Source organism: Sceloporus undulatus, chromosome 2 (assembly GCF_019175285.1).
Source record: "Sceloporus undulatus isolate JIND9_A2432 ecotype Alabama chromosome 2, SceUnd_v1.1, whole genome shotgun sequence".
NCBI lineage: Eukaryota > Metazoa > Chordata > Lepidosauria > Squamata > Phrynosomatidae > Sceloporus > Sceloporus undulatus.
Window position 1 is genome coordinate 115,198,919 of NC_056523.1, and position 71,715 is coordinate 115,270,633.

Below are 71,715 nucleotides of genomic sequence, written 5' to 3' on the forward strand. Positions count from 1 at the left end.
CATCATCATCATCATCATCATCATCATCATCATCTCCTCTTTAAACAGCGTTGAGACTAAGCATAATTGCAGATTTAAAATCTCAAGAAAACCACTGGAGGAGGTATTCCACCACAAGACTCACTGGAAACTTAGCGGATACAAGTTACAGCACAGAGTGCCTCTTATGAAACTGCCCAGGGACGCATCTACCGATGCGTCATCCTAACAAAACAGAGGCCTTGTGGGAGATTGGTTCCCATGTCTAGGAGTGTTGTATTGTGACTTCAAAACGTTTCTGACTTATGGTGACCCTTAGGCAGACCTATCATGGAGTTTTCTGGGGCTGAGAGGGTGTGACTCACCTAGCAGGTTTTCATGGCTAAGTAAAGAATCAAACCCCAATTCTCCAGAGTCCTAATCTTACAGTCAAACCAATAAGCCATGCTGGCTCTATCTATGAAGATGATCACACGAGAACTTACTGTGACTGAATTGCAGGAGAATCATTAAGGCAGCGCACATGTGTGTAACCCTAGAACAATTCCCCAGTGTGAGGGAATTGTGAGCTCCCTCTAGGGCCGTGGAATCATTATTAGAGAGTGACTTTTCTATTGAAGATTTTCATACCTGACTCCATTGCTGGTCAAATGTGGCTCAAACGTCCCTAAAAGGTGGAGAAAGCATGTTTGTCTTGAAGCCAGGTGCACTTCCTCTATCTTCAGGGAAATGTCGCTCCCTCCTTAGCGTCCCTGAATCATTCTTAGGGAGCTGATTTCCTATGAACGCAATGTTTGCATTCATAGGAAATCCGCTGCCCTTGCAACAATTCAGGGATGCTACAGGGAGCGTCGATTTCCTGATGACTGAGGAGGAGTGCCTGGCGTTCAGACACATGTGCTTCCTCCACATTTCAGGGATGTTTGAGCCTCATTTGACCAGCGAGCCAGGTATAAAAATCTTCATTAGCTCAACATTTCCATGAATAGGAAAGTTACTCTCTAATAATGATTCCAGGACACTAGAAGGAGCTCACAATTCCCTAACGCTGGGGAATCATTTTAGGGTTCCACACATGTGCGCTGCCTTAATGACTCCCCCATGATTCTGTCACAGTAAGTCTTCATGTGATCATCTTAAATGTCTATTTATTTACTTTATTTTATTTATTTATTCTATTTATATGCTGCTTTTCTCCCAGGACGGGACTCAAGGCAGCTTCCACAACAACAAATTAAAAACATTTACAAAAAGTTTAAAACACATTTAAAAACACCCCATTCCTATCTTATTTGGATAGGTGTAAACTATCTAAATTGCAATGGCTCTGAATGATCAGGTTTGCAGTTTGGGGATACACCTGGATTTATTCTGGTCACTGGAGCCCCAAATGGCTTTAGTGACCTGGAATGCCTTTTATCAGGTTTGGCTGGTACACCTGTTTCAGCCATTGTTGGAAAGAGATAGCTAGGAATTGGTAACTTCAAGGCTAGACTATTATGATACACATCATGTGCCCTTAACACTGGAACAGAATGATTCAGCTAGGCCTTTGAATGGGGCAACCTATCAACAGTAGGTAACATCTCTGCTTGAAGAAGTGTATTGAGGATGTGCATTGACTACCAGGCCAGCTTAAGCTTTTGTTGTTACTTTATAAAGTCCTCCAGAATTTGGGACCCGGTTACCTTCTCCCTTGTAGACCCAACTGGCCTTTGAGTTCATTTACCCTACTGGTAGTGTCACCTGCTCTTAACATCTGCTCAGCGGTTGCTCAAAAGAGGGCATTTAGTGTGATGGCATTTATTATACCAGATGTTTTTTTTCTAAATATTTAACATGTTGCTAAGCAATTCTTAGTTTAGATGCTTATTGAAAACACATTCATTATGCAATCCTCTCTGGTTAGTCCAAGCAAGCATCTATTTCGTGGGTCACACAAAGAGCATATGTTTATTTGTGTGTGTAGTCTGTTTTATTAATGTACATCACTTTGTAATTTTTGTATTTAAGCAATAAAGAAATATTTATAAATAAATGCATATATATATGACTATTTTGTAAGAGTGATATCTCAGTTTGATATCAATGAATGAGAGCTTATTGATTCACCACAAGTATATTCTGAGAAGAACAAGATTCCTTCTAAAGAGCAAACATTATGAGTCTATACTGAAATAAAAATGTCATGTGGATGCATTCTCCCAATAAATCTTTCCTTCTATTGCACTCTTAACTGAAAAAGATGATCACAGCAGCCATATTTCCAAACCAGTAACAAAGCAGTCATTTCCACATAAATTTCTTACCTTCACAGTCTTCCAGTATATGGACTACATCACCAATATGGAGAGATAACTGTGGCACTCTTGCAGCTCTGAAATTGTATATTGCTATGAAAATACAAAATAATTCAGATTAAGATTTGAAAATAAATACTACATTCAGACATAACAATGAAACAAAAGCTTTCTTCAACAGGAAAAAACTGAGCAATCATCATGCATGTTCTCACTCCCCTTGCCTCTCCTCCTGTTGGATAGTCACAAGCAGAAGCACTAAAATTTTGTTTCCATTGTCAGCTGTCCACAGATTCTCATTTCATCCAAAGCACCAGTTGTGACTACTTCTAACTACATTCAGGGAAATAAACCAGAATTGTAAACCATGGTTTGAAATGAGCGTGGCTCCCTAAACCATAATTTAGTTTATTTGCATGCAGACAAGCTTCTCCTCGGCTTGTCACAGCCTTGCTGAAGAGAGTAAAGAGAAGTGCATGGGTCCATGCAGGTCATGGAGATAATACTAGACTGCAGTTTAATCTTATGTGTGAACCAGATCACTGAGGAGTACAGAGATGAATCACCATTATAAAGTTAACGGGGGGAAATGACATAAATAGTAACTAAACCTAACCATGCCAGCATACATCTGATGTCAAAATACGTGTCAAGAACATGAGGGGAGGGAACCAAGGCTGCATGCAGAGATTTGATTCCCTTAAAATGTCAACCATAAGTGTAGCAAGAAAGAACAATTATGAGGCACTGAAATAAAAGATGTGAAGGAAGTGGTAACCTTTCTGCACTATTTTCTAGTTACAGAATGTAAACTGAGAGCCTTATATGCAGAGTTGTGCTGTTTCATGAACAGAAAGCAGCTCCACTCACAACAGATTCACTTGTGTTTTTGCCACTCTCATACCAATTACATCTCCTCATACACCATCCTAAAGTATTTGACTGGGTCCCTCAAACCTCAGAAGCGTTAGAAGAACTGCAGGAGAGGAGCCAGCAAAAATTTGGAACTGTTTTGTGCCATCAAACTACTTTCTCCTTGTGCAAAAGGTTTGGTTATAAGCCAGCATACTGTCAAAATGTGCTTGGCAGGATTAATGCACTTTGGAAAGCAAATCTTCTACAGGTTTTATTAAATCAGCTCAGAGGAGAAGAGTGAGATTTAGACTTGTTGTTCATCTGGACTGGCATGCCCCTGGTGCTTTTTTAAAAAAGGAAAGACATTAAACTCTTAAGTGGTCATAGTAAAAGCTTTCTCTTTTTTTTTTCTTCTAATCTTTTTGACAATAACTTTATTTTTATGTGTGGAATATTAAGAAATATTGTTATTGGTTGATAATAAAAAAGAAACAATAAAACATCTTCATATAACTGTTGCCTCTACATAAAGCACATACAATTTGTCGAATTAATGGGGCTTAAATATCTTAAGGCAACAGTTCCCATCTGATCTTGAAAGCTAAGCAGGGTCAGATCTGGTTAATACTTACTTGAGAGATCACCAAGGAATACCAGGTCTGGGGGTGATATTTCAGAGAAAGGGACGGGCAAAAGCACCTGAGAATTCCTTGCCTAAGAAAACTTTGTGAAATTCATGGGGTTGTCATATGTCCACAAGTGACTTGAAGGCACAAAACACATTATAGTGTTATCTAGCATTTCCCTATCTAATGCCTTGGAGATGTGTTGTATTCCAACTCCCCTCACCTAGCACACCAGTCAGCAATAATGAAAGAAGTAGTCCAATACATCTGGAGCAAGTAAACGTGGACAGATTCTTTTGATGAGGGTGTTCTGAGTCTTTTTAATTAACAAGGGATTTATCTTTGATCCCAATGAATTGTAGTGAAATATGAAGTTAGAAAAAATGAAACATGGTGGGAAGGGAAAGGTATAACTCAGAATAACTGATCCTTCCTTATAGATAAGGGTGGAGTTACCTGAGGCCCTCAGGACTCCATATTCCATCACTCCTAGGCAGAATTGCAATAAGCAAGAATGCTTGCAGATGTAGTCTAGCAGTTGGAAGCCACAGGTTTTTCTATCCTGATGTATAAAGAATATGAGATGGCACTACCTAGGACAAAGTTTTCTACAAATGTTTTAATGTCCCCTTTATATTTAGTTGTGACCACTTATGTCCACTCTAGCTGAATACATAAAATCAGCATGAATGGCTTAATCTCCTCTCTTCTGAGCTGTCAATGACATATAGGTACTTCAGCCTGCTAATGGATTATAGAGAATGCATTTCATTGAACCAGTATTGGGAATGTATTCTCCCAGTTAACCTGATGTGCATCTGTCTGATGCTCACCTATTAAAGGGGGTTCGGTGGAAGAAGAGCAATCCAATGTCAGAATTGCAACAAAACCTATTTGGGTGCTTTGCCAATTGTGGGAAAATAACTGTGGCACCATTTTATAGCTATTTTGCACCTCAAGGGAGGGGTAAGCAAAATGTCCCACAACTTTCTATTACAAGTAATGGGGAGGGAGTTACATAAGCTCCAAGAGATGTCTAAAAATTTTATCTATGTTGGGAGAACAGCCAGGGCTGAAACAACTCTCAAATGGGGATCAGGAGGCAGATCAAAAGGCAGGCCTACTCCTACAAAGCTGGAGTGTTATCAAAGACCTTGGAAGAAGATGCCCTCTCATCAGGGCTACTGGGATTCTCTCCTAGGATTGCAGGGAACTTTAGCCTGAATCTATTTCACATTGATTTTGGCATATACTGTGAACAAATAGCTATGAAATAACTACATGTTCTCTCCTGCAAGTATCATGATAGGTTGTACTTATTTTAAGAAAATGAAAACCAGAGTTCGAAATAGGATTGATGTTAACAAAATGACAGTATTTCATGGCTTGTTAGTGGCACCTTTTTTTAAAAGCGTTTTACTATGGTGACATCCAACCAACTGACAAAGGAAGTGGTTTATAGGCTTGGTGTTTTCTGAGTAAGTGGAAATTTACAGCTTAATTGCTTTCAAGTCATTTCAAATTACACAAGTTTCTTTATTTAGACAAAAATATGATGCAGTGGGGATGTCTCTTTTTGAAGACTAGTTATGAAGGGCACTACAAAATAATTCTAGAAGTAAAAGGGTAAAATGCCTTTGTTGCATCCCATCAGCCCCAACAATTGAAAATAGTCATTTTGACCACATGCTGCAGCCTAAAACACAGTATGACACAGTACATTTGTTAATCTAAGATGGATAAGAACATACAGCAGAACATATGCCCAAAACAGAAGTTCCAGGGCAAGTTCTGTGTTTTATTTTTAGAAAGAGAGAAAGATGGAGACCTAATGTGTTTTGCAATATTCAGTTTTATTTATAAGAACACAGGTTGAGCAAAGTTGGAGTTAGATAATACTGTCCTTCCAACTTCTTTCTATCCTACATCAGATCTCCAGAGGGGCACCAACAGATACTCTTAACAGATATTGCTACAGAGCTTCAAAAAGCCTTGATTACATTACAGCTTTAAGTAATGGTATACACCTATTCCTGCCCTGCTTGTTTTTGTTTCCTTTTCAAATATCCAGACTCTCTCTGTATCATGAATGAACCTTTTAACAATTAATTATTAGAGAGCCGCACTATTAATATGCATCTACCAAGCCTTGGCTAGACTTTGGCCAACTGTTGTCTTAAGGCACTGGTGGGCAAAATGCAGCCTTCCAGATATTGAACTACAACTCTTATCAGCCTTAGCTGGCACAGCCAAATGTGTGGAATGGTGGGAGTTGCAATCTGCAGAAACAATATTTTGGCTACCCCAATTTTAAGGCAAACTTACAGTCCTATTTGCCAAAATCTGATAGCAAAGTCAAGCCCACAACATTAAATGTTCCTGCTTCAAAAGCAAAAGTCCCTACCTAAACACTGGGACTTTCCTGTGCAAAGTGTGCTACTATTAGTTTTACAGAAGTATGCATCAGGAGCTCTACATGTGTGAGGGAGAAGGAAATATGTGCAAGCTAAATTATACCTCCTGGTAGTATCTATGAGACCCTACAGACTGCACTGAATCCTAACATATATATGTCATTCAGACCTGCTGTGTACATTTTCAATGACATTTTCTCTATCTGTGGGCTTTGCTCTTTATCTGGATTCTGATTCTTATTCAAATAATGTCTACTTTACAACTTATCATTGACTGAATCCAGGGAAACATTAGAAAAACTTGGCTCATCTATCTAAGAAATCCTTAGGAATCTCATAACATGAGATGAGGGTGGAGTGAGGTGAGGAGGATACATGAGCAGAGGTATAGCAATGGGGTGTGTGCAAAATGAGGACTTTGTCCCCCAAATAAGGATTTCAGCACCAAAATGAAATTTTCTTCAGTTCCCAGAGATAAAAAACACAAAAAATTCACTTTAAACAAAAGGCATTCACAGCATGGTGGCAATAAGGAGTTTACATTACTGTTCCAAGACTGGTCTTTATATATTAATCACAGCTGGAGACACCCAACTTCCCTTTGCAATACCTACTTGTGCTCTATGTTTGCCTCATCAGGGTTTTTTAAAAAAGTTCCTGTAGTCTGAGATGTGAACAAGGATAACAGAACAACTCAGTCTCTACCCAATTTCAAGTTGCTCCTTGTAAAATTTAAATGACAATAAATTACTTTTTGGAGTATTTGGTTAACTGGTTGATCTAATTCAATCTGTCCTATTATAGACGTTTTCATTCAGGGCAGCTACTTTTTTCGTTCAGAACTTTAAAATTAAATTAGTCAATAAAAAACAAACATCCAACTTTCAGAAAAATCCCATTTATCTGCAATTGCATAATTTGAGACCTACGGAGTGAAAACAGAGCAGATGGTCTGCGTTAGAAAATGCACATTTGCATGTCAGAAGTAATGTCTCATTTTGCTCCTTCTTTACCATGCAAAGAAAACCATATATAAGCCTGAAAATCTTGGGAAGGTGCTTGGGTTCTTTGGGTACCTCAGGGGTGTGTGATGTGCAGCAGCATTGCTTCTTCTGGCACCACAGAGAAGGAGCCATGCAGCGACTTCTGCCCATGCCACCATCAACATGTGCTGTACTATGCTGACACTTGTTTGAAGAAGAGATGCAGTTTCAATTCAGCCTATTTATCACTAGTGATTAAAAGCCATTGCAAGACATGTAGTCTGCCCTCCGTATCAACAGATACTGCATCCACAGTTTCAACCGTCTATGGCTTGAAAATATTCCCCGAAAAATTCTATAAAGGAAACCTTAATTTTGCCATTTCATATAAGGGACACCATTTTTCTAGCACATTGTATATAATGGGACTTGGGGATTCACAGATTTTGGTATTCACAGGAGGTCCTGGAAGCAAACCCCAGTGGATACCAAGAGCCCACTGTACATAACAAAGGTACAAAAGCACCTGAGGAAGGAGAGAAAATTGAAGTGCCATCTCATTCAAGCTTTTAAGGCAAAAGGAAAAAAGACTAACACCACATGGCCTCAGCCTAGAGGATAATCCATTTAAAAATATTAATGACAAAAGAATTCTAAACTGCCCCTTTGCTACAAGCTCACTTTTACTTTAAGCAACAGAGGAAGGCAGAAGCAGAACATTCTGATTTTGAACTGAATTTATTAGGTTCTTCAATCACTGTAATAAATATATGTTTACTGCATTCTTCTGAGATCCAGAACACACTTATGAGAACTGGTGTTTGTTCACTTTTAAATCATACATACACAACAACATGAACTAGTGTAAAATGTGCAGCCTAATGGATGATGTCTGGAAAAGCTCTCCTGAATCTCCTTTGTTGCAAGGACAAAGTGGTCTACATTAATAATAAAAAAAATCCTATTAGCAACATCCTCAGTAAAGGTATCATTTTTCCTCTGTTGACCTGACCACTGGAAATGTCAGATGAGATCAAAACCTCTCAGGGGGAATGGTACAATGGGTAATGGAAGAGGAAATAAGAGAGGTCCTCTATATGAACAGGTACACACACACATTCCCCTTCGGACATCTGCAAGTCAAAACTGCTGATGGTATTGTCTAGAACCAAATTACGGTAAATGCTTTCCTTATCCATAAAAAAGTTATTGTTCCCAGATAACTATGTCTACAATGATCATCCATAATTAGGCCATACCAAATGGAAAAAATGGCCAGATTGAATTAAAATGCTATCAGTGGATTTGTTATGACTGAATGTTTCAGTTTCTCTTTAGAATGTATAAATCTTTCACTTGAACTCCTTCTGTGTTGTCCTGGATTTCAAAGTGGAATAAAGTGGAGCTGTTAAGAATCCCATGTTGCTGGAATAACACTAGTAATGGTCATGACATGCCTTTAAGAACTCAAGAGATTTCTAGCCATTTGCACAGGAAAAGTACTGTTCCAATTCATTGCTTTTAGAATTGTTGCTACTAAGCTTACTGTGAGTTTTGAATTATTTTACAATATTGCCGTATGACTGCACTGAAACTGAAAAGCATTTTGCTGCCAGCATTTCTTCCAGAAATCAAATAGTTGGTTTATTCATTTCATGCAATGTCAAACACATTGGAATATGAATATATATATACACACACACACACACATATACATATATATTGTCCTGCCATGATCATAGGAATATAGGAAGTTGCCTTATACCAAAAACAAACCATTGATCCATCATTCTTTTCCTGACAGCAACCATCCAGGATTTTAGACATTAGTATCCTCAGATCTTACCCGGTAATTCTGAACCTGGGACCTTCTGTTCAGTTATCAAGACAAATGTGTGTGTTATGGCTATGTTTACTGTCTTTGCATTTTCATACTTTCATAACCTTAACATAGGACAATTTGTGATTCCCCTTTGGTAGATGAAATCCCTAGGTGTGCTAAGCAACCTATGTTGTTTCCAAAGAAGTCAAACCGCATGCACTTTTTCTGGAGTAAAAAGAACTCTTAGTGCCTGAAAAATGCCTGCCTCTGAAAACATGTTTGCTGTCTCTCTGTTTCCTGTCTGAGAGCCTGCAAGTAGACAAGTTGCACAACTCAGAAGAAGTTTGACTTCTAATGTTTCAACTTGGTTATCATATGGTGAATAATAGTTCAAATGTTAAAGCGTTAATCTAATTACTATTTGCATAAGGGGGTTCTCTCTTGGGACCTTGAGAACAGCACTAGCTGAGGGGACTCAGGGATCAACATTCATCCATAAAACCCACTTTTAAATTTATGCTCAAGATGGTTGCATCTTTGTGTATTCCTGCATGGCAGGGGGTTGGATGGGACAGCCCTTGTGGTCTCTTCCAACTCTGATTCTATGGTCCTGATAAATACCTAACTCAATTTTTCGGAAGTGTTGTGCTTTGCTGACCTATCCAATTTATTTTCAGCACTTCTCCTCACACCCTGCAGAGGAAGAACCACCAAGAGAGGAGACTCCAGATACTTACCCACGCCAATCTTCTTATCACTTTTGTGCCCAGGAGTCATTGCCAACAAGTCCAGCATGATTCAGTAGGAAGGCTGAATGGGAACAGAGGCAGAATGGATAAAATCCAGCAATGTACACAAATGGAGCCCACTGCCACTTTAGCTACTGCAACAGCAGCATTGGTCTCTGCTCGTCTCACAATCTCTCTACTTCCTTCCTCTTTCTCAAGGCTCTCTTTTCCTCATCGTGGCTCTTTGACACTAAATGAAAGTGATCTTGATGTGCAGAGAAAGAGGCAATACTAACTGGCTGCCTCGCTTACAGGACAAGGAGAGTCTCTCTCTCACACACACATAGGAACATAAGGAAAGTCACTCCAAACTAAGCAAATGAAGGAGTTTAAACACTTCAGACAATCTCCAAAGACATGTTATTAAAAACCAATCAGTTAACTACTGTGTATTCTTAATCTGAGAATACATCAGTTTGTAGTGTGTGTGTGTGTGTGTGTGTGTGTGTGTGTGTGCGCGCGCAGAGGTGGGGGCAGGGGGTAATCATGCACATATATCCAGAATCACAGTGACATCACAGAAATTGTAACTAACATCAGAGCCACAAACTTAGTCAAGAACCTGTCCAAGCCCTCTGAAAATAAGGGCAACTTGTGTGTTTTATTTTATCTTTCACATTTCTTGTTTTTTTAAAACAGACGGGACACTTTAGTGGATCTGGGGGCCATTTTTGTGACTGGGACCATCCAAGGCACACACAGACTGTCAACATTTTAAACAAATCCAGATGTGGCTAAAAAGCTACTTCTGATTTTGAAAAATAGACACATTCTTTTAAAATATATATATTAACAGTATGGGGACGGGAATCTATTTAGTCACTCCTCCTGGGTGCTAAATTTTTCAGTACATTCATCTTGATCATCTCATAGAGTTTTATATTATATTCATTTATATTCATATAGTTTTAACAACCAATCCTCTACCTTTGGTATCTCCATGCTTTTCCATGTTTTACCATGTAAAGTAAAATTTTCCAATATTTATTTTTGGCTTGTGTATCTAGAGTATTTAGCATATTTAACAAATATATTTCCGGTGCCAATTGGTAATCAGTTTTTAATGTTTGGATATTAAGGTGTACTGTATATCTGCTTCCATTATTATTATTATTATTATTATTATTATTATTATTATTATTATTTGCAAGAGGGAAATGTCACCAGATGTGGAAAAAAGTTTTTTCTCTCTGGATTTCCAACAAATACCACTAGCATTTTTAGAAATTTTTGCTACCTTCTCCAGGGTTAGATACCATCTAAAAACGTTTTGTAAATTTCTTTTAGTTTATAGCTACTTGTAAATTTCAAATAAAAGTCTCTGTTTAACCCAAGCTTTCTCAGAATTGTACTGATCAATTAATGGACTTTAAATGAAATACGTCTATTTTTATGGCTTGTTTTGTCTTGGCCTTAATTTTGAATATTACACAAGCTTGAAACAGACGGACCAAAACGACTACAGTGGGACTATGCCGATGCCATTTGTGTCGGGTCTGCAGCAATCGCACACACCTAGCACCAATCCAGGCCGCTGCCGCGGTCCTGAATCAGGTTGCGGGACGGAGCAGATTCTTCCCACTCCTTTTTGGCCTCGTTCTTTTCTGAATACACACTGTCGGTGCAGTTTCCTACCACATTTGGAATGTGCATCATCTAAATGCTACATCCTGAATGCAGCAGGAAACCGTGACATTTGGCCCATCTATTTCCGGCCATAATATACTTTACTATCAATCAGGGAATTACAAAGTAGATCCTGGAACGGAATGTATTTTTGTGGTTTCAGATTTTCCAGACCAGTCAAAAAGAAATCAAAAGGAATCAGGTGTGGCAATTCACATTTTAAATAGGGTACAGCCCCCCACATCCACAATGGTGTACTATTTTGCACAAAAGTAGCTGCTTTTTAAAGGCATAAGTAGACATCTGGCCATTTCCCCCCTCCCCTCCTTTTTGGGAGGCCATGTGAATCCCAGGTAGGTATTTGGCCCCTAGACCTTCCAGTTTCACATCCTCGTGCAGATGAAAAATCTGGTGATTTCAGAGGGATCTTTATGCCTGCATTATTTCAACATTTTACTGGTCCTGGACTCATAGCAACTCACTTGACCAAGAATTGCTTCTTCTATTCATTTACCTGTTTTTCTTGTCTTGTGTGCAAAATTTGTCTCTCACCTTTCTTGCTTTACTCTTCATGATATCCTATCACCACATCCACATTTTGCATTTCTGTTACAATTAATACTCTCTCACCTTGATATATGTGTCTGTCCAGAAAAGGTCCACTCCAACCATATATTAAGAGGACTGGAATCCATGAATGCTTATTATAAAAATTTCTTTTTCTCAGTTAGTCTTAGAAGTGCTACAAGACTTCAAAGTATACAGTTTGTGAACCTGTTACAAGTGTACATGCCCCTAGCTATCACTTCTACCCTTTATTAAGTTATGCTGTGTAGAATATAATGACCATACCTGCTTTCAAAGTTTTGTCCTTGTTCAGTCTCTCAGTTTAAAATGCCCTTTAAGATATCTAGACTTATTGAGTACTAAAAATGAAGTCTGGCCTTTAGTTGTACATTTCTGAAATGGCAGTTGCTTTTAGAGTTTTTTTTACAGATATTCCAGCTTAACATGGCTGGGCATATACACTATTGGGGGTTAAAGCACCTAAGACTGTTTAAAGATCACTGACATTGGTGAAGAAACAAAGCATGGGCTGTTAATAGTTTGCTTTAAGAGCCTTCAGCCACAGTCAGTAGCATAGTAAGTGTCTCTAATGAACAGCAGCGCTGTCTAGAAAGGGGAGGGGGAAACAGGTGCCCTTTTGTCATTAACACACTAAAATGAAATCTGGTTGCAATTTGGCTTTGAAACACCTGAATTGTAGAAAGAATCAGTTATATTCAAGAGGCACTCCATGGACACAGGTAGTAGTCGGCAAAGTGGCCATTTTAAAGCTGAGATAGTTCTAAAAAGTTAAAGGTTTTTTTCTATTAAAAAGCAGAATTCTGCTTGCATACAACAAAAGGAATTAAAGGTAACTACTGAAAGAGCTTATTAATTTTGACTTCTTTTTTAAAAAGTAAGTTGATGTGTCTATGCTAACTGCCAACCGCATCAAAATTACTTACTGACATCAGGCTTGAATAAGTTGATGGTCATGGACCGCTCGAATAATCAGCAGCCCCCTTCAGCAAACCAAGGTCATTACCACTAATATGAATGATCAAAATGCAGACAGAAGCCCATTGAGCTCCCTGAATAACATAGGAAGGAAAGCATGCCAGTGTGGGCTCCTCTTCCCAAGCCACTAGATTATAGCTTGGGCACCTGCAGCCCAAAAGAGCAGGACCAGACCTGCTGTTTTTCAATCCACAGAACAAAAAAAACAGAATCTCTGTGCAGAACCTAGAATCTGAAAAAAAAAAATTAGGAACAGCCAACATTAACACTTATATTTCTTCTTGTCCAAAAATCTCCAACACCTAGCATATGAATAATTCTACTGTCCAAGTCCATCACAGTAGTTACTGAAACTATGTCAATCCAAAAAGTATGAGCCCTAAACTAAACCCCACTCAGACCCACCCTGGATAGTGATTTCATGCTAACAGTCCACAATTTATACCTATTGAGAGATGTCTGTATGTCAGAAGAGGGGGCCTGTCTCAGAAGCCCTATCCCATACAACATCATGTAGGCCTAGCATAGGCACAATACCTAATAACTATTGTTTGTTGTTAATTTCCCCCAACTCAAACATCTGCAGGACTCTTTTTCTTTCACTGCTCTGCTTAAGTTTTGCACTCATGCCTTTGGCCAGCCTAATTAAATCTAGCCATCTGGCATGCGGTCTTCCTCTCTTTCTTCTACCCTCAACCTTTTCCATCATTATTGTCTTTTCTAATGAGTCATGCCTTCTCATGATGTGGCCAAAGTATGGTCATCTTGACTTCTAGGGATATTTCAGGTTTGATCTGTTCAAGGACCCATTTGTTTTCCTTTCTGGTTGTCCATGGTATCCTTAGCAGCACTCTTTTCTAGCACATCTCAGATGAGTTGATTTTCTTTTTATCTGCTGTTCAACTCTAACATCCAAACATATTGATGTGGACTCAGTCAGTTATCCCAGGTGTCCTCGGATGGATAGATGCTTGCTACTTAAACCTGCTGTTTTGAGTAACTGAACATCCCTGCACTCAAAACCTTTACTGGAAGTGTCATTCCGAGATGAAACCACTAATTCACTTACCTGTAAAGTACAAAAGAAAGCTATTAAGGGAAAGAGCATAAAACAGCTCATCATAAGAGGAGCAAATGCTGGCTCAAAGACACCCAAGCCCCTTAGTATAACTGGTGAAAGGGGCTCCCATTTATCAACAACCATACCCCTCTTCCTGGATCACTTTATGAACCCTAAAAAAACAAACCCATATTGTCAGAAAGTCCTTGATCCTTCAAATATAAGGCTAGAGCTGAGAGTCTATCTGCATGGCCTGCGATAATAGCTAAAATGTGAAAATTACATCACTGCTTTAAGGTAACTGTTCATGGTACCAGGGGCAAGCGATAGATTAATGGCCCACACTACCTCACCTCTTCAAGCTGCCATAGATCTGTTAGCACTGGGCCCAGAAAAACTGCAGCATCTGGAGCAAGATGTCTGAAGTATTTCATCTATTTATGGGACAGAGCATTAGCAAAGCTGTTGTTCACCCCTGCCACATGAAGTGCCATAATCAGAATGTTATGCTACAAGCATTGTAGAGTAAAAGATATGACCAAAGGCATAACTCATGGAGACTGAGAACATAATGAATTAAGGACCTGTATAGCTACTATGTGGTCACATCAGAAGTGAACGGTGGAGTTACCCAACTTCCTCACCAAAATTGTAACAAAGATTGGAAAACATGTTGGAAAATATGCCATGTGAGAGCAAAAAGGAGGCCAGCAGAAAGGCCAGCTCACACCATTCCTTGGATCAAAGCTGGGAACATCAGCTGTCCCAAAAACAAACACCAAACCCGAGGGGACCTGCAGCAACTGATGAAACCTGAATGTCATTCTTGTTAGTTCCTCCTGCCAAAAATAAATACCATTAAAACTCAGAAGGAACTCTTGCCACACCCTTATATCATCCTTAATCCCTTGTGGGAGCCTAATTCTGTGGTGAAGCTGACATGCATGATATCTTGAATCGCAAGGCCTATGGAGAAGGCCTCACCAAGAGCTTCTACGCAATATGCAAAATTTAAATGCCAAATAAGCTTCTAAAATTCATAAAGTGTGGCCTTCCAGAGTTGCAAAAGAAAACAGATATATGCTATCTGTTGTTTAATGAAATCAATTCCTGTCTCCAAAATTACTGAGCTATGGCAAGGCCCCTCACGTTTTTCTTGAGTGAGAAGAATGCTCAACTCTTCCATTAGGAATGAAACTCTGTCATGAAATACATGCAATGGCCAGTCTTAAACTGACCAAGAAACAATCAGGGCCTGCAGAGGCCTAAACAGGGAGCTATGAAGCCTGTGCAGTCCTAAACCTAAATAGTTATTAAAAGACCTGAAGAGGAACGAACAAGACTTAAAAGGTCTGTGGTGGTCAAATGTCGCCAGGAAGGCCTACAAAGGTCTAAGTGGAGCAAAGAGCTGTGCTGTGAACTAATTATGGCCTATAATGTCCATCAAGAGGGAGTAATCCCAAGACCCACTCCAGAGTTATCCCTGCTGGTACCCACTAACACCAGTGCAGACCCATTATTAGCCTTAGCTGATGATCGCTCCAGCTGCAACAGATAACAAACCAGTGACAACAATGGGAATGCTGCCGTCCAAACAGTGTTCAATTACATGGAGAGATCAAGGACACAGTTAGGCCTATGTTTCCACATTTTTATTACTCTCTCCACATGGACTGGGTGACATGATGTCCTCCTTTTCCAGGACATATCTTACATTTCAACTTTCTGTCCAGGAAGAATTTAAAGAAGTCCTCCATTTTGAGCATGACTAAGCAGCATAAATTTACACTTAGGTTTGTTAAGCCTTTGTTTTGTAATGTCCTACATTTTTCTTGAATACCCTACATTTTGCAGTGCTTTGTCCTTCTTTGCAGGACATCTGTTCACCCTGTCCATGAAGCACTCTCCCTCTGATCGTCAATGCCAATGAGGAAGCAGAGGGGGCAGTCAGAGCCTATTAAACCTTCTGGCTTTGCCCTCTCAGGTTCAGTGTCATTGTGCACCACAACGTCTAAACCCTGATCTCCTCATCACTGGGCCCAGCAAATGCGGGTTTCTGACCCAGGTTACTTTGGCTACCACTCTGTTCAGCAGGAACAGAGGTCATAACAAGATTACTTAGAAACAAGGAGATACTGTTTTGATATCCTCAGTGAATCCTGTAGTTTGTAATACAAAAATGACACAAGCTGTCAGATATAAAAGTAAAACATGTATATTTTCAGATTCTGCACATTTTTTGAGTTTCATCCTGATTAAAAACCAATTTTGAACAGCTTTCTATCTTAAAGGAGGGCTTAAAATATTTTAAATTTTTATGTTATACAGTGGTACCTCGGGTTACGAAATTAATTCGTTCCGCGGCTAATTTCGTAACCCGAAAAACCTTCGTAACCTGAATTGCCATAGGCGCTAATGGAAAAAAATAGCTCTCTGCTGCCCTCCGGTGGCGAAATAGCGCCGAGGTTTTTTCGTAACCCGAAAAAACCTTCGTAAGCCGAAACAATAAATCCCTATGGGATTTTTTCGTATCCCGAAAAATTCGTAAACTGGGTAATTCGTATCCCGGGGTACCACTGTAATTAACAGAAAACTAATAAATTCTAGTATCCTGAAAGGAGATTGGCATCTGCCTGTACAGGAACATTCCAGTAAAACAGTGAAAATAAACAAATATTTTTTGCAGTCTTTAAACAAGTCCTTGTGTCAAGGCCCCCAATATTTCACACCCCTCTGTCATTTCAGTCCTGCAGCAAGCAGATTACAGATCAGACCTGTAGAAACAAAATCTTCAGACTTCCCCAATTTCTCATAGTGATTTCTATTCACAGGCAAAGCATTATCTCCCTGCCCCAAACAAACAAACAACCCCTGAACTGTTATAAAAAAAATATGAATTATAGTGCCAAGTACCCAGATGAACTCTCGAATTTACATATCCCCACCACATATCTGGAGGAACACTGTTACTTATTTAGCCAAAGTAAGATTGGTCAGAAACAAGGGACAACCATGAAGCATGTCTGTTGAGCACAGAACAACAAATCCTGGAAAGGGGCATGCCGGCTGACACTCTCAATAGGAATACGCCATAATGCGACATTTTGCTCCAGGTTCCAACTTTGTTATTTCCTGAAATTATTAATCTGTAACTATAAAATAAATAAATAATAAAATGTTTATTTATATACCGCCCTATCAAATACCAGGGCGGTGTACAACATCAATACAATACATAATACATAATTAATACAGATTAAAAACACAATTCTGCCAGCGGCCACACTGGCAGGGGGAGGATCAAAGCATAGTCGGGGTAGGTGTTAGGAGAATGCCTGCTCAAATAGTAGGGTCTTCAATCCTTTCCTGAATTGGGCTAAGGAGGCGACAGCACGGAGCTCGACTGGTAGCGAGTTCCAGAGGTTAGGGGCCAAGATGGTAAAGGCCTTCTTTGATGTAGATATTAACCTTGCCTCTGGCACGCTTAAACGCAACTGTCCAGATGATCTGAGTGTGCGGGGCGGAATATATGGGGAGAGGCGGTCCTCTAGATACCCTGGGCCCAAGCCATTTAGGGCTTTATAGGTAATAACCAACACCTTGTATTGCGCCCGGAAGCGAATAGGCAGCCAATGGAGATCTTTGAGCACTGGTGTTATGTGACTGGCCCTGGACGTGCCAGTGACCAGTCGTGCTGCCATGTTCTGCACTAATTGTAGCTTCCGGGAATGGTACAAGGGTTGCCCCATGTAGAGCGCGTTGCAGAAATCCAAACGAGAGGTTACCAGAGCATGTACAACCGTTTCAAGGTTCCTCCGGTCCAGGTAGGGATGCAGTTGGCGTATCCGCCGAAGCTGATAACAAGCACTCCTGACTGTCGCGTCCACCTGAGATGTGAGATGGAGCGACGAGTCAAGGAGCACCCCCAAACTACGTACAGAGTCCTTCACGGGGAGCGTGACCCCGTTCAGAACAGGTGGAACCACCGCCATCCCTGGGCCAGGGGAACCTATCACTAGTACTTCCGTTTTCTCTGGATTCAGGCTGAGTCTGTTTTCCCTCATCCAATCCATTACCGACTCCAGGCAGACCACGAGAGGAGAGATGCCAACCCCGGTCACTGCATCAGTCGGGGACATAGAGAAGACTATTTGGGTGTCATCAGCGTACTGATAACACCGCGCCCCATGTCTCCGGATGATCTCTCCCAGCGGTTTCATGTAAATGTTGAAGAGCATGGGAGACAGAATGGCCCCTTGAGGGACCCCAGATGTTAGGGGCCTCTCATCGGAGCACACGTCTCCCAGCTGCACCATCTGGGACCTCCCAGAGAGGTAGGATCGGAACCACTGGAGCGCAGTGCCCCCGATTCCCACCTCTGCCAGGCGCCCCAGAAGGATACCATGGTCTATGGTATCGAAAGCCGCTGAGATGTCCAAGAGCACTAACAGGGACACGCTTCCCCTGTCAATGCCCAGACGGAGATCATCGACCAAGGCGACCATGGCCGTCTCAACCCCGTAGCCCACCCGAAAGCCGGTTTGAAATGGATCAAGATACTCAGTTTCCTCCAGGATCGATTGAAGCTGGATTGCAACCGCCCTCTCGATCACCTTTCCCAAAAATGGCAATAGCGAAACAGGCCGATAATTATTATGCAACAGGGGGTCGAGGGAAGGCTTTTTCAGCAGAGGTTTTACAATGGCCAATTTTAAGCTGGATGGAAATTGTCCTTCCCCCATAGATGTATTTATAATCCGATGCAGTAAAGAAATTACTGCCGGGCCCCCCTGAGCCGCTAGCCATGAGGGACAGGGATCGAGAGAGCAGGTCGTCTTCCGAACACTTCCAAGAATCCTGTCCACATCCTCAGTACTCACAGACTCAAACTGATCCAGTCTAATCGAGTCCACGGAAGCTCTGGATACCTCTGTTCTAGGTTCTGCTCTAATACTGGGTTCAAGACCTTCGCTTATCCGAGAGATTTTATCCGCGAAGAAGTTGTTAAATTGGTCACAGCAGGCCTTGGTTGGTTCAAGGATCTGGTTCAGGGTAGGAGGTAGCTGAGTCAGCTCTCTCACAACCCTGAACAGCTCTGCCGGACGCGACTCCGCGGACGCGATACGTGCATCATAGAACGAGTTCTTAGCTGCACGCATCGCCTCTCCGTAGTCGTCCAACAGACGATCTAGGAGAGTCTGGTCGGATAAGCGCTGGTGTTTCCTCCAGCGCTGCTCTATCCGTCGCAGAACCCGCTTCCTTGCCCGGAGATCTTCCGTGTACCAGGGCTTTCTCTTGGAAGCAGGCCTGAGAGGGCGCTTGGGAGCGATACTGTATATAGCCCTGGAGAGATCAGTGTCCCAGGTGTTGGTCAGGGCATCAACAGTATCGCTGTCATTTCCAACCATATAACCCTCTAGGGCTTCTTGGAACCTACTGGGTTCCATCAGCCTTCGAGGGTGGACCATTCGAATAGGTCCACCACCCCCGGGAGGGATCTGGGTAGAAGCCTTGATCTTTGCCTCCACCAGGAAATGATCCGTCCATGACAGGGGGGAAATATTAGATATTTCCGCCCACGGATTTTCCATCTCCGAACAAAAGACCAAATCAAGTGTATTACCCGCAGAATGCGTAGGACCCGTAACCAGCTGGGACAGGCCCATGGCCGCCATGGTCTCCATGAATTCCCGAGCCGCACCGGATGGAACATAGTTGGCCACGAAGGGGATGTTGAAGTCGCCCAGGACAAGTAGCCTGGGCGTTTCCAACAGCAGCTCCGAGACCAACTGTGTCAGCTCGTTAAGGGAGTCTGTTAGCGCACGGGGTGGCCGGTACACCAACAAAATCCCTAGACTGTCCCTAGCCTTCAGGGTCAAGTAAATACACTCGATATAGGAAGTTTGACGGAGATGGTTCCTGGTTAAAGACAAGGTGGACTTATAGACCAAGGCAACACCCCCCCCCCGCCCACCTAACCTGGTCTGGTCCTTAACTGAGTACCCGGCTGGCAGGGCCTGAGCCCACACTGCTTCCCCTTCAGGCCCTAGCCAGGTCTCAGTAATGCAAGCCAGATCACAGATGTTGTCCTCAAGTAGATTGTAAATTATGTGGGACTTGTTTTTAATGGATCTGGCATTGCATAGGAGCAGAGACAGGGTTTGTGGCATGGTTGGAAAGATCCTCAGGTCCTTTTGGTTAGGAGAGGGACAGGAAGGAGAGATAGATATTAAGCATCGATCCCGCCTTCCCCTGGAACGCTGGTCCAATCTCCTACCGCCGTATCTCCCCCTGCCCTGCACAACCTCAATAGGAGCCCCGCTTATCTCTAGAGGTTCACCCTCTGCCTCCCCAGCCAAACTGCACACCCCTTCCATATCTTCCTCCTCCCTCCATAATGCAGCAATGATGGACGGGAGATGGCACAATCATTCCCTGCTGCTATTAAGACTCTCTGCCCCAATAAATAAATAAGAGTCCTCAAGTCCTCCTCCGCAGGGCGCTTCCCGGTGGTGCGGGGACTGGTGCTGGCGTTCCTTCAGGGGCCGGCGGGCCGGCCTTAAGGAGAAGCCGCTCCCACCAACTCCTCCCCCTTCCAAACGCCGCAGCCGGCGGCTCAGAGTCCTCCTCCGCAGGGCGCTTCCCGGTGGTGCGGGGACTGGTGCAAGGCACACACTATGATGTGTGCCTTGAAATTCCTAGTATGCAATACCCATTTCTTGGCAAATGGCCATTGCAACAGTAGAACAGTTTTTCAAGGATTTTACTTTCTATCTTGGCTAGAAATGTAAGCAATTATAGGTTTTCTGCTGCACTTGCAGTGTCAATTGATCTGTGGCCATCATAGCTTAGTCTCTTATACTGATATATACCATTTGGACATCCTCTATGAATTCTCAGTGAGTCACCTTTCTGTTTCTCCCTTGACTTGTTCCATTCTTCTCTTTGGAATTGGCAGTAAGCAAGTCTACACAAAATCTATGCCTGAACTCAGCTGTTTTCAGCAGTTTATACTCTGAAAAGTGCATTCACAGGAGGCATATATTTACACAGAGCAGAGATGACAAATTAAGGATGTATTTCAACCAAAGATAAATGAGACTAAAAATGCTTACCTGTTCATAGTATCACAGAAGTAACAAAGCAAACCAAAAGAGGGAAGCACTGCCATTTCATTTTTTAAATTTCTGTACACATTTTAGGCTTCAAATGTGTTTATTAACAAAAAAAATTACAAATTGAACACAGTCATTCAAAAGCTTTATTTAACTGAAATATCTGATTAAGACGTGGACCACATTTAATGCAACTTAAAAAGAGCAGCAACATATTTACAGTGTTAACTCGAAAATGTGGTGGGGGAAGAAAAAACCACAAATATACATTTTGCTTTATCCCAACAGGCTCACTACAAGTACCACATTCTCCTAAGTAGAATATAAAAAAAATATTACATATAGCCCTTTTTTAAATTACTTGAAATTATTACAGTGTTTTTGCTATGTTGGCTAATGGATTGACATGCTTACCTTCCCTCACCGCATAAATATTTGAACTTTCAGTGTTATACCTACTCAGCTGAGTGTATCATTAAAGACCATATTCTCAAAGTTTGAATAGTCAATTAAAAGCGCTGCAAGAGGAGGTCAAACTTTATGTCCCAATATGGTGGTGTACAATTGAATATGTAAGGCCTTCAACTGGGGGAAAGGTTATGGGGCAACACATTATTGGTGAGTACACTGAGCATCAGGACCTTGTTTGGAAGACATGTATACTCTAGGGTAAATTTTCTTTTTGTCTTTCTTCTCACATTTACTTGTCTCTTCAGCTGCACCAGCACAGTTTTCTTCTGTCCTTGCTCCTGGTCCAGATATCAACCTACAGGTAAAGCAACCACTCTAGTTTCATTTTTAAAAAATTAAACAATGTTAAAGTAGATTGATAAACTACTACTGAAAATATGTTGAATATCATAAAATCATGCCATCATTCTTAACTGACACACGTTTAGCCATGCAATGCACAAAAAAAGCAAAAAGCAGACATAAGCCAAAAGGTCAAAGCAATTCACTTAAATCAACAAATTATATTACACATAAATAAGCTAGATAATGAGTATTTCACTACTAAGATTTACTCTACATTTAGTTCAATCATATCAAACTACTGTTTGGTAGATACATGTGGTGCATAAGCAAAGAATCAGTTCTCACTCTGCTAATACAAAGAAGATACTGAACTAAGAATTATATTATTTCGGATCAGACAGTCATAGGATCTTAATCAGACTTTTAAATTTCTAATAATCTGTGGATTGGAGGAATTACCTTTAAGTGAACTAGCAGCAAAGCTTACATGAGTGTAAAAAATGTTTTGTTCATTTCCTGCCTATTTAACTGGTGTGTGAGGAATAACCCATTTGTTGGTAGATCACTCCTAACTCATTCAGGAAAATGGCTCCGTTCCCCCCCCCCTTTGGATCATTACTACGGTGTATTACTGATCCAGGTGAGTGTGCAGCAAGGAACCATAATACTAATGATCATAACTTTGGGGAAAGCAACTTTTATAAACAGTTTGCAAAGGAAGTAAATTGTATGAAAATTCAGCCACAACCTCATCCTGGATTTTCAATTGTCAACTGTATGTTTCAAATAACATCTCAAAACAGACAGAGTTTGGAACCAAGTGTCAATAGTCACTTTGGGAATACTGGCAGTGTTCTCTTTTGCCACAGGCAAGACAGAGTAGGAAAAGAAGGAAGGAAAAGTCAGCTCTGCTGAAATATCAGAATTAGTCTTACCATGCTGCTGATGGAACAGGAAAAATTAGGAGCCTTGAACTCATCAATGACAAGTGATACATTTCTCCTTCTCAAGGAAACAGACTGCCACTGGCCAAAACAATGCAATTTCATCAGTCCCTGAGGCTGACCCAAGGCACTGATGGATCATCTCCATGTGATGTGATCCCATGTTTTAGGGGAGGTACAATTAATATTCATCATTAGCATTATTCCCTGAATGTACCCTTTATGTACTTGTACAGAGCTGTCATGAGAAATTCCCAGAAGTATAAGAATGGTACAAATACACAGGTGAAGTGACTTCTGCATTTTATTCTTACCTGAAACAGTGAAGTATTAATCTAAATTCTCAGAATTACTGGCTACACGTGTATGGAAGTGTAATTAAAAAACTGGCCATACTTCAGTGTGCCACAAGTGAGAAGTCACTAGCCCTTTTAAGTGGCTTCAGTGTTCTTTTTTACTTATTCCATTCTGTGTCCCTTGGGATGCTTTTTTCCCCAATATGGCTTTCTAAAGTATTCCATTTCCAGGTAGCAGCTGTGCTGGCAATGTTTATTCTGTATTCCCTACCATTCTTGACCTTTTGTTTCCCAGAAACTCCAGTCCCCACTCTCATCTGAGACTGTCTAAGAAGCCTAAGAACCAACATCCACATTAATGACATCATGACATTACAAGGGTCTGTAGTACTAATGCCCTCTGCAATTCCCAAGTGAAAGAAAAGGGGAGGTACTACTCTTCCCAGCTGAATGCTTGAAAGGTGTTTGAATGCAGGTGTTTATCTTCCTTTCTCTTCCAACTTTCAAGAAATGCTCTCCCCATCCCACTTGGGAAATGCAGTGGAGGAATATAAAACAAAACAGTGGACAAAGACAGATTCACAAAAGGTGTGAGGCATTACAAAAAGTTTAATTGTAGCAGTTAGGACATTTAAACATTAAAATCTACATGAAGCCAATCCACTCTTCATTTTTAACATGGTAAAATTTAGCTCCCTCTATTACTGCGGCAATATGTGCTGTTTTTAATAGGAACAGCTTGAACTTTAAGCTCAATTCTTTTTGGTTCCTGTTCCTCCAACATTTAGCAGTCTAAACCACTTCTGTGACTTTTCTCATCTCAAAATTCTGCTTCCACAAAGAAACAGCTTTCTCAGAATTATGCACTAAGAATTTCTTAATCATATATTCAAATCATTTAAGAAACCTCTAGGAAAAGCTATGTAGATTTGGCCCTCCATCCAGATGTATCACCCCCCAACTTGACATCTGGGAAGATTACTTTTAGATTCCACTCTACATTCTGCTCTTTTCAGATTCCACCCTACATTCTTCCTTTAACTTGTATCCATCCTTTATAATCACTTATTCTGTGTGATCAGACCACCACCAAAATCCCGCTCTACTTAATGGGACAATCGTCACATACTCAAAGACCCTCTTCACATATTATATGATTCACAACCAGATGATTCACATCTTAAAATGTAAATCCTTAAACCTACACATACATGCTTCACCTTTAAGGAGTTCTTCCTTTATTGTCTTCAATACAGAAGTGTCTTAAGATTACAATTTTACTTATACAGGGGAGTAAACTTTTTTTTTTAAAAAAAAATATAATTTCATAGAATTATAGAATTAGAAGAGACCTCAAGGATCATCATCCAACCTCTTGGCATGCAGAAATACACAATCAAAGCACCCCTTACAGATGACCATCCAGCCTGTTTTAAAATCTCCAAAGATGGAGTCTCTACCACACTGCAAGGAAGTGCGTTCCACTGTCAAACAGCTTTTACTGTCAAGAAATTCTTTCTAATGTTTAGGTGGAATCTCTTTTCCTGTAGTTTGCATCCACTGTTCCTAGTCCTAGTCTCTGGAGCAACAGAAAACAAGCTTGCTCCATCTTCAGTATGACATCCCTTCAACTATTTAAAAAGAGATATATCGCCTCTTAACTTTCTCTTCTCCAGGCTAAACATACCCAGCTCCCTAAGTTGCTCCTCAAACATGGTTTATACATGGTTTACACTGGTTTAACTGGGTTATTTTAATTTTTTTTAAATTGTTTTTAAAGTGTTTTTATCTTGTGAGCCACCTTGGGACCCTTTTTGGGAGAAAGGAGGCATAAAAATGAAATAAATAAATAAATAAATGGTTTCTAAGACTTTTCACCATTCTGGTAGCCCTCCTCTGGACATGCTCCAACTTGTCAACATTCTTTTTTAAGTTTGTTTTCGAGCTATGTGGCCATGTTTTAGAATAGTTTATTCCTGACGTTTCGCCAACATCTGTGGCTGGCGTGCCAACATTCTCTGAAGATGCTGGCAAAATGTCAGGAATAAACTCTTCTAGAACATGGACACATAGCCCGAAAAACCCACAAAAAACTATGAATGCCGGCCATGAAAGCCTTCAAATTCACATCCTTTTTGAATTTGAATTTTACCTTTTAAAACTAAATGCAACAAGTTAGGTTAATATTAAATAATCTGAACAGTACCAGGCTACAGTAAGCTAATTCAATAATTTTGCAAATATAAATATTTACTCTATCTAAACAAACAAACAAACAAATAGGTTCATTTATATACCGCTTCATACTGAACTAGCAGTGTCTAAGTGGTTTACAACTGTAAGCTAATTGCCCTCAACAATCTGGGTACTCATTTTAGCGACCTCAGAAAGAATACAAGCCTAAGTCGAGCTTGAGCCCTTTTGCTGGTATTAAACTCGCAACCTTATGGTTTTGAGTGAGTGGCTGCAGTACAGGCATTTAACCACTGCGCCACCAGGGCTCCTCACCAAACACAAGTAATCTTCACCTGATGAAAATAAAATGTTGCAGGCTGTCCAGTAAAGATCAGGCCTATCAATCATGGGCATCTGATTTATGTTTACTTCCCTGATTGTGAGGATGGGTCAGGCCAAGGCAAATTGGAAGAGAAAGGAGGAAATAGAAGATGGAATTTTCTGTTAAGATTTGCACATTTAACATTAACTGTTATATAACAGATCCAACCTTATAAGGCAGAAGTGAGAATCACTGAGGCTTCCACATGATGAGGGACTATAGCATTATTCACTACTGGCTTGGGCAGTTGGAAGTTACAGTTCAACAACACCTAGAAGACTATTTTCCCACTATCAAAGAAGAATTTGAGCTCATTCTTCTTATAACCAACTGAAAAAACCATACGCTCAAGTGCCCATCAACCCCACCCACTCCAGGAGTTGGCAGTTTAATCTGACAATATCTGGAGAGTCGTAAATTCCCCTTTCCTGCTCTGAAGGTTAAAAAAGGAAAGCGTGCAAAATATAAACAACACCATGTAGAGGTGCAAGGGAAAGCTGCATAGGCAGTGGCATAGTTAGTGGTCAAGTTTTTCACCATCATTTAAGACATACATTATATTGCCTTGATTTGCAGTAAATTGGTTCACACTGTTACATAGCCTCTGGCCTTGTTCGAGATGCCTGTAATTCTGGGGCCTGTCTGGAGCATTATGCTACAATGATGGTTGCACAAAACAGCCAAGTTGACATTGCATCCATCGGCCTATCCCTGGAGCCAGAAGTTGCAGCTGCCACTCCTTTAGTTGCAGGAGCTCCATGGACAGGCTGCTCAGTGCACCAGCACTTCTCCGGAGGATAGAATGGGTGCCTGAACAATCAAGGAAAAGAGATAGTGGAGGGATCCCCTGATCACATGGCTAGGGTATCAGCCCCAGCCATGTGATCGGTGGGGTCCCCGTACCCTCTCTTCTTGTCGACTGCATGGGTGGGCCTATCCTCTGGACCAAGTGGCCTGTTCACAAAGCTCCTGCAGGTAAAGATATGATGTGGAATCCAGGGACAGGCCATTCTCTTGTGCTGTTCAGTGGGGGGAAGGGGGGTGGCACAGCACCTAGCACGTGAACAACTAGCCTGAACCAAATCAGGCTCAAATCAGCTGTTTGTACACCACAAAACCCTATGCTCATCCCAGGGTTTCGGGGAACTGCCGGATTTACCCTGACTTTGCCAACTCTACGGCAAAGTCAGGTTAATGGGGAAAACCTATAGTACAATCAGACCTTGCTATTCACAGGCTTGCCATCCACGGATTTGAGCGCTGCCATTCGCAACAACAGGATGTGATGTCCCACATTTTTTCATATCTGCAGTGGGATCCAGAACAGATCCCCACAGATATGAAGATCCGACTATATTTGCCCAGAATAGCAATAGCAGCTTTGTTTATATACTGCTTCATACTAGACTAAGCAGTCTCTCAGTGGTTTACAACTATATGCTAATTGCCCCCAACAAGCTGGATAATCATTTTAGCAACCTCGGAAGGATGCAAACATAGGTCAGCCCTGAGCTCCTGGCTGGGACTCAACTCACAACCTTGTGGTTTGTGAGTGACTGACTGCGGTACTGGCATTTAACTACTGTGCCACCAGGGCTCCAGAGGTTGCAGTGTGTCATGCAAACAGACAGCACCAGCTTCAAGGTGAGGATGGGGTTTTTTTGTCCATGTATACAAACCTTCTGAAACGCTTATGAGGCCAAACAAAGGTGCTAGCAATTATTGGGCTCTAGTTAGGGACTCCACTGGATTACACAAGGTACTAATATTTCCAAGCTATCCTTTGCAACTTTACATTTGAGTGCAACTTCCATTCGAAAGCAAATACTCAGTAACTATTATTTTATTAACTGCCTAAGTCAATGAGGTATTTGTCCAATTTTGTTGTGTTCTCAGGTATTAACACCCTTAATTACAACTGCAATTAACAACAGTTAGTTTCTCTGTAAGCTTGCCACAATTCTAATTGCGTTCTGCTTCGGTTGGTAGCCAGATCCACAATAAACAACTTTCTAAGAAACTGTTGTCTCCAGAATATATTTGGAAGGATATATTTGGAAGGATTTTCAAACACCTAATGGTCATATATAATATATTAGATTATATTACATTATGTGTTAAGGCTACTTAATCACGTTTGCTATTTTGCCAGAAATGAATCAGTAGTGTGTTATTAATAAATTATTTCTGAATTATTTTTCAAGCCTTCAAAAAATTGCTCAATCTACATATTGACTTTAAAAAGCAATGTCCGGGGAGTAAAGAGCAAGTGTTACTCATCACACTCCAAATAAAATATATTCCTTTTAATATGACATTTTAAAAAGGCATCGCTGCCCCGTCATTACACCCCAAAGTAAAATGTTATGGGTAATGTCACTTATTGCATTACAGTAATTTCAAATCCTGAGACACTTATAACCAAGTCTGTGTATGGCAAACACCTTTATCAAATCCAGGAGACATCCAAACTTAAGCTTTTCACTGACTTAAATTCTTCTGCTCCTCTGTAAGGTAATCTCCTTTTCTAGCTACTACACAACCATTTCCTTTACTTTGGAAAGCTCTATTGCCTTGATTAATCCAAGCCATTAATATCCAGACAAATTTGTTTCTTTTTCATAAGTTACCTTTTGTGACTGACTCAGGTTTTTTGAAAAGACACATTACCAGGCTACAAACCTGGTAATGCAGCAATGTGACCAAATAACAGGTAATAGCACTTTAGCACTTTACATTTCTATACCACTTCATAGTAAACTAAGAAGCAATTTACCATGTGTTAGTCAATTGCCCCAACAAGCTGGGTACTCATTTTACCAACCTTCGAAAGGATGAGGCTGAGTCAACCTGGAGCCCTGCGGGGATCAAACTCACAATGTTGTGGCTTGTGAAGACAAAAGAAGCTGTCTACCCATAAATTGTTAAAAAATGCTAGAAAGAAGTCTATGCTGATCATATCAGTACAATAAAAAAAATAATTCTGGGAAAGTAAAACATGTTTAACACAAAAGCACATACTAGAAATCCAACACACCACTGGGGGCATGCAAAACAAGCTGTAAAAAAATAATCTTCTGAGAGATTTTAATGTCTTCACTTTAAAAAAGTCTTAGATTATGATTTCTCATAATCTGCGAGGGATCCATTCCAGATCGCCCCACAGATACCAAAATTCACAGATGCTCAAGTCCCATAGTACTCAATGGTGGCACGGCCATATGGCTGCACCACCATTGGAGACAATGGCACTTTGTCCCCTGCCCCCCCCCCCCACCCCGCCCCCCCCCCCCCCCCGGGGGACCGGGGGCCCCCCTTTTTTCCCCCCCCTCCCCCCCCCCCCCCCCCCCCCCCCCGGCAGGCTTGCCATACTTGGATGCTCAAATCTGTGCATGGAAAGTCCATGGATATAGAGGGCAAACTGTATTAAATGAACTCTTCATGCTACATTATAATGTATGCAAACTTAAAAATGAGCATGAAAGGATAGTACAGTGATTAAGACAACTGTTATACAGAAAGTGTAATACAGCCATTAGATTACAGTGATTTTAAAAAGTAAAGGAAACTTTTCACCTGTAAGGAAGATTGAAGTCCATGATTTATAAGTCCTTTTCAATCTCTTTTACTGATTTTTTTTGGAAAGATTTTTGAAAATTTCAAACTAGGCAGCTGGAACTGGGGAATTACACTGCATGCAATACTGAGAAAGTAAATGAAGAAGTGGATAGCATAGTTCACGCAACGGAAGAACAAAGATGCAGGTCTGTGTTGCTTGCCTCGTACATACATATTAGAAGACACTGACCTGGTGCCATGAGATGCTCCAATATCATTCCCATCTTTCTTATTTAAGGCTGTTCTGTCAAATTCTTCCTCTTTAATTTTAACTCTCTTTCCTTCAGGTTGATCATTTCCTTGTTCCATTGCTTGAGAGGGAATGATATTCATTGATACAGTCTGAAGGGTAGTCTTCAGACCAGCATCATTTCGTTTTGCCTCTTCCTTGCTCTGAGACAGCATGCAAGAGGTTTCACATAAGGAGGACATTGTGCTGTTTATACTCTCTGAAAGTATGTCTGCTGGAGCCTTCCTGAGATTGACTGGATCTCTCATTAGCTCTAAGAGACAAAACACAAAACCAAACCAGATTAATCCAGAAACATAAATGCATATATTTATGTATAGTGGTATATTGTTTTATCCTTCCTTAAAGGAAAGCCACTTTGGACAACTCTTTGGGAGAATCCTGAGTGCACCTGAGCTTCATTTGGACACATTCTTATTAGAAGACATCCCACAGTGCAACTGTTCTAGTCACTCAAAACGCATTATAACATTTGCATCACTAAAGTATTTCCTGTGAAGCTTACAACTGCAGTTCAATGTCTGTATTTGAACACATATAAGAACATAAGAGCTGTATCCATTCAGATGCAAGAGCTTTTGAGTTCACCATTTTCACACATTGGCTAATCATTTGCTAAAAGTAGTCACCATCAGGACAGAAGCATAGCTTCACTCTCCATTGTGTGTTCCTCAGCAACGGGGTCGGGTTATAGACCGCCGCTTTGAGGCGGTCTGCCGCCGCCGCCGTTTGCTCCATAAGGGAGCCATCGCAGCCACACCGCGCGGCTCCCTTACGGAGCAAAAAAGAAGCTCCAAAATGGAGCTTCTTTCTGCGGTGCCCTAATGATGTCACGAGGCGCCGCTGGCGCACTCGCAACGTCATTAGCACCGCGACACGTTCGGACACACAGTGTCCGATACGTAAAGATGGCGCCGGCCGTGTGGAATGGCCGGCGCCATATTGTACGGACAGAGTCCGTATTAGACCCAGGGGCATCTAGAAGAGACGCCCCTTTTTTAAAATGGGACGTCCGCAGGACGTCCCAAGTGGCGGTTTATAACCCGCCTATGTAGTATCTAGAAGCATAATGTCTCTATCCTGCAAGTGAGATCTAGCCATCCTGAGTAGTAGCCCCAAGCTTCATGAGTTTATCTATTTCCACTTTTAACTGCATCCAAATTGGTACCCAGCACCAGACCTCTCAATAGTGAATTTTACATCTGAACTATTTGATCTGTGATGAAGTCCCTTTTGATATGTTTGAGCTTTATTTTTTTCTGATTTCAAAGCTCACAGTAAAAAGGAGTCATGTAAAACATTTTCTCAAACAGCTGTGAGCTTTCTTTTGGCGCAGTGACACTGACCTTGTTCTCAATGGTTAATCATACAAATTTAAGCATGCAATTTTGTAGACCATGTTATCATTCTATACAAAGAACAGGCAAAGTATGCCACCTGGGCCACTTTTTTGGTTCTCAGGCCCACTAGCAGTTTTTTTAAAAATGCAAAAATTACGATTTTTTTTTTGCTCCAAAATACCCACAAAATGCCCTCTACATACCCACAGGTGCTACCCTCAGGCAACTGTTGTTAAAAGAAGCTTCTCTTTGGCCTAAAATGAAACTGGAATGCTCCATACCATGATCAAAATGCCCTCTTATCCTCTAAAGAGCACGTGGGAACAAAACAAGTTGATTCTTTTGTTTATGTGGTTCTTCAAGGACCTACCCTTCCACAGTTGTCCATTGCTATTCTATATTAGAATAGCAAATAAATCAATCGGGAGAATGCCTCAGGTCCTTTCAAGCTTGAGTCTTTCTGAGAACAGACTTTAACTGAAATCATGTCTCAGAGTACCCTTGTGAGTAGCAAGGTGTGACCAAGGACTGAAAAATTTGGGCAGAATATTCAAAGTGATAAATGATCATACACTGAGGCAAACAGAGACTGCAGACAGCCAAACACATCAGCTTTCCTATTAGAAGATGTGAATTTAACTGAAGGCAAAGTACAATACTTCCACTAGTGACTGCATGACACCAGAAGATCGCACACTGAAGGGGTGAAAGCACACAGAGATTTTACTTTATTTAACATGCCTATCCCAGTATGACTACAAAAACTTACCATTTATCAATTTTACCTGTAAAATTAGCACCATCATTAGCAGGTACTCCCATAGTGAAGAATGCACCTAAATGAAAGTTCTAATTTAGGAGGGAATAGAAATAGTTACCTTCAGGTTCATATTTGATTTTCAATTCATCCAGTAGCACATGCAAATTTATGTTCTCACTTTGACAAGCTGCAAGTTGTCTTTCATTTGCATAAAGTTTTCGCTCCATTTCCAAGACTCGCTGACTTTCAAACAAAGCCTTCATCCGCTGTAAAGACAATTCACTCTTCACATTTTCTATTTCTTTACTGACAAAAATATAAAAATTGATATGAATATTAAGACAATTGTATAACCATTAAGTCCTGTGTCCTTATCACTTCAAGCCTGAACTGATTAGTTTCCAGTTCAGTTATATGTAGTAATGATGCACAAATTCATTCAGCACATCACTGTACATGTACAACATTAACCTGTATAAATATTATAGATATAAGCCAGAATACAAAGCATAACAGTCCAGTCTAAGAATTACGCACTGCAATGTACAGAGAATGCCTAGTGTGATCATTAAGAGACTTTTGAGTCTATGGTAGCCTGTTTTGGTGTTGGTACTGGAAAAAGATGGGCAACTTCAAAAAGACCACAGCTCAGTCCACTGTATGCTCAATAGTAATGCTGTTGAAGTTCTCCTGAGCACGATTCAGAAATGCATTTCTAAGGTTCTTCAAATGACATTTTTGAATCAGCTCTATCTCCCAAACACTTTACTTTTCACAGTACATTAATGAGAAGCATTTCTGCCTCCCCCAGTCCCATTACTCTCCAAAGTATCTGCCCCTTACTTATGTGCAAGTGGAGATATTGCAGAGGACATGGAAAAAGTCATTTTCCTTCTCTCCCTACATCTACATCATCCCAGTGGATTCTTCCAGTCAGTGTGTTTATAACAAAGCTTGGCAAGAGTACTTGGAAAACCATTCTAGAAGCTGGAGTTTGAAAAAAACAAGTTGTGGCTTGTACATAATGCTGGACCTAGGTAGTATGATGGCACCAAGTCCAGCTTCCCCATCCTGCAGAGCTTTGTGTCTGAACAAAGAACATGCCCAGATGTAATCAGGGAGCTAGAGACCACAGTCATCATTTCTACACATTCATGGGTGGCTCAGCTCCATTTCCCAGATGAACATCTTATATTAACTACTGTATATACTCATGTATAAGTCTAAACATTTTAGTCAAAAAATTGGCCCAAAAAACCAGAACTGACTTATCCAGGAGTCAATGTAAGTACAGTACTTTAATTCCTATTTAAAAAGAGAATTCTTATTTTTAAAAGAGATCCTCTGGTGAAGGGAAAGAGCGTAATCTGTTCTGGAAGTACTGACCCCCTTCTACTCTGTCATCCATTCAGTCTTCTGTGTAAACACAGTTACGCCTGTCAGAATTTTGTATATTCTTTAGCATTGTTTTCCTTTGCTTCACCCTTTAGTTTCTTTGTTACATGCTCCTAGGTTTTATCCTCAACTTATCCACAGGTCGTATGAAAATCTATAATTTTGGCTCCAAAACCTACCCTTGACCTGTACATGAGGTCGAATTATAGTCAAGTATATACAATAAGTACCTGCAAGAATCATCCGGAGAAGGATTGATAGGACCTTCATAAGCTACTGATCTGACAATTTAAAGTACACAGAAAAATGACCGTGTGCACCGCCCCCCCCCCCCCGAATAATTAAGTATTCTTTTATTCCTCTTTGTCAAGACTATATTAAGCAATGCTATAGACTCCAAGATTTAACAAATTATTCTCAAGGATTCAGGTTTCTGATAGGAAGACTTTTAGTTAGCTAATGATTAGAAGTCCTCGCTAATAATAATAATAATAATAATATTAAGTTTTATTTATATACCGCCCAATCACTGGGAATCCGAGCGGTTTACAACAGAGGGGATAATAGACAGTTCCCTGCCCTCAGGCTTACAATCTAAAAGACACGACACAAAAGGAGAAGGGAATGGTGAGGGGGGGAGGGAATCAGGTCCAATATTCTTCTCTCCCTCTGAGGCCTGGACCAAAGCAGATGGACCGGAGGGAGGGCTCTTCTTCTTCAGGCTAGCCCTGATGGAGCTGGGCCAGCCTATTCTCTCCCTCACAGCCTGAAGGATGACAATTATAACCTTATCTCATAGGTTAGGGACCAGAAGACTGCCAGAAAGTGGAATTGGTTGAAAAGTGGAATCTAGATTTTTTTTAATTTATTTTTTTAGCTTGCAAATGCATTTTGGTCATTGAGAATGTAAATAACACACTATATGAAAGAGCAGAACTCCTGTTGAATTAGTGGAACTTGTCTGTAATTTGCAAGCATTGAAAGAGAGCACCAGAAAGCAAGAGATCAAAGGGCAGGAGAAACCTGTACATATTCATTTTATTTTATTTTTTTAAAAGCAACTATTTCTGAACTTCTTACTACCTAATTCTATATTAAATAAGCTGAACTGAAAATTTTAGATATTTTTGTTCTTTCCCTAGTGTTAAGATCAGCCTCGCTAATGTATTACCATTGGAATTTAGAAAAATCTCTGGAAAAGGAGCCTGCCTTTTTGCCTATTTATTTTATCTAATCTGACATGTTACAGATACTTTGTGGGGTTTTTATTTCCTTTCTGGGATAGCACGGGAATGGGACTATATTACACTGGGACAAGAATTAGCACACTAGAGCCACAGCATCAACTTGCTTGTTACTTGATGATGTAACTATGCAATATGTTTTCATTCATCTGAAAGATTCTGTGGAACAAGATTTTTCATTTTTATATAATTAATGCACAACACCAGCATGGATCACTTTAAACAAGCAGGTGATGAGGCCCAAGAAAACAGACTATGAAATTAAGTAATACTTTGAATGTATAAAACTTACTCTGAATTCTCAAGTTTCATCTGAAGCAAATCTGTATAATAGCCATTTTCATAATCTACATTTTCTGAAGTATTAGAAAGTTTTAGTTCTCTTGACTCTTCAGATATCTTCTGGGAAGACAGTTACAATAAAAACAAATAAAGCTGATTATTTCTGGCCATTACAGTAACATGAGTTTGACTATAAATAGCAAAAACAAAGAACAGCAAACATTAAATCCCAAAAAAGTATATTCCATTCAAAAGTAATAAAAATTATGCCACAATCTTCATGGAGAAAATTCAGCATGTATGCAGCTATAAAGTGGAAAATGGAGTGGGCAGGTGGCATCATAGCTCCTCCTTCATTTACTTAAGCCTAACCAAGTCTCTGAGACTGGACAATTAAGACAGCTTAGCTCTACACCATATCTACAAGTAGTGCTACCTTGAGGTACAGCTAAAGCTATCAAATGTGTTTTCCTCTGCCTAGTTCTTCCTAGATCTGAATTTGTTAACATGGACATAGAATAGCTGCCTTAACCAGGACTTAGCCGTTGTGCTTTTCCAACATGTGTTCAACCCTAAAACACAAAAGGAATAGCATATGTAATGTTCACAGTGGCTAGTTTCAAGATCCCAGTAATAGTCCCTGAAAATCTACGTATCAGCTCACCATTTAAACTGAGTCATCTAGAATAATCTTGTAATGCATTTACTTATTAGAATAAATGCTCATTATCCTTGTGGTGCTATTTAAACTAAGTTGCACACCATGAAACATTGAATATTTGGTTATGTGTCATGCCAGCTAGTTTAAATAACCTTTTTGTGCTTATTGTGCCATCTTTTTCAACCCACTTTTTCCCCCAAACATTATATCCAACTGGGTTTCACTCCTCAAAAGTGGGTTTCAACTCTCAATAACACTCCTTATTCAGCTGTGTGTGTTGTCTTCAAGTTGTCTAAGTTGTGGTGACCCTAAGGTGACCCTATTACAGGGTTTTCTTGGCAAGCTTCTTCTGAGGGGATTTGTCATTGCCATCCTCTGGGCTGAAAGACTGTGATTTACCCAATGTCACCCAGTGGATTTTCTTGGCTGAGCAGGGATTTAAATCCTGCTTGCCACAGTCATAGTCCAACCACACTGGCTCTCCCTTACTCAATTATCAATCACATATTGAGAAAACAGACTTTAATTGTCCACTGACTTACCACAGGCTTTTCTAGTTGCTTCACTTTCATCAACAGTTCTTCTATTTCACCATTCTTTTGTTGAAGCATGTTTTGCAAACGTTCTAGCTGATCATGTTCTCCTTGTGAACCTTTCATGCGTAGCAGTGTGGCCATCTGTAGCTATAAGATATAGGAGATGGGGTGGGTCAGTATTTCTACACATATTTTGTTTTTTAGGCGTACATTTAGCTAATTCAACCTCTGAAATTCAACAAGATGACAAGGATGCAAAAAAAATTAAAAAATTAAACTAGTCCTGTGAATATAAGGGAATTCTGACTTTCTCATCCATATTCCATGTCACTTATCCAACTACTTCTGAAAATAACTGGCATGTCAAAACCATTTCATAATACAGTCAGCCCTCTGTATCCACAGATTCTGCATCCATGGATTAAATCGTCCACAGCTTGAAAAATATTTAAATCCAAAAAGCAAACCTTTATTTTGCTATTTTATACAAGGGACACCATTTTACAATGCCATTGTAAATTGTAATGAGACTCAACCACCCACGGATTTTGGTATCCACCAGTGAAGACCAGGAACCAAAGCCCAACAGATACCAAGTGTCCACAATACAGCATAAAGCTCAGTAATCAAAGTCATCAAAAATTATCCATGCTCCAAGATGCTTCCATTTCCCCCAGGCCAGCTTTATCACCTCTAAGACCCAGACAACTGTTTACTAATAGCTGACATCCAGTCTCTCCTCTTAACCTCTCAGTTGACACAACAGAGCTTTCTAGTTCACTAGACAAGCAGTAAACTAGACATCTATGGTAATAGGGGGAGACAGCACACCAAGGGAGAAGAAGCTACACCATCTCCAGAGAAGACAGAAGCCCTGCTGCTGTTGCTGCCTGTTCCTCTTGCTGCCTCTCTCCCTGGTAGACAGCAGCCTTTGTCATCTACCTGTTTCACAATTGAGTCCCCTCAGGTATTGAGCTAGATGCTAATAAACTAAAGCCAGACCTCCATGTGTCTCTTTTCTCTAAGGGGATAAAAGCTGGCTGCCTGAGCCAGCAAGGTCAACACTAAAGTGGGTGGCCCCATTAACAGTGAAGCAAGGATAAAAGCTACCCCACCCCACTCCATTGGGAAGGCTGGAGATATTTGTTTGGTTTCTGCTGGCAGATACCTTTGATATGCAGAACATGGCAGAGCATGCAAGCGAGGGAACAATCATAAATACAGGAGATATGATATGGGGAAATAAGTTATATTACCATGAGAGAGGAAAACCGGTTGCCTACAAACTATCCCCCACAGTCTACTGTATTTCAATGTGTGTATTTGAAAGTGGGTAGCCGGTTCAGAGTAGGGATTCTCTTGGTGTACTGTCCACCCTGCTGCTCAATAGTCTCCTTTCCTGAACTGGCAAGTGTTTGTTTGTTCAGCCTGAATATGTAGACAGGATCCTTTGAAAGATTAGTCACCACATGTATGTCACATCCTTGCTCTTCTTGGTTCATTAAAGCAGCCCAAGGGGTACTAGTTGAGTGACTGAGGGGAATGGTAAATGCCTCACTGCAACAAGGTAAGATTCCAGCCTAAATAAACCAAGTTGTAGTGAGGCCATTACTGGAAAAAAAATTATCCCTATACGCCTCTGTACAATTATTGACCAGTTTCCAATATTCTATTTTTAAGCAAGGTTCTGGAACATGGAATGGCCTCCCAGCTCCAGGAGTTTCTAGAAAAAATAGATTATCCATTTCAATCTGTCTTCAGGCCTGATTATGGGACAGACAGTTTTGGTTACCTTGGTGTCAATTACCATCCCAGAAAGATGATGCAAAAGGATACCATAATTGTTGGTATCAAAAGCTGCTGAAATATCCATGATTGTTGGTATCAAAAGCTGCTGAGATATGGTGTCAATTACCATCCCAGAAAGATGACGCAAAAGGATACCATGATTGTTGGTATCAAAAGCTGCTGAGACATCCAGCAGAACTGACATGGACATACTGCCCCCTCCAGTTATTAGTGTAGGCCTACACTAATAACTGGAGGGGACAGTGTGTCCATGTCAGTTCTGCTGGATATCTCAACAGCTTTTGATACCAACAATCATGGTATTCTTTTGCATCATCTTTCTGGGATGGTAACTGACACTGTGATGAGGGCAAATAAACTGAAACTTAATCCAGACAAAACTGACAAAGGTGCATGGGCTGGACAAGGTTACACTCCCCCTGAAATATCAGGTTCATATATTGGACTTACTCTTGGACTCAACCCTGAGCCTGGAAGCCCAGGTTTCAGAGGTGGCTAGGAATATGTTTCCACAGTTCAAACTAGTGTGTTAGCTATGCTATGGTAACACGTGCATTGGTAACATCCCATTGGGATTACTGTAAGACATTCTATTTGGGGCTGCCTTTGGAAACTGTTTTGAAACCTCAGCAGGTCCAAAACACTGCAGCCAGACTGCTGACTAGAGAGGTTATGAGGAAGCTAAATCAGTTTAACTGGTTACTGGTCCATTTCTGGGCAGAATTCAAGGTGCTGGTTAAGACCTATAAAGCCCTATGTGACTCAGGTCCAAGCTACAGTATATGAAAACTGTATCTTCCTATCTGAGGCTACCAAGTTTTAAGATTTTCAGGGGAGACTTTCTCTCAGTCCCACCACTCTCACAGGCATGACTGGTGAGGACCCATGAGAACACCTTCGCAGTAGCTATGGAACTTTCTATCAACAAAGGCTTGGTTGGCCCCTTTCTTGCTCTCCTTTCATTGGCAGGACCTTTCAATATAAACAGGACTTCTTTTTTCCCCCTTAATTATTATATTATATTGTGTTACATCAAGAAAACAAATAATCTCACAAGGAGATAATAAAAGAAGCAGATACAAAAAAGAGAAGATGTACAGATATGAACCTATAATATCCCCCTCACCACACTGTATTTTTTTTTACACATATAGTCACTCTATATCATAATCTTGTCACCTCTTCGATGTCAGATTTATACCAAACAGTCTTCCTTAATACCAAATATCTTACAACACAACTGTGTTACTGGATTCCATTCTTCATTTAATTCAGCTTCAGACTTATTATTTATTAACTTTGTAAGTCTATCCATTCCTTCAATTCTTGCACTTTCAACATCCATTCTTCAACTGATAATACTTTATTGTTCTTCCAATTTCTTGCTATCATAAGTCTTGCTGCTGTAACTAAATATAGCAATACTCTCCAAAAAAAATCTCCACATTTTTGTCCATGTCTAACAAAATATTTAACAGGTAAAATTCTGGTGTCATATTAAATTTAGTAACAAACACTTCTTGAATTGCTATGTGTATTTTAGACCAAAATTTCTTAACCTTCTTGCAAGACCACCACATATGTTATAGCGTGCCCTCACCTTTCCCACATCTCCAGCATTTTAAATTTGGAATTTTATAGATTTTCTTGACAAGACTGTTGGTATCTTAACTGTTTGGGATAGTGCAAAGGGTAAGTTTCGATGTGTTTTTAATTGTTTTAAACTAATGTTTTTGAGTGGTTTGTATTTATAAATAAATAATAAAGGAAAGTGAACCGGTATGTGACAATGTGAAAGCCCTGGACATCAGTCTTTATAGTAATTTCTAATCTATAATCACTTGTTATCTAATGCAAAAAAGTGTTAATTGATTATACCTTTAGTCTCTGCAGCTGCTCTCTAGTAAACGCATACTGTTTTTGTAACAAATGATATTTGACTTTCAGGCTGATCAGCTGACGTTCCATGTCTGCTCTACGGTCTTCCACCTATCACACATACAAAAGAATGCTTCAAGTTAGTTCATATACCTCTTGAGCTTTAATTCATGTTGAAATTAACACATAATTTCCTAGAAAATAAAAAGTCGAGTGCAAAACAATATTTGCCATGCAAAACATCTTGTATAACTGTGGCATCCGATATACAGTGCTCCCTCGGGTTACGAAATTAATTCGTTCCGCCGTTCCGTTCGTAACCCGATAATTTCGCAACCCGAAAAGGCTTTCCGTTAGCGCTGGAAAGCCGCTAGCCGCGCTTTGCGTTTGAATTTCGCACCGAAATAAATTTCGTAACCCGAAAAAAATATCGTAACCCGGAACAGTTTTTTCCAATCTAACTTTTTCGTACCCCGGAAATTTCGTAACGCGATCATTTCGTATCCCGGGGCACCACTGTATGCCCTGTTAACCACCATGTCAATGGGAGCTTCTGTGCCATGAGGCAAATAATGTTAGGTGATTTGCTGCTAATATAACTATATGGCATACACTATCAGAACTATTTCTACACTTACGTAATGTGGTGATTATATGTTAACACCAGAGATACAGAAATGTGTTTTTTGTTTGTTTGTTTCAAGGAAACTAAAGCACACATGCACACATTAGTTAAGCTCCTGTATTTGTTGGTACAGTTTACACTGAATCAGCCTTCAACAATGGCATCTGTTCATGGCACTGCTTCAAATCCCACAGAGTTTATCTAACTGTTTACTTAGTATTCAACAAGTGATACACTGGCATTTTTGTTTAGGCCCATTATATTCCTAGGCAGAGCTTGAGAGTGTTCTCATTTCAGAAAGTAACTACTGTAAATCAGACATTGTGAACTGGGCAGGGGATTCCTCAAAGAAAAGGTATTTTTTCATTGGGGTGTGAAGTTAGGTGGGCACTGGCACCGTGGTGCTAGATGAACTGCTAAGCTGTTTGAACTAATAACAATCAGTGTAAGGAAGGGCCCCATTTCTGTCCAGTTTGTGGGTACCTTAAAGTCATTTCAGCTCTAACAAGCAGTTCATCTGGAAACATCTTAAGAAAGGAGTGGACATCCTGCAGCCCTCTTGATATTGCTAGACTGCATGTCCATAATTCATTTCCTTTGACTATGTTAGCTAAGGCTGCTGAAGTTGTAGTCCAACAACATCTAGAAGGCTGCACACTGCCCACCCTGCTTTAACAACAGGCTGTGAATTTTCTGCAATGCTGTGGTGGTTCCTGGACATCTTAAGTAGGAATAAAGCACTGTTGAGCTCAGAGTGTTCACACAGTTGTTTAAAATATTGGCTGAAAGTACCATATATACTCAACTATAAGTCGCCCTCATGTATAAGTCGAGGGCAGGTTTTGGGGTCAAAATTATGGATTTTGATATGACCCATGGATAAGTCAAAGGTAAAACGTAGGGGCATGTAACTAAGGATGTAAAGGATGATGCAAAGGAAAATGATGCCAAAGAACTTAGAAAATTCTGGCAGGCATGACTGTTTGTGCTCATCCTAAAGGCTGGATGGATGAGTAGAGGGGATCCATTCTTCTTTTTGGTGCTCCCAGGATGGACTGACCTCTTGCCTTTTATTCAGAGAAAAGGGATGACTCCTTTTTAATATATATAAGAGGTAAAGTACAGTACTTACATTGACCCGTGGATAAGTCGATCCAGTTTTTTGGGGTCAATTTTTGACTAAAATTTCTAGACTTATACATGCGTATATACAGTAAACAGTGATAAGTTAAATCTTTGTTAATATGAAATAATCATTAAAACTGATTTAAGTCCTGAAATACCTAATGTAAGATGTCCTTACAATGGAAACACTTCTGGTAGCTAGAATTCATTTGTATATCTACTTTGATAACCACAATACAATTAGTACCTCAGCAAACAAAGAATTGCCTTTACTGGAAGGATTCAAGGCCTGTTGCAATGCATGGTCAAGTTGCACCTGAAGGTCTCTGTTCATCTCACGAGCTTTCTAAAATTTGAAAGAAGAAAGGTTACATACAACTATGTACATGAACTAGTGCAAAATTGCTGTGCTGCTTCACAGATTTTATTTAAGGTTCTGAGCTCTAACTACATTTATTAGTGTAACATATCTATTACAACTACACCATGTCTCAGTAGTACAAACCACAACCTTCCCCCTTTCCAAACACACTTTCTTTTTGCAACACTGATGTCTGAATCAGTCACAGCAGGTCAAGGGTTAAGGTGACAATTGATCAGCTTCACATCTTCAACTACCCTGTTCTTAGTCAGCTGTCCTGTCTCTAGAGTGAAGGTGAAACATCCCACTATTAGACTAAGCAAGAAGCCAAAGACACACCCAAGGAGCTTGTTCTTAAATTCAGGGAACCCATACAGATTATCTTTTCCAGTAACATATCCTGCAAACTCATTACAGCAAACCACCCAGACTCTTCACAGTTGTACTCCAAATTACAATAGCCCACTCAGCAGTTGAAACAGTCCCACTGTATGACCCAGAGAAAACGTGAAAAAATTCAGCTTTGTTTGCATAATTACAAAAGGTAACAAAAGTTATCTAACAAAATATTGCCAAAATCCTTTGCTAGAGTGTAAACACCAAAATTTTTGTATTTAAAAAATTCACCCATTATTATCAGCAGTAAGCACAATGGATTACCTCTAATGCATTACAATATGAGACAAGATCTTTTTCTCTCTCTTCTTTCTCTTCTTCAAGACGTGCTACTCGATTAGTAAGATTGCTGTTTCCAAGTTCCAGCTGTTCTTTGCAATACTGTTGATCATGCAACTTGTCTTCAAGCCCCACCTACCACAAAACAAAGTACCACATGAGTGACTTAAGCTGTATTTTCTAGTATATTAATATGTCATTTCACTCCTCTGTACAAGGTTAGATGGAGTTGATGAGTATCAGCCCAAACTGCTTCCAACAAAGATAAAGCATTGTCATCTATAGGTCTAACCCAAGATTCTGTAGTGGTAAAATTGGCTACCCCAGCTATCACTTACAGTTTATCCATAAGCAGATAACATACTGAATTAGGGTGGGGAGAGGGAATCAAATGCTTTATTCAGACTGCATACCTTTGCCTGCTCAAGTGCCAGCACCTCAAGCTGAAGGTTGAGCACTTCTGAAGACATGGTTTCATGTACACGTTCTGACATCATGCGTAGTTCTTCTGATTTAGAAGCAGCGACTTCCTTCAGATGATCTACTTTATGTTTCAGCTGTTTCTCACTAAGCAGGGTTTCATCTAGTTCTGATTTCAGTTTTTCCATCTTAGAAATCAAACATTTTCCAAAGTAAATACATATTCTTTATTTAAATGCAAGCTATTATTTGTTTCACAGAAAAACACAAAAGTAAGATCAATTATTATTATTATTATTATTATTATTATTCTTTATTTATAAAGCGCTGTAAATTTACACAGCGCTGTACATAAATTTTTTAGTCAGACGGTTCCCTGCCCTCAGGCTTACAATCTAAAAGACACGACACAAAAGGAGAAGGGAGTGGTGGTGGGGAATAGGATCAGGTCCAGCAGTCAATGACATTAGGTTGGCCAAGGCAAAATGTGTACATACCAGAACCATCTTCAACATGCCCTAAGGGAAAAAGCCAAGAGCAAAGCTGCATTGTTTGATGTCACATTCTATGTACCTTCAAAAAGCAGTGCTCAAAGCATCCACCTGCCTATTTTTCCTGCTCTGAAGCAGGAAAAACAAGTAGCTACCCTATCATCTGCCTGTCTTTTTAATCCTTATAATTTAAATTTAACTGTTTTTTTTAACTTGATTTTTTTAGAATGTGTATTTGAATGTGATTTATGTGGGAACAGGTTGTGGATTGTAAATTTTTATGATTTTGTACTATGTAATTGTAATTTTGTCATTTTTTGGAAACCGCCTCAATCCAAATGAAAGACAGTCTAAAAATAAATATTAGTAGTAGTAGTAATAAGGAAAACCTTAACCAGGAAAACTTCTACATACTATTTCCTAGCTATTTTCCACCAAGGTATATATCGACCAATACATGTCAACTGAAGACAGACAATCATTCTTCAATTGTCTTGCAACTCAATCATATCTAAACTCATATTTGTAAGAGTATACAGCACAGGCAGTATGCACTATTTGAGGAAAATATACTGCTCAGAATCCTACAAAATGAAACAAATTTTCACTTACACTGTCAGTCTATTGTACACTATGGTGTTTTACAGACCACCCAAAAGGGCGGTCTGCCGCCGCCCTTGTTTGCTGCACGAGGGAGCCGCAGCGGACAAACCACTCGGCTCCCCTGCGCAGCAAAAAGAACCCGCAAAAAGCGGGTTCTTCTCGTGGTGCAGTTATGATGCCGCAAGGCACCAATGGCGCCCTTGCGGCGTCACAACTGCACCACAACATGCGGATGCTAAGCGTCTGTCACGTCAAAATGGCGGTGCCCATCTGTATAGGTGCATCAGGAAGCACTGCCCCTCACGCTTAACGACGTCGCCCAATAGGGCCCATCTATAAAGCACCTATGTAATCAAAATTATTAGGCACCTAATTGTCAGTTATCCAGCACTGCAGTAAATAAGCTGCTCAAAATTCAGAACAGTTTTGACAAAAGGTGGGCTATGGGGTCAAGCAAATGGGCATGAAAGAGCAGACCAAAGCTGTTTTTTTCCAAGAGTGGGGCAAGCCCCCACTGACCACACAATCCGCTCCCAAGGCAGCCAGAATGTGCATGGCATGACTGCACAGCCTGACATCAAAACACTGGGTACTTCCCCCACCACCACCACCCCTGTGCATCATCACAGGAACAAACCACCATTGGACGGCCATCCCTTTTAAGCTCCACACAATTGCATGTGCAGCCCTCCAACAGGACAGGTCATCAGAGCAGAGCTGTGCCCATGAAGATGCTAGCAAGGTAAAATCATCCACCCCCTTCACTCCATGCCTCCTCTTGGACTGTGTGGTTTGTGTAAGTTTTATTGATGTCCATTACAGGTGTCACACTTTCACGTCTTTCCACTGCCACCCCCACTGCTTGGGTACGGCACTCTGTCCTTTTAAAATGTGCGCCTGAATCAGTGTGTTTATATGCACGGGGTTAGGATAGATGGCACCTTTAGAACCGCTCTGGCATCGGGGAGTTTATATGCAGGGTCGAAGGTGTGCATCTTCCAGGAAAGAGTGAAAGAACTCAGCTTCTTTTTAGTCTGGCTTCATGGTTTCTAGCCATTTCAGGAGTGTATGTCATCTAACTGTCATGCCCCCAAAGCAACATGAAACCACTTCTTTGGGCTCGTCTGTTTGAGGCCTATGTCTAATATGTCTTCAGGGTCAAGCATTAAGTTGCAATGTATATATCACAAACCTTATTCTTAAGTTCATTTACTTCTTGTCCATGCACCCTTTCCAGTTGTTCACGCTGTATATCTAGTTGCACATTTTGCTGCTGTTTAAGACTCTCATATTCAAGATTGAGACTTCCCAACATTCTATTCTTCAGTTCTACTTCTCTCTGAAGAGTGTACTTTTCTTGCTCAAAATTCTGGAAAAGAAATTTCACTGAGTTGCAATACAGGACAGAACATTATTTTCAGGAGATAACCCACTAAGCATGTAGTCTTGAAGCATATCCAAAAGGCCTTGGCAAGGATGCACATTTTGTTCTACTGAGCTCCTTTTCTATTCTTCACCCTCCCCACCCAAAAAGGAAGTGGCTGACATATGATGGCCAAGGAGAATAGCATAAGGGAAGGGCTGTGATCCACACATACTACGCACATGGAAATATATTTATTGTTTAAATACAGGTGCTAATTTGGAAGCCGCTAGGAATGTTAACTAGAATAACAAAGTTCACCACAAAGAATGATTTCACCTAAGTATAAATACAGCGCATATAATTCATGATAGCCATCCTGTGGGAATAATAATAACAATAATAATTTATTTATACCTCGCTCTTCAGCCAAGTCTATTGGAGAAGAAGAGAAATTTCATTGATCTCAAGGAATATATGATATACTTACCACAAGATGGCAGCAGTCACTAAGAAAATTCAGCCTTAAGTTATGCAAAACATTTTCCTGATGAGGAAAATGTTAGGAAGTTAGGAAATAACTTAAGCAATGTGCATTAGCAATTTGGCCTCAAGGCCCCTCAACCTGAAATTTCTTACTTATTACACTTCTTAAATGGAAAATGCTATGGTATCTATATTTTATATCAGAAAGCAGAAGGGAATGAATCTAGGTAAAAACATCTAGATAATAGTTCACCTCTGTTAGGGCAACTATTTCGTTTTGCAGTTCATCTAGCCGATTCTGCAACAAGTTCTCATTCTCCACCAACTTTAAGCCATATTGTGCTGCTTTTCTTCTTTCTTCCTCAGCTTCTCTGAGCTGACACCGAAGGCGTGAAATTGTATCTGCATCAGTCTCCATTTTCTTTAACAGTTGAAAGCTATGTAAATGACATGTACATTAAAAAATTAAATGCTTAAGATGTAACATGTTTAAACCTCTACTGACTAGATAGAGCAAAGTAGGCACTTGTCATTTGCTCAAGTGTCTCACTTTTGTTTTAAAATATTAATAATGATTATCAAACACAATTTAATTGGGTGTGAATTTATTTGAAGTACAGATTTTTATACTCTGATTAGACAATATTAATAATACATCAATAAAATTATCAGGCCCCAAACTTTACTGTCAATTAGATTTCCTTCTTAAAAATCTATTAATTCTTACCTATGAGAAAGTTTTCCCCTTTGCTATTTCTTGTGTGTGTGTGTCTGTGTCTGTGTGGAATTGCTTCTCAATAGTGAAATCATTTTCAAAATCACTTTTCAATTAGCAAAGATTTCCTACTAGATTTCCACCTCAGCAGCAGCAACTGAACAGCTACAGTCATTGATCACGGAGTTCTGGAGGGCCTGGCAAAACTGCTGCCCTATGATATTCCCTAGTCTTCCAGGGCTCTTTGGAAATTGAACACAGAATCCTAGAGACCCTGCCAAGATCTTCCCCCATTTATTTAAGTAATATGCCACCTTTCTCCTAAATTGGATCCCACACGGCTCATAAAAGACACTTAAAAACAGTACAACGTTAAAAACAGAATTAAAAACATCACTTGCCAATATAACAAGTTAAAAATACATAATCATTAAAAACGTACTAAAACATATAAAACCACTAAAATCATACAGAAGCAAACACCCTATTAAGGAGCCTCTCTGGGTGCAATTACATATTAAAATCCTGCTAGAAAAGAAAACGTTTTACCTGTTAGTGTAAGGAGAGTAAAAAGGCTAGATTAGCCTCTCACAGGAGGGAGTTCCAAAGGCTAGATTAGCCTCTCACAGGAGGGAGTTCCAAAAAGTGGGAGCAACTACTGAGAGGGCCCTTACCAAGGTAGCCTGTGATGGTGGCAAGATTGAGAAAGCTTTTCCCTGACGATCTTAAAGCTCTGACAGGTTCATATGGGGATATGAACCTGTTCCTCTCCAACAACTGAGATAGGAACGCTACACAGTCATATCCTTTTTTTAAATGCCAGCTTTCATTTGACTTTTGAAAGATGAGGTTTGGGGGCATTTGTACAGGATAGCACTATTCTTGGCAGTGGTCTGAAGCTTCCAGAAAAACCAGGTGCTGAAGTGGATTTGGAGCAGCAAAAAAGTGGACCTTCTGTTCTGTGCTGGGTGTGGTGATGATGATCTTGTGGATGATGATGATTCCACAGTTCCATTGGCATGGACAGATCATTATCTGGTCAGGTTTAGACTCACTGGGACTCAGAATCTCTGCAGGGGTAGGGAAGCCATTAGGATGGTCTGCCCCAGGAGGCTGATGGATCTGGATGGATTCCTGGAGGCTCTTGGGAATTTTCTGTCACCTTGGCAGGTGATTCTGTTGAAGCTCTGGCCAAACTTTAGAATGGGAAATGAACACAATCGCTCCGATTACAGAGCGGAGCCAAACCAGTACCCTGGTTCTCCAGATAGTTGATGGTGATGAAGCGACTGAGACAGAGACTAGAGCAACGTTGGCAGAAGACTCAGAGTGAATCTGACCGAACACGAATAGGCTAGAGCCTATTTGAAGGCTTACTCCGTGACAGTGTGGGCAGAAAAGAAATTATTTTTTGCTGCCAGCATTGCATCTGCATGGAGCCGTCCAGCAGAGCTGTTCACAGTGGTCAGGGGTCTTTTACACACTCACCTTCAAGTGGAAAATGCAGACCACTCAGAGGCCTGCTGTGAAGAATTTGCACAGCATTTTGCATCCAAGTTGGAGTGGATCTGAGCTGCTTCGGGTCACTTTGGAGGTATGCTGTTTCAATGATGCATGCATACTAAGAGTCCAATAGCTGCGCCAAAGCCACGATCCAGTCCTAAGGACTAGAACGCAGCTTTAGCGCAGCTTCCGGACTCTTAGTACTCAAGCATCATTGAAACAGCATACCTACAAAGTGTCCCGGAGCAGCTTTATTTTGGCCTGTCTGTATGGAGCCAAAGTCACTCAGATCCACTCCAACTTGGAAGCTACAGTTAATACAATGGCTGTAACCATGGCTCCTGTCAGTCCAGTGTTAATGGATACTTTTCAACTCATGCAGCCTGATGATGTGGACAAGATCCTTGGAGAGGTAAAAGCCACCACACGTGTCTTGGACCCTTTTCCTTCTTGGCTTATTAAACAGGCCAGAGTGGATAAAGAAGGTAGTCAATGCCTCCCTACAACAAGGCAGAATTTCATCTTGCCTGAAGGAGGCAATTGTGAGGCCTTTGTTAAAAAAAGCTATCCTTGGATCCCACAATAATAAGTAATTATCAGCCAGTGTCCAATCTACCATTTTTGGGCAAGGTTTTAGAAAGTGTGATGGTTTCCCAACTCCAGGGGTTTCTGGATGAAACAGATTATCTAGATTCATTTCAATCTGGTTTCAGGTCTGGCTATGGGAACAGAGACAACCATGGTCACCTTGGTGGATGACCTACGCAAGGAACTGGACAGGGGGAGTGTGTCCCTGTAGGTTCTCCTGGACCTCTCAACAGCTTTCAATACCATCGACCATGGTATCCTTCTGGACTGCCTCTCTGGGATAGAACTTGGAGGCACTGTTCTACAGTGGCTCCATTCCATCCTGAAGGGGCAAACCCAGAAGGTGGTTCTGGGGGACTCTTGCTCAACCCCCTGGCCATAGATCTGTGGGGTCCCTCGGGGTTCTGTGTAGTCCCCTATACTGTTTAACATATACACGAAGCAGCTGGGAGATGTTGTCCAGAGTTTGAAGAGTGTTCAGAAACTTTAGCTGGTCTAAAGAGCTGCAGCCAGGCTGCTAACAGGGGCAGATTATAGAAATCACACAACGCCCCTTTTGAAACAGCTGCCAGTCTGTTTCTAGGCAATTCAAAGTGCTGGTGATGACCTATAAAGCCCCATACGGCTCAGTTCCAGGCTATTTGGCAGACTGTATCTCCCTATATGAGCCGACCCGGGCTCTGAGATCCTCAGGAGAGGCCCTTCTCCCTATCCCACCACCATCACAAGCACGGTTGGTGGGGACACAAGAGAGGGCCTTTTCAGTTGGCTGCCTCTCCCTGCCCAGAGAGGTCAGGATGGCCCCTTGCTTGTTATCCTTCCGCCAGCAGGCTAAGATTTGTTTAGACAGGCTTTTAAAACAGAAAGTTTTTAAGGTGTGTGATGGGGTGTTGATATATTGTTTTAATGTATGTTAAGCATTTTAATCTTTTTAAACTTGATTTTAGCATTCAATTATTCTATTTTTGTATGTTTTTAACTGAATGGTGTTTTCTTAATGCTGTAAGCCGCCCTGAGTCCCAGCCTTGGGAGAAGGGCGGGATATAAATAAACATAATAAATAACTAAATAAATTAAAAAGTATGGAATATTTTATTGTTCAGTGTTAATTATAATCTGTTAAAATACTAGTGGGTGCTCAATATCTGTGGGAGATCTGTTCCGGATCCCCTGTGGATACCAAAATCTACGGATGCTCAAGTCTTATTTTTCCCAATGGTGGCATGGCCACACCACCATTATAGATAACAGGACTGAAATCCCACCTACCTCCCTCCCTCCCTCCCTCCCTCTTCCTTCCTTCCCTCCTTTCTTTCCATCCTTTTCTCTCCCCTTCCTCTCCCTACCTCTTTCTTATCTCTTTACCTCCTTTGTTTCCTTCCAGCCTTCCTTCCTCTCTCCCCCTTCCCTCCCCCTCCAAGTCTTCTGCCCCAACTTGGCTTTAGGGGCAGAGACTGGAGCCCCATGAGCCGGAGGTAGCTGGAGCTGGGGCTTCAGTCTTGGAGCCTCCCACCTCCAGGCTCCATGACCCAAGTCCTAGCGCTGGCTGTGGCTCCCTCTGGCCGACGAGGCCCCAGCTTCTGCCTCGGAAGCCAAGCTGGGGCAAAAGCCTCAGAGGGGGAGGAGAGAGAGAGGAAGGAAGGACGAAAGGAAGGAAAGGAGTAAGAAGGTTATGAAGAAGGGGGAGACTTAGATCCAATTGTCCCCAATGGCAGTGCAGCTGTATGGCTGTGCCACCATCAGGAACAATGCAGGCTTGCCATCCATGGATGCTCAAATCCACTGATGGCAATTCCACAGATGCTGAGGTCCCACTGTATATGTATCAGAGTTTAGCTAACTTAAGAGTTAGAAGATTCTTGCAAATCAAGTTTTATAATATTCACAGAATAGTAGACAATACAAATGGGCTCTAAAAATTAATTTGTGGCACTTTAAATAAAGGATGTTTCCAGAACAACTCCACAAAGCATGATGAAAACAACTTCAGCTGGTAGATGTAGAATTTGTGTAACTCCAAACCAATAACCTCCCAAGAGGAAGATTCACAATCTGGAAAACTACAGAATAACTTGTACAGCCCACTGTTGCACTGACATGTGAAAGACTGTATGCAAGAAATCTTTACAAGAAAATCTTTATATCCTTCCTCTACCTATCCAAACTATGTATTTCAGACTGTAGCATCTCCCAAATACAATGCAGTTCTGATTCATAAATTGGCCAAAACTGGTATATGTATGTTCAGACTGTAATTCCCCATCTTCACACTGAATGTAAGGTTCACTGAGTAGTAAAGAAAGTTGGCTGATAAATACTATTACTTACATATTGGCAGTGAATTTCAGTAGGTTTATCCTCTTCTAATTGATTAGGCTGGTTAGATTCAGTCTCTACAGTAATCTACATCATAATCTCCATTTCTGACCATCAGCAGTGCTTTGCATGTTGAAGTACTTTCCTCTCTTTTGAGAATCTTTAGTGCTAAGAAAAGGAATTAGCATCAGTAGAAAAGATCTTCACAGCCATTTTAAGAACTCAATGTAATATAAACAATATAAACTGAAAGCTTAAACTGGAAATTTTTTGAAACTGGGTTTAGAACACAAAACTCCTGTATTAGACATCAGCTAAACACTAACAGCAAGTCTGAAAGAAGACAAATTTTAAATGCTAATGAACTCTGGTGTCTGCAATCCCAGCATTTCTTGTAGAGGAAAAACTAATGACTTACCTTCAAGTGTATTCCATTTTATGATACTGCAAACATAAATCTAGCAATAACTTTTAATTAGTACAATAAATCTGTTTACTTATTCAAAGATCTTCAGCTTGTTCCATCACCCTCACTGTTGCCTCCCAGAATAGGTAAAAATCACATGGTGAGATAATTGAAATGCAAATCCTTTTCAATCTACTTGAAGCAGCTGCTCACTATTTCCATGGCTGCCAAAGCCTAAGAGGCTGTCAAAGAACAGTGGCTCTCTGTAACCAAGACCAACATAACTCTCATCCACTCTTTCTCATCCAGAACATACCAAGACATTCAGTAAGCAAGGTTTGCCCAAGCATTGTTTACCTAGCTTTAAATAATGTCTGGGCCCAACACTGTAGATCAATTCTATTAGGTAAAATCAGCACACAAAAATCCAATCGCTTCATAGCATTTTGAAGAGTAGTTACTGTATACACTAGTTGCCCCAAAAGCTCATTACAAGGGGCCCTAACAGGGACCATTAAAGAGATATGTCAAAGTATTCTATCATTTATTATGAAGATGACATAGAAAAATGTACAAAATAGATGTTTTGATATATTTGTACACTGCAAAGCTATTGGAAGTATAAGGCTAAAACTAGATCAATCAAGTTTCTTCCATGTACATGTATTGATATGCAATCACAAACATCTTTACTTAGAAATACAGTAAAATAAATGTGAACCAAATGGAGCTTCTTCTTAGTAAATATAGCTTTACCTTATCAAGACGTCTGAGGGCTAGCCAAGCCTACACTACGGAGATTAAGTTGTGTTGAAATCAAACCCATCCCAGGCTAGGATTGCTGGAATTACTTGGAACTACCCTGGACCAGCTGGAGTTGCACAGTGGTTTTGTCACTGAGGTGGGAGATTAGGCTCCCACATGGCCTGGCTCCTCCCTGACGCTGCCCCTTCTTTGACTCTTCAAGCCAGCTTGTCCCCTGATCTCCAAGATCAATTGGCAGCAGGCCAGTTCAGTCACCACAAGAGACTTCTGACTATCCATAATGCCCTACAGCTGACACATCATTTAATTAGGACTACAATGTCTACATTACAGAAGCTATCATTATAGCCATGTGCTGCCAGAACCTGTTGCCACTCTCATTACATCACAGAGTAGAGTTTCTCTGTCTCTCATTGTTATTGCAACACTTTAGGTGAATTATTTCAAGGGTGTGACAAAACTGATACAGGTTTATCAATTGTTAATTTGAACATGTTTCTAAATAGACTTTCTCAACTGGGAAAAATATACTAACTTGTCACCCCATTATTTATTGCTTCAACAGTCAAACAGAAAACTCATGCCACTATTTTCCTCCTGCCTGACACACTTCAAGTTTTGTTTCCTTGCAGTATCTTTTCCTTCAAATAATCTGTTGTATTTTTCTGTGCCTTCAAGTCCTTTCCAACATATTTTTCTTGGATAATTACTAGAAAATTTTGTAATATATGAATTATTTCATAGAGGTATTAAAATATTTCAGGATTGATATGAGCAATCTAAAAGAAGTTCAAAGGCATGGACTGATAAAAACCTCTTGAAATGGTTGCAAAAGGTTCCGGAAATAACTGTCTCTTCAAGTTCCTTGAAGCCATATAAACCTTATGTTCTAAAAAGTTATTTCCAAGATTTTTTCAAGCCATAGGATCTTCAGACCTCAGGTTTTATAAAACTTACATCATAAACTACATGAACTTTATTTCTTCTTTAAATGGACTTGTATTTGTATTGTGGACATTATCTTACTTATTTCCGATTGTACCCTTGATGATTTGTTAAGCTTTAGAGATGAGATACCACCCATTATGGTTACTCTGCAATATTTTTTCCTAGGTGGTTTATATGGTTTCATTATTCTACTGGATGCCTAAAATTGTATTATTGTAGTAAAAACATGTACTTTATGGTTTAAAGAAGTTTTTGTAGTATTGTTAAATAAGTATCTTCAAGTATCTGAGTTTCTCAAGTACCATCTAGATCACACAGTGGGTTTCAGTGGCTGAGCGGTGTTTCAATGGCATACCTAGTATATCTGACACCTAGTGTGGATCATTTTTTAATACCCACCCCCTCTCCAGCAGCTTTCTCTGGACCTTGTGGAGCTGCTAGCCAGGGAGTTGATTCACTTTCCCACCTGACCAGCAGAGCCGCAAGATCCAGAGGGTAGCCCCCTCCCTCATCCAATAGGGACACCCATGCAGAGTTTCGAACTCTGGTCACCAAAGCTGCAGTTCAACACTCAGGCCATTACACCATCCTGTGTCCTTTCAAATAACCCATTTATCTATCATTTAGAAGCATACATAAAGAGAGCAGAGAGAACCACAGCAATGCTTCAGTATAACAAATATTTTACATTGCAATTCATAACATACTGGATGACAATTGCACTTAGTTTACAAGTCATGTTTCAGGAAGTTAAAACCAGATATTAAAACTCGAGATTCCTCCCCCAAATAATTTGGAAGTCACTCTCACCTGAATTATGATTTGAGCCAAATGCATCCTGTGTATTTGCCACAACTCCTTCAAGCTACCTAATCTGGCATACGTACACTGACTACCTAGTGGAGCAAAGCTGTTTTGAGTGCTGGACTAGAACGTGTGAGACTAGGATTCAAATTCCCTTTTGGCCTTGAAGCTCACACTCAGCCTAATCTCTCTCACAAAGTTACTATGCTGATAAAGATGGTGGAAGATGTCCATGTATGCTGCCTTGAGGTTGTTAAGAGAAAAGGCAGTACGCTAACCTATTTATATAAAGTACACACACAAAAGACTTGTAAAATGTATGCTGAGAGGTCCATAGATTTTAAAGTGGTTTTGCTCACCAATCATACAACTGTGACTGCCAGGACATCACTCTTCCTCCACAAGTACAGCACTTACATTATTTATAGGAGTAATGTTCCACCTTTCTCCCAAAATGGGATTCATTTTGGGAGAATCTTACTTACACCCTTAAAATGAAACTTCAAATCTGCCCCAATCCCAGGAAGGGAATATTTTTAGGACTGTAGTGCACTAACGAGCTGCTAGTTACAAATTGTCTGGGGAAAAGAAAGTCAGGATCATTCCTGCATTTGTGCCACTGCAGAGATGCCATGAGAGTCTGGGATGTGTAGTGCAATTTCAGAGCTTGTTCCTAGCTTTCATTTCAGCTTTTGAGAAAGGGTGGTGATGGAGATCATGGACAGTTTACCTATGAAATTCACTCACCAAATAAAGGGAAAACTATGGACCATCTGAGGTTTAGAAAGACACAGGAGGTAGCTACAGAAACTCTTTTCTTTGACTAGTCCAACAGAAGGAGAGCCACGCTTCACTGCTAGAACTTTTGAGGCTTGTGAGTGCAGACTTCCATGGGTTTGAGGATTTTGGCAAGTATTTGTACCCATCACCATCACCCTATCACATACAAATAACATTCCCAGAAAGTCAATGAGGGAAATATTTTAAAGTGCCAGATGCCAAATAAGTCTTTTTATCTCCAGTTTTAAAAAGATCTCAGGTGCTTCCGGGTGGGAACAGCAGCTCAACGGACGTATTTTCAGGCTGCTCTGAAAAACGTTCTCCTCACTGGCGCCTTCCCTGCCTGTTGAGACCAACGCGGAGTGGGGAAAACCCCCAAATACGGCAATATTTGGGCGAAGAAGCTCAGCGAACCCCCACAACACCCCAAAACTCCGGGGGCCGAAAGGTACTGAGAAGCGGGGGTGAGGGGGATTGAGCAATTCAGCGCCAGAGAGGGACGAGTCAAGTGGGACTCTTAAAAAGATCTCAGGTGACAGGATAGGAAATATCACTATCAGAGATCTCAAACAGCCCCTGCCAAACAAAGCAGCAAGAACTGAGTCAACTAGACTAATGGCCTGACATCAGTGCAAGGCAACTTCATATTGCTACACAACAGAAATTCTACAGAACCTGTTTCCAATCTCTAAATGAATCTCTCATACTACTCCTAGTGTACACCTTGTCTTTAATTAATTTGCACTACAAGTGTCAGTACAATCCTAAATTATTCAAGCTAGTAAGGGCATTAAGTGAAATTTATACAAAGACAACCTTTTTACCCTCATGAGAAAGTGACAGGAACAGTTATGGTTCCTTTCTTTGCAATAAAATCCTTGGGATGGGGGAGGGGGGTTAAATGACTTATGGGCCCGTTCCGCACGGGCCTTTGCGACACCCCCGTCACGTGCTAGGGGTTGGCCGAGGACCTAGCGTCCATACCGGCCTCACCCCTAGCATGTGACGAGGGCGTAAAAATGGCAGCGCCCTATACACACGGGTGCTGCCATTTTTACATGCTGGACGCTTAGCGTCCGCACGTCGCCCTTGCCTTGCAACGTTACAAGTGTGCCATTTGCGCACTCGTGCATCGCAAGCATGGCGCGAAATAAAGCCACTTTTTCTGGCTTCTTTTTCTGCCGCCGGGAAGCCTCCCCGTTTGGAGGCTGCTGCTTCCTGGCGGTGGAAATGGAGGCAACGCGCCATAGAAAACAATTCTAAAACTCATTCTTCTGTTTCAGGGCCAGTAGTCAGTGAAGAGCAAAATTAGGATACCCAGACACATGACAGTAATTACCCTTAATAAAGAGCAAAATACACTCCTTTTTCACTAGGGGCAGAACCATTAGCAACAGGATATGGAAGTTGCCTTATAGTGTGTAAGATCATTAGTCCACTATGGGCAACACTCACTAGGATCATCTTACCAAGGATTGTATGCAGATTTTCTCCTAGCCTTACTTTGAGATGCCAGGAATTGAACATGGGAGCTTTTCCATGCAGACTCTACCACTGAACTGTAACCTTGTTGAGAATGCAGAGAAAACTGCCTATTAAACACAATGGGCCATATGATGATCATATTAATAACTGTCCTGTTGTTTTCAGCAACCACCACAGTGATACAGCTGCCCCTCTATCTGCGCGACTTTGGATTCGTGCCCTCGCTTATGTGCGAGTGGCAAATGGCGGGGGAACATAATGAGGTACATGTCTGTGCCCACAGGCACAAACTGCCATTCAAGCCTATGGGACATGAATATTGATGAGTTTCCGGGTTTTTAGGGAGGGGGGGGGGTCCGGAACTAATCCCCCATGAAAATGGAGGGCCAACTATAGTTACAGGGGCTAAAAGTGAAAGTATTGCCTCCAAATAAAACAACAAAAACCAAACAACTTCATTTATATACCGCTTCATACTGAACTAACAGTGTCTAAGCGGTTTACAACCGTATAGTAATTGCCCCCAACAATCTGGGTACTCATTTTAGCGATCTCAGAAGGATGCAAGCCTGAGTCAAGCTTGAGCCCTTTCGCTGGTATTGAACTCGCAACCTTATGGTTTTAAGTAAGTGGCTGCAGTGCAGGCATTTAGCCACCGCCACCAGAAATAAGAACTCCACCCCTGAAATAAAATTTTCCTTCATTCCCCAAATTTCTAGCATTGCAGGCAGTGAATGATTTAAAATCATTCCCACCTATTTCATGTACTGTATTTACATTACCTTGCTAACTCTGCCTGTTCCATTTATCTGGATGCCTAAATGCTCCACATAAATTTTAAGTTACTGAAATGCCAAAACAAAAGGGGGACTGAAAGAACATTTCTTTTGAGGGACAGTATTCATAGAGTAGGCAATGTCCTCATTTTTCTGCCTTGGAGCTGCACCACTACCTAAACAGGAGGGCACCTCTATAAATTTTGCAACACACAAAGCATGACATTTCAAAGAAAGGCAAAACAAGGCAGTGGGGGGGGGAGAGAACAGAAAAGGTAAACAGGTGATGTTCTTGAAGAAGAGTACAGTATGAGTACAAAGCAGAAAGCAAAAGGGAAAGAAAAATCTGAAGTCTCTAATTTCACCCACAATAACCTCAGTAACAGCCAGGCTGGCAGAAAGGTTTAGACAGGCTGAGAAGAACAGAACGTGTTCAAAAGTAGCAAAAGATAAATGAGCACTTCCACACTGTAATTCCTGCTTCCTCCCTGTAGATCCCCCAAGATCCTTGAAGCCACTATTTTCCTTGCCAAGCAATATTGCACTTGCTGGAAACAATAGGAACCCCTCCATCCCTAACCCACCCCCATCCCCCATTTATCCTCCCAACTCCCCCTCCCCAGATGGCTTAAGTGAAAAGAGTATCCCTTACCTCACCAGAAACAACAGGCACTCTGAGGAAAGGAGTATTAGGGAGATATGGGAATGAAAGAGACTGGAGAGAAGCAAGCCTCAACTTGCTTGGGCTAGGAAACAACAGGACAGGAAAAGAGAAAAGTGGCACAAGGAGACCTGCAGCCCTTTCACACTAAGTCATTATAGCACTATGTTTCTGCTTTAAGTCCTGAGGCTGGAACCCTGCAGTTTGTAGTTTGATCAGAGGCACCAAAGGAGCTCCCTTACTGAGAATCTTAAGAGTGTATGAGAGCATTAGACTATGACTCTGGAGACCCGGGTTCAAATTCCTGCTTGGCTATGTAAACCCACTGTGTGAGCTGAAGCAAATCACACTCTCTCAGCCTCAGAGAAAGGGAATAGCAAAGGGCTGCAGGGCTTTTTTATACACGGATTCTGAAAATGTTCCCAAAAAAAGGTATAATTTCAAATATCAAGCCTTGATTTTCCATTTTTTTTAAATAAGGGACCCCATTTTGCTATGTCATTATATTTAATGGGACCTGAGCATCCACAGATTTTGTTATCCACGGGGGATCTTGGAACCAAACCCCAGCGTATAACAAGGGTCCACTGTATATTTGAGATGTGGTCCCTGCTGACTCTTCCTTTCCTGAACCCTGATTCAGGAACCCTGAACCAATTGTGTGCTGTTTGAAAGGGCCTCCATAGAAGAGCCTAAGGAACATAATAATAATAATAATAATAATAATAACAACCTATTTGAAAGGTCTTCTAGAGAAGAGCCTAATGAACATAATAACAATAACAATAATAATAATATACTGTTTGAAAGGGCTTCCTGAGAAAAGCAGAAGGAACTTGATAATGCTAATGATAATAATAATAATAAAAATTGTTTGAAAGAGCTTCCAGATAAGAGTCTAAAGAACCTAATAATAATAAACAGTTTGAAAGGGCCTTCAGAAAAGAGCCTAAGGAACATGATGATAGTAGTAGTAGTAGTAGTAGTAATGTAGTGTTTGAAAGGGCCTCCAGAGAAGAGTCTAAGGCACATAGTCATAGTCATAGTAATAATAATAATAATAATAATAATAATAATGTGTTTGAAAGGGCCTCCTGAGAAGAGCAGAAGGAACACAATAATGGTGATGATGATGATACTGTTTGAAAGGGCCTCCTGAGAAGAGCCTAAGGAACATAACAACAACGACAACGACAACAATGGTGTCCTGTGATGTAAGGCGTGGGGATGCCATTGCCCCTGCCCCGACGGGGGATCTGTGCTGCGCTCTGGGCCCCCAACAAACGCTAGCTCCCAGAATTCCTTAGCCTTGAGCCAGAAAAAGAGTTAAAGCGGTGCCCAACCGGGTTCTCTCTCCAGTGTGGATGCAGCCAGAGAAGCCGAAGGGCTCGGGCGAGGCTGCCTCCTCTGATGCTGAGGGACCGAGAGGGAGAGAAAGGCTGCCGACTCACCCTCCTCGGCTTCTCCTTCTCCTCCACAGAAGCCTCCGCGCTTAGATCCCCATTTCAAATTTCGCCCTCGAACCCGCGCGAGACTTCCCGAGCTCTCGCGAGACTTATGATGGGGACGTCTGTGTGTGAAATCACGGCTCAAGCTTCAAATACTGTACCACCGCCAAGGGCGGAGGCAGAGAAACAAGGAGGGGGGGCGCTTAAATGAAGTGAGCATGCGCCGAAAGAGAAACTGACGCCCTGATGAAGGGCATTGCGCATGCTCGCTCGGTGGAGGGCAAGAGTGCCAGTATTGCAAATGGCTCCCCCTAAGCGAGAGCGCATGCGCAGTGTGGGTTGCATAGCTGGCTTGGTTGCCTTGGCTAGTGTTTAATGGCTCTCAGAGGGAAACAAAGCGGCAATGAAACCCTACCCTCCTCCTCCCTATTTCAGTTATTAGGCTGCAGCCGCACTGCAGAAATAATCCAGTTTGACATTACTTTTAACTGCGCAGGATCAGTGCTAGGGAATCCTGGGAATTGTAGTTTATTGTGGCAAGAGAGCTCTCTGACAGAGAGAAGGCTAAGTGTCTCACAAAACTACAGTTCCCAGCATTCCTAAGCAGTACTGAGACAGGACAGTTAAAAGTTTGTCAAACTGGGTTACTATTTGTGCAGAGGGGCAGGTGCAGCCTCAGAAGATTAAAAGTCCCTGGGAAATAAATAGTTCAGTTGAAACAAGGTTCCTGTGAAATACAGCAAAACACCAGTGAACTCGAACTGGGGCTCTCTTTCTAGAGCTTTCAGCATTATGAACTTGTGCACAGAGATTTAGACAGCCTGACATGTTTCTTCGCCCACACATACGACCCCAGAATTTCAAAATGTGTCTTTCACTTCGTTTTGAAGTATTACAGAGGGATGGCAGTAAATGCATAGCAGTAGCTTTTGGCTCTCTTGGGAATAAAACAGCCAATAATGTATAATAAAGCATGTGTGGGATTTAACATGCTCCATTGGGCTCCACGATGGAAATGTGACACATTTTATTCAGGGGTCAAAGAAAGCTGGGACGCTAAACACAATCTCTTCTCATAATGAAAAAGATAATAATTTAAAGAAGAGAAGGAGCCAAATGCTGTTTAGGCAGACATCGAGTTCTCTTAACAAACAGTTCATTTTTCTATGGAAGAGATTGTGGTTTAACAAGACGCAGCCACATTATTATGATTCAGCAATACAAACCATTAAAAGTACTGTACTGTTCCTCTGTCCATCCTTATTCCTGTCAGCCAGAAACTAAACAAACGCTGTACATGTAGAAAAAGAGCCAAATTCTTCACTGATTTTGTACTTTAGCATAAAGTATGCAGTCTGTTTATAATGTACCCTTGTGTTCAAATGACTTGTGCCAAAAGTTCACTCAAATGAATTTGAACTTTACCAGTGGAACTGAAAGTTTACATATGCTTCCATTTTAATGAATGAACCATTAGAAGCCATTTTTTTTCTTCCAAGGTTTCTCAAGTACATACTTTAGTTTTGTGACGTTCAAAAAATACTAGGTGTTCGACTGAGCATAGCTGGCTAGAAAACATATTTCTGCATGTCCACATGCACATGGAAATTCTCACGCGTACATGTTTCACAATGAACACAGATTTAAAGGGGTATTTAAATTCCCAGAGGTCTGGCATTTACACATAATGGATTGTGCATGGTTTGAGGTTATTTGCTGTCAGCTTTGACTCATGGCAACCACGAGGAATGAGAAAACGCAAACAGTCCAGTTATAATATTTATTAAGAAGAAGACCAGAACAGAGATATTTGAACAAATGTATTATAGTTAAGATAGTTAGGAATTCTTTTGTATTAGAAAGGAAATAGATGTTTATAATTTGAGCCAATTTTGTTACAGGTGCGGTCAGGTGTACTTAGCTTACTTGCTAATTAACTTACTTGCTGTTCACCGCTATGATCTTTGGAATAGCGGTATATAAATAAAACAAATTATTATTATTATTATTATTACTTTTTTGTAGAATGGTTTTATCCAAATAAAAAATTTCCAGTCATCAATACTCTTGCCCAAGTCTTCCAAACTCAGGCCTTCATGGAATCAATCCACATATAATGTGGTCTTCCTCTTCCTATTTTGTTACTGCCTCCCACCTTACAACACGATAATCTTTTCTATTGATTTATGCTGTCTTATGATCTGTCCAAAGTACAACAGACTTCTAGTGAGAGTTCAGGCTTGATTTGCTCTCAAGTCCCATTTATTTGTGTTTTTGGCACTCAGTGTTATCCACAGACTTCTACTCCAGCATCACATTTCAAGTGAAATGACTTACTTCCACTCTTTCTTCACTGTCCGGATTTCACAACTATAATACAGAAATCAGAAATACTATGGCCTGGCTGATTCTGACTTTTGTATGTAATGATATACATTTACACTTGAATATCTTAGCTATAGTATGCAAAAATGGAAAAAAGTTATTTCCAAATAAGAAAAGTAGCTCTAGAATAACTAATCTATCCATCTGGGCTGTCATTTGGAGCAATAATAATAATAATAATTTGTTTTATTTATATACCGCTATTCCAAAGATCATAGCGGTGAACAGCAAGTAAGCTAATTAGCAAGTAAGCTAATTTGCCCCCAACAGTCTAGGTACTCATTTTAGCGACCTCGGAAGGATGCAAGCCTGAGTCGAGCTTGGGCCCTTTTGCTGGTCTTGAACTCGCAACCTTGTGGTTTTGAGTGAATAGCTGCAGTACAGGCATTTAACCACTGCGCCACCAGGGCTCCTATATGGAAATCAACCTATCTCACAGAGGGTGTGTAACCCCACCCAGGAGTAGCTGATACTCTTCCAAACTTAGGTTAGGCTCCTTGGCAGTAAGAACCTTCATCTTGTCTGGATTCAGCTTCAATTTGCTTTCCGTCATACAATGCGTCACTGTGGTTGGTGTCACCCAGTGCAATAACTCATTGTGTCACCTCATCTTCCCATGCCACACCATACAGTATCCTTAGTAATGTTAATTATAAATCATAATTCCCATATATCACTGAATGTAATGGTAAAAGTTGTGACATAAAAAAGTTAGAGAAAATAAAATTATATCTTTAAATTACAGTATTATTTGTTGCTGTCAGCCACCTTTGAGTTGATCTCAACTCATGGTGACCTTGTGGATGAGACATCTCCAACATTCCCTATTCTCCACTGCTTTGCTTCTTTTTCCTCCCACTGAGCCTCGCTCCACTCACACCATTTTTAAAGTGTTTCAAAGGGATGCAGGCAAATGCCACAGCCCATTTCTGCCAAAAGGCAGGTGTTTAGGAAGCAGTGGTGTCACACACACCCCTTAGGATGTCACCTCATGCATAATTCAGCCCACATCCCCCGCACACCCTTAAGTGGCATCTTGCCTCTTACTACCTTCAGGTATTAATTCAGAAGAGACTCACTACTCTTAGCTGATGCTGTATATTTGGGTGTCATCAGCTTACTGATAACACTTTGTCCCATGCCTCCAGATGATCCCTCCCAGTAGTTTAATGTAGATGTTAAACGTCCTTGGGGCTAGAATGACACCTTGTGGTATGCCATATCATAGCTCTTTTTTTGAGGAGCAGCTATCCTCAAGTACCACATTTGGAACCTGCCTAAGAGAATCACTGAAGGACACTGTCAGGTTTCTTTAAAGCATGCTAGGTTGGTGTCCTCGTCCATATGGAGGTTATAGATTATTTTTGCTGCTGCTGTGTGCCCTCAAGTCATTTCAGATTTATGGCCACCCTAAGGTGAACCTTTTCACAGGGTTTTCTTGGCAAGATTTGTTCAGAGGAGGTTTCTCTTTGCCTTCCTCTGAGACTGAGAGAGTCTGTGGGTTTCCATGGCCAAAAGCAGGGATTCAAACCCTGGTCTACAGAGCTCAAACCATACACCATGCTGGCTGGCTGTTATATTTGTTTGGTTTTAACTGACCTGGAGCAAGGTGAGATTTTGTAGGAGGCTTGTTTCACTCTCCGTGTTCCCCAGGATGGCAGAGAACTGGAAGGTAAGGCAGGTATTAAGTATCCCTCTCTTTTACCTCTGAAATGACACTTCATGCTGCCATCACCATCTCTGTCTACCCTGGACAACTGCTATTGCCACCTCACTTCCTTGACACATAATGCTCAAGCAAACAGTACAAACAATAGATACAGATTACTCAATTAACTATAACAATTAAAACCATGTTGTCATAATTTAACAATCACCAGACAATGACTCCCAATTTGTACATACTAGATTTATAAAACTAAGTAGCCGGCTAGTCCAACATAAGCTAACACTAAGGTGAAGCCAACTAGATGGCACCAGGTTCTGCTCTCACCGTTACCTGATCTTACAGTTGCCACTCCCACTGCCAGCTGGTTAATATCCCAATATAGTTACCTAGTCATGTAAAATTCCTTAATCTTATAATGTAATGATAGGATTACAACATAAACATTAAGAAGAACCTCCTGACAGTAAGAGCTATTTTGAATTTGGAATACACTGCCTTGGAGTTGAGTTGAGTTTCCTTCTTTGGAAGTTTTTAAACAGAATCTGGAGGACCATCTGTTAGAGGTATTTCAATTGTGTCTTTCTGTATGGCAGGGGGTTAGACTTGGTGACCCTTGAGGTCTGTTCCAACTGTATGGTTCTGTACACCTGTACAACACATCACAAGACACAACCCAAACTTTCCTCTTGCTTCAATTCAGCCACTCCTACTCCTTAAATCTCCAGCTGTGGGTCCTAATACCTCAGTCTCACCACTGTAATTTCATGTCCCTTGCTTCCAATCTGTTGGCATGAAATAGGCAGCTATGATAAGAACCCATTCAGACTCCAAATGACACTGCCCTTTGGTCATTGCCCATGCTGCTGCCTTGCACCTCTGTTGTTGATATAGCTGGTTGGCCACCCCTCTGCAAGAACTGGTGGACAGTTCTCCAGGTAAGGCTGTTCCTCTTGTCCTCTTGAAAGTCAAAACATATGTATTTATTTTGTTCAAAATAAGTGGAACACAACTTCAGTAGCTGATTTATTCAGAGACACACTAACAGAAGGCACAGATTACTCTCTGATCTTTCAGTTACAGATTCAGTGGAGAAAAAAATTATTATTATTAAAACACTTTGGCTGCCTGGCTGCTCTTTGCTAGGAAACACCAAATAGTCACTAGGGTTGGTGTCACTCACGCTGTGTCCCCCACCATGTTGCCCGGCCACCTCCTTCTGCCAACCAGGCTGCCTCTGCCATGGTGGGGGTGTGATGCTGCTGCCTGGCAGCCTGTTCCAGTGCTGGCATAACTGTTCTCCCAGCAGCCATGCCAGATTCAAAAGGCAGCCCCATCCCACCAGGGGCTGATGGTGGGGGTGAGGTGCTGCTCCCACCCAGCAGCCCCTTCCAAGTCTGGTGCAGCTGCTGGGCGAACAGACAAGAAGGTGACACCCTTTCTCCATCACCCAGCAACTGCACCAGACCTGGAAGAGGCTGATGAGCAGCAAAAGCAGCACCCAACCCTCACCATTAGCCTCAGTCAATGGGCATTAAAGGTGCTCTGGCATGGTCTTGGGAGCGACCTCTCCAGGATATGTTCATGCTCCTGAGGTGTCACCTGGTGTGGTCCACACCCCGCTAGTGATGCCACTGCAATTAGTTTATGTATTTAACTGCTCCACTGGCTTCTGTTATTCATTTGGCTATGCTTAGAAGATCAAATGGAGAACTTTCTAAGTGAGCTGACCCTGAATTTTGGAATACAGGTTTTGGCTCAACAGCTGCACTCAAAATGTGTATATTAGGGGGAATTGAGTACAAAATGCATCTGTGAGGGGATGCTGCTGATCTGAACTGGAATTGATGGTGATTCCAGGCCTTTACAAGACTGGTATCAAAAGCTGACAGATGCCACTCTCAGTAGGCAGGCTATAGTAGGTATACTACAGCAGATGAAAGCACTCATCTTTTAGCTGATGGTTCCAGCATTTCCATATAAGTGGTAGAATCAGGCCCCTAAACAACAAAACCTGCCCAAATTATCCCAGGCAGGGACGTAGCTAGGATTTTAGGAAAGGGGGGGAATGGTCCAGACTAAGTGCCACCATTATAATGGGGCTTGGGTGCAGCGGCGCAGCAGCACACACCATTCATTTTTCTAATGGAAGGGGGGGGTCCGGACCCCAAGACCCCCCCCCCTTGGCTACGTCCCTGTCCCAGGGCCAACATTCTGAATACTCATAGCTGGATAATGGGTTTTTAGAGTTGGGTGCACACGTTCCAAATGAGGCCACTGGAAGATGGAATCCTGAAGCAGGGTAGGAGCAAACAAAGAAAATGAAAGAGAGCACATGCCACCCATTTAACTTACTGATAGCAATGAAAACAGTAGAAGCTTGCTAAAAGAAAGTTTACCCCGATTTCTCTCCAGCCTTCAGTCTTTTCCCAGCCTTGGGATGCTAGGCTAAAGTGAATCTATGTAGAAAGTCTGCCTTTTCAGTTCCACTAAATCAGTTAAACATAGGACATTGTGCTGAACCTATTTGCCGGACCATGCTCATTTCCTCTGGACAAAAATAACTGCAAAATAATGATCTTTTTAAAAGTTGTATACTGATGCAGAAATTTTAAGGAATTAATTATGGCATCCTCATCCTGAAAAACTTACATGGATGAATCTTGATTTGAAAAATGCAATACAGTCGGCCCTTCTTATGCACGGATTTTTTATACACGGATTTAAGCATCCACGGTTTGAAAATGTTCCAAAAAAGTATAAATTTACCTTGATGTTCCATTTTTTATTAGGGACACCATTTTGCTCTGTCATTATACTTAATGGGACTTGAGCATACACGGATTTTGTTATACACGGGGGATCTTGGAACCAAACCCCAGCGTATAACAAGGGTCCACTGTAGATGATTTTACAAGTTGCTTTTCAATCATAAAATGAACTTCTATACAGTGCCACCAACATTCATTTCTACTAGACAGATTTGATTGTTCTGACCTATGCCAGATAACTGACTGCATTCTAAAGCAACTTTTCTTGTGATTATATCTAGCTAGAAAATATCTAATATATTGCCTGATGAAGAGATCTGGAGATCCTGAAAGTTTGCACACATTAGCTCTATTCAGGCATTATTCAAGTAGGTAAGGCAAGCACACAAGGAGAATGAATGCTTACCCATCTCCCTCCAACATCACTCTTCTTATATGAAAAGTGACTTTGAGGATAATTTCTTTCCCCCAGAAGTTTTTATTCCATAATTCAGAATACCAATGTACATAGTTATGTATTCTGTATCGCCTATGCCAGTGTGGCATAGTGGTTTGAGTATTGGTCTATGACTATGGAAACCAGAATTCAGTTTCCAGCTCAGCCATGAAACCCACTGGGTAACTTTGGGCAAGTCATACACTCTCAGCCTCAGGGGAAAGCAATGGAAAACCTCCTCCAAACAAATCTTGCCAAGAAAACTCCATTATAAGTTTACCTTAGGGTCACCATAGTGTCGCCATAAATCAGAAACGACTTGAAGGCACACAACACATGCATCCCCTTTAAGCTGCAGTCTTCACATTAGGAAAGCAACAGAAATAATATTGGGAGGGTGTTAGGATAAAGCACTGCCTTTTTTCACATATTTTGTTATATCTACCTTTCTTAACATCACAACATGAGAACTGCTCTCGCCTTTAGTTGGCCAAGTAAATAAACACAGTGGTACATGCCTTGGTTACATCCCGTTTGGACTACTGTAATGGGCTCTACATAGGACTGCCTTTGAAAAGTGTTCAGAAAATTCAACTGGTTCAAAGAGCCGCTGCCAGGCTGTTAACAGGCGCTGATTACAGAGCCTATACAACTCCTCTGTTGAAACAGCTTCATTGGCTGCCAGTTCGTTCCCGGGCACAATTCAAGGTACTGGTTATATCCTACAAAGCCCTACATGGCGCAGGTCCACATTATTTGGCAGACTGTTTCTCCTGGTATGAACCTGCCCAGACTCTGAGATCCTCTGAAGAAGCCCTTCTCTCCATCCCAACACCTTCACAAACACATTTGGTGGGGACACGAGAGAGGGCCTTCTCAGGGGCTGCCCCTAGACTCTGGAACTCCCTGCCCAGGGAGATAAGAACGGCTCCCTCCTTGATGGCTTCCCGACAGCAGGTGAAGACCTACCTGTTCAAACAGGCATTTAAGGAATCACTATAAGAACAAGTAGGAATGTTGGACTAGTTTAATCATTCTTTTTAATGCATGTCATTTATCTATTTATTTTAAAAATGTTTTAATTGTACTTTTTGTTTGTTTGTTTGTTTTTTAATTGTTGTGAAGCCACTCTGAGTCCCAGTCCTGGGAAAAGAGCGGGATAGAAAGAAAGAAAGAAAGAAAGAAAGAAAGAAAGAAAGAAAGAAAGATTTATGGTAACAAGGATTTGCTTTTTCTCTCAGAGCTACAGGTGACTTTGAATAACTACACAAAGATGATGCCATTAGCACCACCTTGTGGGTGTTGGTCTACACAAGTTTCTGCATTACACTGCATTGTGAAAATATAACATTGAAGACACCAGATCCTGTCTAATCTCAGAAACTAAGTATGGTCAGGGCTAGTTAATTCTTGGAAGGCAGATTGTAGTAATAATTTGCTGTAGCCTTTCTCAGAGAAAGGCATAAATCCTGCCAAGGAAACCCTATCACTGGATTGCCAAAAGTTAACACTAACCTGAAGGAATATAACAACAACAAAAAGTGACAGCTTAATGTTACAGCGTTAAATTGTTACATCAAAGTGCAGAATTTAGGAAGAGTCCTATTGCTAGTCTAGGATTGTTCTTTCCACTACCTTAGAAAAACTCCCATCTGTTCTCTATTTAAATAAGCTTTTTTGATAATGCATTGCACCTGATGAAAAGGAATCAATCAATCTATGGAACAAAACTAACTTCACACATTATGCATGATTCAGATCTATTAAATAAAAGTTCTCTAAGCAAAGATTGATGAAGTTCTTCATATGTTAATTCACTATTACATGTGCCATTTCCAGCAAAGATTAAGGAAAGGCAACATTGCAAATAATAGAATTTGTTCCTTTTTTTTCCTAGCAGTGATTTGGTAAACAAATTTATTTAGCCCTTCTCTAAAGACATTTTGTTACTGGCAAACATTAACAAAAATGAAATGAAATCAGACTGATTAATTGTCACTGTTTTATTGCTATGTTGTGCTGAAGAGAATGGCAAGTTGCCTTGAGCCTTACATCTGTTAAACTTTGGGAACTGGCCAGTGAAAGTAAAACAGTTTAAAGCCACACTGGTGTCAATTAACAGTGCAATGTCAACTCAGAAGCAACCCTTATTGAGTACAACTTATTTTCAGCTGTAGATTTCAGCTTAAACCATTTCAAAGTTCACACTGAATTTATGTGTGTATACAGTTTTCCACTCGGTAAATTGCTGTCTGACACAGTTGTTGTAAGATTAAAAGTGAGCCATCCTACATTTTCTACCTTGTATTCATCCTCTACAAGAGCCAAAACAAATAAAAGCAGCTGAAGTACCTAAGAAAAGAACTCAGAACAATGCTTGTTTCCATTCATACTAGAAATATAAGGTTCAGAAGCCATTCCTCCTTACCCTGCTACACATCACAGGACAAAACTGATGTTGTCAGCTCTTAGCTTGGTATAAGAGACAATAACTGACAGTTTTGACAGTGAAAGCCATACCTGTTCGTGGAGCTTTCACCCACTATGTTGCCTTCTGGGAATGTCACAAACATAGTATTTTTGTTCTCACAGGTCATGACAGTGTGTGTATCTCTGGGACTTACAGACTAGCCACTGACTCTCTGCTGCCTGGCAGAGTAGAGATCTACACATTCATTGGCTGGGATCAGGAGATGCAGGGAGTTCTAGCCAAGTTTATCCTATTCTCCCCTTGATTTTTTTTTTTTTTTTTACTATGAAGTTTCATACAGGGGAAATGTCGTGCAAAAATGGGATTTAAAAGCTAGAAAAAAATCTGCAAAGGCAGTTTGATTTTCATACAACATCGTTGTTAAAGTCGTGTTAACCCGAATGGAAAGTAGACAGAAAGTAATAATTAATAATTAATAATTTGTTTTATTTATACACCGCTATTCCAAAGATCATAGCGGTGAACAGCAAGTAAGCTAATTAGCAAGTAAGCTAATTTGCCCCCAACAGTCTGGGTACTCATTTTAGCGACCTCCTCGGAAGGATGCAAGCCTGAGTCGAGCTTGGGCCCTTTTGCTGGTCTTGAACTCGCAACCTTGTGGTTTTGAGTGAATGGCTGCAGTACAGGCATTTAACCACTCCTTTTTACTTTCAGAAAATCCTGAAATTAAAAAGGAGTGGCTTCTGTCTACCTTCTGTTCAGGTTAACACCAGTTTAACAATGGTGTGTATGAAAATCATCCCCCTTCTGCAAGGTTTTTCAAGCTTTTATATCCCGTTTTTGCACGGGATTTCCCCTATGTAATAAACTCCCGAGTTTCCATAATAAAAGGAGCCAAACAAGATACTTGAGTGAAAGTTGCCCCAGATCCTATGGGCAACAGAACTACTGAACTATAGAGCTGAAGGGGATTGCAATCCCTGCCAATGCTTGAAATTCACTACTAAAGCACCCCTGGCAGATGACCGTACAACTTCTATTCAAAAACCTTCAGTTTAAAGATAGCCTACAAGAGGCAGCCTGTTCCTCTGTCAGACAGAGGTTGTTCCTAATGTTTAGTTGAAATGCCCTTTCAATTTTAATCCATTGACTTCAATCTTATCTAGAGCAGTAGAAAACAAATTTGTTCTATCTTCCCCATGCCACGCTTCAAATAATTGAAGATGGCTATCAGGTCACCTCTCTTCTTGTCTTCTCCAGCCTAAGCCCAACTCTTTCACCTATTTCTGGCTGAGATTTGTTTGCAGACACTTTACCATCTGGTTGCTCTCACCTGAACAAATTCAACAGGAGTCCAAACTTGCATCCTTGGTGACTTGCCACATAGAAGAAACCTCCAAGAGCTGCCAGTTCAAGCCTCAGTGGTTCTTGATCCAGGGACGTGGCCGGGGGGGGGGGGCGCGGGGGGGGGCCGGACCCCCCCTTCCATTAGAAAAATGAATGGTGTGTGCTGCTGCGCCGCCGCACTCAAGCCCCATTATAATGGTGGCACTTAGTCTGGACCCCCCCCCCCTTCCTAAAATCCTAGCTACGTCCCTGCTTGATCCCAACATCTAAATGAGTTCAAGTCCAGAGCAATATACCTTAAATGATAATTTTGGGGAAATGAAGGGGTTACTTTAGAAAGCACAGTATAAACTCTCCTGAATGTGGCACTAGAACTGTGACAGACACTCCTGGCTTCATTCCAACATTCTTACCACTAGCCAAGAGAGAGCTGCAAAAGAACTCTTAAGTCTATCAAGACAAGAAAGCAATAGTTTTTTGGAATGTGAGCAGTAACTAGGAACAACTCCTGTGATTTACAATGTAAGCATGGAAACAGATCACAGGCGAGACAGTGATGAAACAAAGATTTGTTTATTTTTAATTGATTTTTCCAAGTGTGCAATTTCCTGGTTTTAGATGTATGGAGTGTGTGTGTGTGTGTGTGTGTGTGTGTGCAAGTGTGTGTTTAAAAAAATGTTAAATTGTATTCGGAGCCATGATGTATTGAGATTTTCCTGTATACAATTTATTTAAGATCAGTTTTGATGGCTAGTGACAAATGGCTTGTTATATGTTGCAATAAAAAACACAAAAGGAATGTTTTGAAAAGTTGTTAATTCCTGCAAGGAACAGAGCTCTGTGGCACTTTAAAGTCTAACTAATTTATGGTAGCATGAGCTGCACAGAGCATAGAGCACAGAGATTACTTCGTCAAACAGTGAAAGTGTTGGAGATATATTATACATACACAGAGGCCCAGGAAGTGAATAATATTTTACAAGGTGAAATTAAAAGATAAAGGAGCACTTGTTCAGGACAAAAATAGAATATGTAACCCAAACACATGAACAACATAGCCATTGATATAAGGCTGGGGCAGGCAAGGTTTGACACCTCACCCCAGGCCACACACAGCTCCCAGGTCCACATTTGTGGCCCACGAAGCACCCATCAGACTCCCAAAGCCCTGCCCCCAACAGCATACTCTCCAACATTTCAAAGATGAAAAGCAGGACACGTGTGGCCAAGCAACATCAAAATGTAGTCACAATGGCAAAATTATTAATGAGGAAGAACACACAAGGCAGATAGGGCTACTGTAGTTTGCTTTTGCCTAAGCCTACTGGGAAGATCAAGATTCTACTGCTCCTCTCCTCTTCCCTCTGCTCAGTTAATGGAGAGCCAGCTACTTTTCTACTGTCAGCTCAGAATGCAGCAACTGGGACCGTTGGAAGGTATGCAATCCCACCAATCATGTAGAATCTCCCTAAAATTGCACAGAGCCTTCTTAAGTGCACCCCCCTATGCAAAAATACTCCCACCCATCCCGATAAGCACCTCATACTACTCAAATACCTCTGTTTTCTTTTGCAGCCATTTTCGAAATGGTGACAGGAAGAAACACATCTTCAGCTCCTGTTCCCAATTTGAAAAGGCCTCCACATAGGGTTGCCATACGTCCGGACCTTGAAACCGGGAAAAATGTAGGACGAAAATTTCAAATGTAGGACACACAAACATGTGTCCTACGTTTGAAATTTTTGTCCTACATTTTCCCTCGCCGCTTGGGCTCCGCCCCCGCCGCGATCGCAGCGAGGCCCAGGGCCCAGGCGGGGAGGGAAAGCCTCCCTGAGTGAAGGATTCCCTCCCCGCCTGGGCCCCCGGCCTCGCCGCGAT

General features: G+C 41.0%; 2 protein-coding genes across 7 annotated transcripts in view; both read right to left on the bottom strand.

The window, feature by feature from the left end:
• DOCK2 (dedicator of cytokinesis 2) overlaps positions 1 to 9,900 on the bottom strand; it is a 336,713-nt gene extending 326,813 nt beyond the window's left edge. Inside the window, exons 1-2 of the mRNA XM_042453565.1 lie at positions 9,717 to 9,900; positions 2,289 to 2,372 (exon numbers count right to left, since the gene is read on the bottom strand). Coding sequence (XP_042309499.1) covers positions 2,289 to 2,372; positions 9,717 to 9,774 — 142 coding nt within the window. The 5' untranslated portion in view covers positions 9,775 to 9,900. The remainder of the gene's footprint in view (positions 1 to 2,288; positions 2,373 to 9,716) is intronic.
• Positions 9,901 to 21,263: 11,363 nt separating this feature from the next.
• SPDL1 (spindle apparatus coiled-coil protein 1) lies at positions 21,264 to 58,973 on the bottom strand. Of its 6 annotated transcripts, XM_042454786.1 has the most exons (13): positions 58,805 to 58,971; positions 50,741 to 50,896; positions 45,860 to 46,043; positions 44,950 to 45,126; positions 42,657 to 42,851; positions 42,229 to 42,378; positions 41,455 to 41,553; positions 39,458 to 39,568; positions 35,777 to 35,917; positions 34,584 to 34,693; positions 31,771 to 31,958; positions 29,493 to 29,805; positions 21,264 to 21,897 (listed from the first exon to the last, which is right to left on the bottom strand). In XM_042454786.1, the coding sequence occupies exons 3-13, from the start codon at positions 46,022 to 46,024 to the stop codon at positions 21,744 to 21,746; spliced, it is 1,803 nt and encodes a 600-aa protein (XP_042310720.1). In that variant the 5' UTR covers positions 46,025 to 46,043; positions 50,741 to 50,896; positions 58,805 to 58,971; the 3' UTR covers positions 21,264 to 21,743. The 6 variants fall into 6 exon arrangements, with proteins under 6 accessions (XP_042310720.1, XP_042310718.1, XP_042310714.1 ...); XM_042454784.1 differs by lacking the exon at positions 21,264 to 21,897 and having other exon boundaries at positions 29,052 to 29,805; positions 34,584 to 34,690; positions 58,805 to 58,973; XM_042454780.1 differs by lacking the exon at positions 21,264 to 21,897 and having other exon boundaries at positions 29,052 to 29,805; positions 58,805 to 58,973.
• Between the last annotated feature and the right edge of the window lie 12,742 nt (positions 58,974 to 71,715).

Coding starts and splice junctions, on each gene's coding strand:
- SPDL1 (XM_042454780.1), bottom strand. CDS start 46,024: ATGGAGACTGATGCAGATACAATTTCACGCCTTCGGTGTCAGCTCAGA. Junction 45,127..45,859: donor AAATAGTTGCCCTAACAGAG/GTGAACTATTAT, acceptor TTTCTTTTCCAG/AATTTTGAGCAAGAAAAGTA. Junction 31,959..34,583: donor ATGAAACTTGAGAATTCAGA/GTAAGTTTTATA, acceptor TATTTTTGTCAG/TAAAGAAATAGAAAATGTGA.